The following is a 60,891-nucleotide window of genomic DNA, read 5'->3' on the forward strand; positions in this document are numbered from 1 at the left end:
TATTTTTTCAACAGCCCACGTATCTGATAACAATGTTTTGAAATTTACTCCCTCAGAACATAAAAGATGCAACGAATTATTTCTGGTTAGAGTAAGTACTTTGGATTTAACCAGGGAGTTTCTGCCTTGCGTTGATCGTTCTATTTTATTATTCAGTACCAAACATGCAGGCATGTGTACAAGCCCTTAACTGAATTTTGAATTCCGTCTGTGAAATATAGAATTTCTCTATTGGCAACAACGACAAAAAATTATAAAAAACTGACACATTCCAAAGAAAGCCTTCGTGATTAACATCGAAAGTCCGAAACGATACAAGCGAACTATTTGTATTTCGTTGGTTTTTGCTCAGCATCGCATCTTCTTTGCATAAAGGACATTTTGTTTGAAAAACTGGTAGATTGTGGAAGCTTGTAATACCATGTTGAGGGTGAGTTTTTAACAGAAAGGTATTTGGGTAAAGGCTTTTTTCGAATAATTTTTTTCTCTCATTCTTAAATATCCTTTTATAGTTTGAATGCTGGAAACCATATTTTCAAATGCGTATAAATTATCTATATTTTAAATGAAGGTTCCAATCATATATACAGTGCGATGCGTAGATACTAAATGAATAATTTCGTGAATAGAAAAGTATATTTTGATGTCCCTCTTTATTTAGTTGTGAAAATGTTTTTTATAAACAATAATGATGCGTTGATTGTAGGAAATTGGTACCTAATAGTATTCGATAATGAACTTTATTTGAAAGGGAATATTTTTTCGCAGAAAAAAGACAAAATTTGGTTAAGAAAGTTTTTTGGTTTTCTATTACTCTATCATTTTACAAGAAATATGTGGAACTTCCAAAGAAAGAAAAAAGTAATTAATTTAATGACAACTGTTAACAAATACGTGTAGTATATGAAATAAATATTATCGAAACATTTCAATTCAAATTTTAAAATTATTCTAATGTGAAGGATGAATTTGACGATTTTCAACAAGTTTGTCAGCATGAAGTTTACTCAAAAACGGCCGTAAGTCATTGCTATAAAAAATCGTTGAACGATGGACCACAATCCAGGGTACAAGTACGGGATTGGCTTTTGTAGCACCCAGTCCGGTTGTTTCTAATTTTAAAATGTCCTGGGATCGTTCTGCGAAATCACTGTGGAGTTTCTCCAAATGTTGGCAGTAAACAAGCAAGTCGTCGTTGTTGAAGGATACTGCTGACAAATTACGAAAATTGCGAAACTCACGTCTGCCGATATTATTCTTGTATGAGAGCAATTTGGCTACCAAAGCAGTAATGACATTTTTTGTTTTAATCAAATTCAAGTCGTCACCTTGAAGTTGGAGGTCGACATCATTAAATAATTTTATTTCTACATGAAAAAAAAAGATTTGGAATTTTTTATATAATCAGAGAGTTTATCAAATATATAAGGAATTATATACATCTAATTTTTTTTGATATTGTTTCTTCACTCTATTTTTTAAAGAATATGTTAATTTACTTCTTGTTTTATACTCATTATTATTATATTGAATGTTTGATTTATTTTTATACATATATATCAAAAGATTATAAAATTATAATTGAAATTAATCTATTTTTTCTACTAATTTTGAAAAGGTGGTCACTTGAAAAATCATATTTTTTATTATAGATTATTTTTAGAAAGTATTTTGAATAACTTCAAGTTTATTCAAGTAGGTTCTACTCACTCCGACCCAGCATAATATTTCATATTATAGTTGTGATCGAACCAGAGCAAAATAAAGTAAATTCAAATGTGTATACTGAAAAATTTTTTTAATATTCAAATTTTGGCAGGAGGATCCTTAATTTTTTCAGTAAATAACTGATTTGATGATCCCATCTCAAATGTTTGTTAATCATTATGCCTAAGTGCTTGATACAGTCAGCCCCGAAGAATCCGATACTCTCACCAACTTTTAGTGGACCTAATTTTGTTGAAAAATTTTGGCAAGAACTGAAAGTTTAATATTTGCTTTTTCAAAATTTATCGTTGATAAATAACTATCAAACCATCTCTTGATATTTTTGAAATCTGCTTCCACACTTACTTTTAAATTACATCAGCTATTAGCAGTATATGAAATCAGCGTATCATCTGCAAAAGATTGAATTTTTCCTTCAGTTTGCACATAAAATAAATCATTGATGTAAATATTGAAAAATATCGGACACAAAACAGAACCTTGAGGAATACCATAAATACATTTTTTTTGTCACTGTATATATCATTAATTTTAACTTGTTGATTTCTATTTTGCAAATAAGTTACCATTAGATTGAATGTAGCTCCACGAAATCCAATTGCTTGCAATTTTTCCAAAAGCATTGAATGGCTGACCATATCAAAAGCTTTAGCTAAATCAAGAAACACAAATAAAGTTGGTATTTTATCATCAAATGATTGATATACATTATTTACTATGTGGAAAATTGCATTTTGTGTGGACCTTTTTTTTCTGAATCCAAATTGAGTATTTGCGTTCCTTTGTGGAATGAACCATATTCTCGTAATCGTTGATAAAGTGGAGCAAATATGTATTCTATGTGAAGGATGCTGCCGTTGAGGATACATTTCAGCATATCTTCTAGAAGCTTCTAACCCATTCCCCTGCGACAGACCCTAAACGTAATGCATATCAGCCATTTCCTCATTTGTGTATGCTATTTTAATAACAAGTGAATTATTAATGTAACAAATTAAGAAGAAAACAACAACACACAATTAGAATTAATTAAATTTCGAAAATTCACAAACTGACAGCGTCATACCAATTCAATTGTCACTAATAGCGACTTACTAGATAGATTAGTTTCATATTTTCGCATTTATGACGATGTATCTCTGTAGTTGTTCGTAAACTAATTTTTTGCTCTGAACTGGTTTATTTTGGGTAAAAAAGCCAAGAGACATTTTTTGTTTAGAATGAAACAGGCTATCGGAAAGAAATTTTTAAATGGTAAACAAATAATAAGACAAAAAGGTACATTGGAAATAAATTTTAGGGGTTTGAAATTCGTGGAGGTTTTATATAACTTTTCATAATCAATAAAAAAATTGTATTTCATTTCATTGGTATTTTTAGTAAGTATTATATCGTTAATTTGAAGATTTGTAGCATAATGATCAGTGATATCACATTTATAAATAATTGGTTTGAACATATTTGGTGATTCTTTACTTCTATTGAATGTGGTTACTACAAGATTTTTGATTATCCACTTCTCTAGTGAAATTATTGAAAGAAAGAAAACCATTTGCATTCATTATATTAGAGTATTCGTGGGCATTCTTTGAATCTGAAAGGATATTAATCTTTAAATCACTGATAAAAATAATGGTTTTCTTATTGAATTTCTCATTATCATCTGAAAATTTCTTCAGCTGTAAATTGAAAGTACTTTGATATGTTGAAGGAGGTCTATATAGGGCAATAATATTGATTTTTTTTCATTCATTTAAAAATATTTCAATAGTAATTACATTTAGTACACCAACTATATTATATGAACAGTTGACATTTTGTTTCTGTGAATATAATCAAATCAAATTCCTTTTTAAATCGATTCAGGTATAATATGGCTTCATGGAAATGTTTAGCTAAACTCCTAATATTTAAATGAAAAATTAAAAAATTATGACTAAAACCAGTACTCTGATATTTCATTTCATCAACTACCTTTGTCTCAATAGTAACTGTTTCTAAATCTGCAATGCCAGTAGATCTAGCTATGATTTGTCCGGGTTTTCCTGCAGCTGAAAAAGCAAATGCGCCACTGGAATCGATGAAGTCGCCTCGGAGCGCCAATTAATTTTTGTTATTGTTTTATAATTTCACGATCTGTATTTTGGAAGTGTTAAAAATTATGGATGTATTCTTCATTATTTATCAAAATTGGTATATCATTTTCTGTTTTTCGGGCAAGGATTCTTCCGTTTTCATACCAAACAAATTTGAAGCCATATTTCTCCAGTTTTTTGACTTTCCAAATAAATATTTATTCCTTGGTGTCAGTTCTTCATTGATGTAAATTACATTTGTAGATCCTCTTATCCCTAAAGTTTCAGTGGTGAAATTTCCTTTTGTTCTATAAAACATTTCAGCAGCATACAAAATATTTCTTTTCGTTTCTTCTGTATCTAAGACAATTTTTCAGACCGTGTGCCGGATATTTTTGGGTTTTGTTTCAACTATTCTATTTATATGTTGAATTTTCACTTTGTCTTTATTCAATTGGAGCTTTTAAAAAATGTCATGTACGAGTACTATGTCCAAATCAGTTTTGTTTTCATGTTTAGGTAAACCAATGATTTCTAAATTTTTTTGTTTGATTTGTTTGATTAGACTTGTATCTGATTTCATTTTTTTATTTCTTTCTTGAGCATGTCGTTATCACGATTCATTTGTAATCTTTCTACTCTCATTTCTTTCAATAAACTTAATATCTCCATATTTTCATTTTTAACTTCGTCGTACTTGCTGAAAATGAATTCATTAGTTTCTTGTAGTTCTCTCACCGTTTTCATTAGATTTTATAAAACTTCATTGCATTCATCATTTTTGTTTGTTTCTAGTTGTTCAGAATTATTTTTACAAATCCACCTATTTCCATTTGGTTTCTGCATTTCTTTAGAAAACTTCAAATTTTTTAGAGTCTAATTTGGAACATTTCAAATGAAATCATTTTTTACATCCGCTTTTGTATTCTATGGAAGAATCACAATAGAATCACAATTACCACACAAAAATATGTTGTGTGGTAATTGTGATTCTATGTACCAGAACTTTTGCGGTCTTGAGAACGAACAGAGAACTTCCTTAATTTTTCTTCAGTGAGTTTTCCACTTGTAGGATATTTTAAAGGCAAATATCCACTCTCTTCCTCCGATGTTTCTTCAGCTTCCACTTTTTCCTCCCATTTGGACAAATATGTTGACTTTTGTTGTGAAAAATGTCAATCACAATATGATGACAATTTTTGATAAATTTTCTGTTTTTATGGCCAACAACAGTTTTATCATCAACAAAATGATTCAGGAATCAGTTTTAATATATTCAAGCTATTTTAGGCTATTTTTTTTACATAAAAATTTCAATTTATATCAAGAGATAGTAATTGAGTCTCTCATCAAGTTGATTAAATCATTTCTTTTTTTACTGAAATAATATTTGTGATCACAGAAAATGTATTAAAACAGATTTCACGATTTGAAAAGATTTTTTAATGATTTCTTTTTTATTGCAGCTCTGTTTAGGTAAAGTGGAAAAAATAGAATTTTTTTTATTCTGCCCAACATGCAGTATGGAAATAGCGGAAGATCTTTTCATAAACCACATGAGAACACATCCAATAACAAATTTAATATATTGCCGTTTGTGTTTACATTTGGTCTTCAGAACTCCTGAAGACTATATGCGCCATATGAATGTACATTCTACAAAAATGCAATGCCAGTACTGTAATAAAACGTTTCCAACCCGTGAACTGTTGGAGGAACATGAAAGGTCTCATATTAAATACACATGTTTTATTTGCTACATAGTATTTCGATCACTCCCAGCCTTTGAAGAACACAGAAAAACGCATTCCAGGAAACAACATGTATCAAGTTTTTCAGCATTATTACAAAATGCAATTGAAATACAAAATGCCTCTACATCACAGCTTGAATCTCCTGCATCAGTGTCAGTGGTTGAAACTCATGGGACAAGAAATATAAGTAGTGAATTCCAAAATGCCTCTACATCACAGCCTGAAGCTCCTGCAATAGTATCATTTGATGAAATTTCTAGGACAATGAATGAATTCCAAAATGCCCCTACATCACAGCCTGAAGCTTCTGCTGTAGTATCATTTGATGATGTTTATACGATAAATATAAGTGATGAATTCCAAAATGCCCCTACATCACATCCTGAAGCTCCTGCAGCAGAATCATTGGAGGAAATTTATAGGACAATAATAGAAGCTCCTGAAGCAGAATCATTTGATGACATTTATACGATAAATATAAGTAATGAACTCCAAAATGCCCCTACATCACAACCTGAAGCTCCTGCTGTAGAATTATTGGATGAAATTCATGGGACAATAAATGTAAGTGATGGATTCCAAAATGCCCCTACATCAAAGCCTGAAGCTCAAGAATCATTGGAGGAAATTTATAGGACAATAATGGAAGCTCCTGAAGCAGTATCATTTGATGACACTTTTAAGATGAATATAAGTAATGAATTCCAAAATGCCCCTACATCACAGCCTGAAGCTCCTGCTGTAGAATTATTTAATGAAATTCATGGGACAATAAATATGAGTGATGAATTCCAAAATGTCCCTACATCACAGCCTGAAGCTCCTGCAGCAGAATCATTGGAGGAAATTAATAGGACAATAATAGAAACTCCTGGACCAATATCATTTGATGACATTTATACGATGAATTCAAGTATTGACGTCCAATATCCCCTTGAATCACATCCTGAAGCTCTTGCAGAAGTATTATTTCCTGAAATTTATGGGGTAAGTAATCTAAGTGATGAATTCCGAAATGCCTCTACATCACAGTCCGAAACTCCTGCAGCAGTATCATTGCCTGAAACTTATAGGGTAAGAAATCCAAGTGATGGATTCCAAAATGCCTCTACATCACAGTCCGAAACTCCTGCAGGAGTTTCATTGCCTGAAACTTATAGGGTAAGAAATCCAAGTGATGAATTCCAAAATGCCTCTACATCACAGTCCGAAACTCCTGCAGAAGTATCATTGCCTGAAACTTATAGGGTAAGAAATCCAAGTGATGAATTCCAAAATGCCTCTACATCACAGTCCGAAACTCCTGCAGGAGTATCATTGCCTGAAACTTATAGGGTAAGAAATCTAAGTGATGAATTCCAAAATGCCTCTACATCACAGCCCGAAATTTCTGCAGCATTATCATTGCGTGAAATTCGTAGGGCACGTAGGACTCCTACAGCAGTCTCATTCGATAAAACTTGGGTGGCACGAAATAGAATAGTATTAGATCCTCGAGGAAGATCGGCTAGCACTTCTAGAATATCACAAAATAGAAATGAAACAAACACTACTTATAGTACATATAATACTCTCTCATTAGAAGCACTACTTGATGCACCTATTGGAGAAAATCGATATGAAACGGCATATACTGCTGCAGGTCGAAATAGTAATGAAAGAGAAGATATTACTCTAGCAAACCTGCTTGGAAGTCCTCCGAAGCGAAACAGATATGAAACGGAGAATATTTCAACACATGGAACAGTTTCAAGTGAAACTGGAAATTCCTCATTGCCTGGAACTGATACCAATGAAAATAGAGATCAGGACAAAATTATTTTCAAATCTCCACGTAAAAGAAAATTATGAAAATATTCCATCTACATAATTTGGAGAAACTCCTTTAGGCCAGGAAGCAATCAGAACTGAATAATTCATCACAAAAATAAAAATGAAACCGAAAATAAAATATTTCTTTACTTATCGATGGAATAAGATGAAATTTCAATCAAATCGAAAACTGAATAGATATAACTAGAAAAAAATAGTATTTTAATAAAATTACTGTTTAAATATTGTACTGGATTCACTGAATTCGGAACTTAAACGTAGGAAGTGAGCAGCGACGGATTTACCTTCCATTTTAGAGCCTTTCTGATGTTCCAGAATATCCAATACGTATTTCAGTTATATTTTTTGGGCTGCGTTCGATACTCTTGCAGTATTGTTTGCATTTTGAAATCTATGATCGATTTTCCTTCTTTACCATTCGATACAGAATGTTTTGTTCCATTAATATTCAGCCAGTAAAAATATAGAGGTATTTTTGTTTTCATCTTTATGTTATCGATTACTTGTGTTTATGTTTTGTCTTGAATTTCTATCAATGTTTTTTTAATTAGTATAATATGATGTTTTTAGGATTCATGTTTTTGAGAAACGACTACGAAATCATTTCTAATAATATTTTTTCTATTGTGTATTTTATTGTTATTATGTTCATATTGTGAATTACTACGAAAATAAAATAATTACTGTTTGTCAAGCCGATTTTTGGTTAACGTAATATATACTATACACTGAAACTACTGTTGACGAATTAATAAAAATGCTATTGAGATATTTGCTTTTTTTTTCAAATAAAATTTTTTTGAAGTATTTGAGATAACACCAGTTATTTCTGGTATTTCCAGGTGTTGACTTTCCAAAAATGATAACAAAAAATGAAATGAATCAATTATGTCGGACAAATCACTGAATTTGCCCAGAAATATTATTGCTTTGAATAACATTCCGATAAGTATTCATTCTATTTGTGAGTAAGATTTATTACGGATTTTGCTTATCTACCCAAATCAATGAACATTTTCCACATTATCAACTCAACCAAGTACCCGTTTCGCTATATTGTAGCTTCCTCAGTTGAACATTACACTGGTACATCATTACATTGAACTATTCTACAATACGTTTTATAGGCAAGTAGTTACATGACTCAATTATTTCAATCAATTTGAATTACAAATGAAAATATATTTCCATTGAATTTTCCGGCAACTATTGCTGTGCCTTTATCAACTCTTTAAAAAAAAAACTCAAACATTACGGTAACAATGTGAAATATCTATGGATACCAGTATACTACTGGATTATCTGGAGTGGAAAGTTAAGGTAATGGTTTACATATAAAGGAAGTGATTGAGCCTGATTGATATTCTTTAGAAATACCCACAATATTGAGACTCCGGGAACTGGTCACAAAAGACTAAGACACTAAAAAGGCGAATAATTACCATTCAATTCACTCAATCTGTTCTGTTTTAAAATCTGTTTCAAAATCTGTTTTTCAGTTAAACAGCTGTCGCACCCCTACGAACGGCAACTCTCAGAAGTCGACACTTGTGCGAGCTGAGGACTAACGAGGTTTTACCTTTTAATGTGTGATTCCTAACACTCAATGACATGATTGATTGAATCAACACTAATAATTTTATTTCATTGGGTCTGACTTTCATTGTGTATTATGATATGATTTGAAATATCTGAAATGACAAATGAAAAAAAAGATTAAATTAACAATTATACTGTGCAAAAAAACCCTGAAAAAAATTACAATAAAATAAAAATCGAGCAAAAAATTTATTTTAATTTCATTTTAACTGATCAACTTCAAATTTTTGCTTGATTCAAATTTCTTATCAGGGTGTTTTTGCTTAATAAATTTGTTTTTTCCAGCTATTTTTTTAAATTTTCATTTGTTATTTCAGAGATTTCAAATCATATCAACCACCCTCAAACTAATAATTTTATCGTAATCTCTAAATGTATTGAGTCGTACAATATTCGAATACTATTGATTGTTGTACAATTTTTCTTTGATCGAAACAATCAAGTCTTGAAAAAATTAAGAAAACACTAGTTCACATTGAAAATAGTCAGAATATAGCACGGAAAACTGTGGAAAGAATAGAAAATAATGATATCAGTTTACAGTTTTTTTCATACCCGACTATAAAAACAACATAAGCAACAGACGAATACGTGAAAACTGGAATCAAAACTTTGTCAAAAATATAAACATTATGAGCACTGTGAGTAATAATAAGCAGTTCTCAGTTTTCATAAAAACATGCAGTCACAATTATGAATCTGAATGACAATTTTTAGAATACAACCAAATCTCGTATTCTTGTCTCTAATTGGCCTAGAGTTCAGTTCACGTATTTCAAGAAAATATGTCGGACATTAGAAATAACGGTTATAGGATAATAATGATAATAATAACAATAGCTTTATTGTCCAACAGTTACCTATTTATAGGACAATACAAAATTATATTTATAATGCTGAAATTCAAACAAAGAGAAATGAATGAAGAAAAAACAATTTCGGGTTTACCCCATGATCAAGTATAAAACTTGATAATATATACTTGATAATGGGGCCAAACCCGAAACCGGTCGTATAAATAAAATCAACTAGTGGTAATTAGACAAAAGTGTTTTTATTCATTTCATTAAAGTGATCATCAATTACCACAAAATAAACAAGTCATCAATCACACATATGTAATATAACTGCTTCATAGCTTTAATATTATGAAGGTTTCTGCAATTTCGATGTATCTATCTATTTTTCCTTTAATCAGCTGTATCCTCCATACGAACAACAGTTCTCAGAAGTTGGCAAACTTGTGCGAGCTAAGGACTAACGAGGTACTACCTTTTAACGTGTGATTCCTAACACGATTACATTTATAACAATGAAACCATGAGCCGTCAAAAACTCAGAAACTTTCCATGGAGTATGTCTTCCAAATCTTAATTTTTGGTCAAATATTACCTCTAGGTCTTTGATATCATTGCATCTCAGTAGGTCTGAGTCTTGAATTACACACAGAAAGGTTTGAACCTACTTTTTTCGACTATAACCTATACTAGAGTTGTACCCCAACTCCGAATCGTTATTTTTCAACACCTCGACACGTGTTTTAATCACCAAGTGATGATCTTTAAGAAGAATATTGAACTAAATCTACACACTGAGTTGTCCTTATATATAAATAGGGACAAAATTGTATATAGATTCAGTTTAATATTCCTCTTGAAGATGATCACTTGGTGACTGAAACACGTGTCGGGGTGTTTGAAATAACGGTTTGGTGTCGAGAAAAAACTCCAGTAATATTCATTACTACACCAAAGGTTCCGAACAGAGCATCACAAAAATAACCTATTAGCAAAACATAACCGCTAACAATCATTAATGAATACTAAAAACAAAAGAGGACCTACGTTGGAGCCCTGAGGCACACCGGAAGAAGCTAGATATGCTGTAGATTTATAACAGTCATAGGACACGAATTGTATACTACATGCCAGATAGGACTGCATCAGCTGACAGGCAGTATTCGAAAAACCAAAACCTATTAGTTTATTGAGCAAAATACAATGATCAATTTTATCAAATGCTTTTGAGAAATCTGTATACTTTACATCAACTTGTCCATCGTAATCTAATGTTTTGGAAGTAAATTGAGTAACACTGACTAAATTCGTAAATGTATAACGTTTAGTAACAAATCCACGTTGATGTTGAGATTGTTGCTGTTGAACTAAAACATACAGTGTCACACATAAAGTCCGCATCAAATGGGATTTTTTTTTGTTCATCTCTTCAAGCAACTTTTGATATCTCCATTAGGTTGTGCTTTTAAAATGATGCCAAATGACATGCATATGACCGATCAAGTGATTTTTCTTCCCTGTCCAATTTGACATTTTTTCCAAAAAATGTACAGAAAAGCAGTTATTGCTCGAAATTTCGAAAATCGGTAAAGAGAAAAGATGATTGTTTTTCCATTTTCTACCCATATACCAATTTTTAGCTCTCTAGTACAAATTTAGTTTTTTTACAGTTTTTCGAAAATTTGACATTTGCCGATTTCTCAAATTTAGCCAAACCTCAACAAAGTTAGTGCTTTATGCCTTACTTATCTTTCCAACGCATTTTTATTACCAATTGCAATTCTAAATACAACTTATTTCGTAAACATTTAAAACACCAGAAAAAATTATGCCAAAAATGATGCAAAGTTGATACAGTTTTTGAAAACAGATAAATATTTCACTTTATTTCTACTTTTTGCGAAATAGCTTGATACATAAGCATAATTAAAAAATAATATCAATGAAAAGTCAATAATTTATTCTTTACTGCACTTTTCAAACAGTTAAACTTTGATTTACTAATTACGAAAAATTACAACGAAATTAAACTAAGGGTACTGTGGAAACAATTGAACTGAACTGAATAAGTAAAATATTTTATTGTCATATGACATTTGTTGAATAACTCAAAATAGTCTTTATCAGTTTTAGATTTGAAATAGTTTATTCGTTGTCTAGTGTGTTGTTGAAAATGCTGAATCTTCAAGAGAAAATTGAAATCGTTCTAACATGCGGCGAGAATACCGGTCACCGACAAGTAGCTGATGCCAGACATCCTGCAAGAAATATTCATCAGTCAACAGTTAGTACGATAATAGCTAAGTTTAAATCTACTGGCTCGGTTGAGAGTAATTTTAGAAAAGTATATCAGCCTTCTAGACATACTGAAGAAGTGGAATTTGAAATATGTTTGAATGTCGTAGAACATAAAAAAACAAGTATTCAAGATATTACAGATAGACCAGATGTTAACCGAGAGAGTGTACGACGTATTTTACACAAAAATTTATCAATACATTAAAAGAAAGGGACTTCGATATGCGCTTGTATTTTTTTTTGGTTTCAAGGGGAAAAAGAAGAAAATTATCATTTTCCTTATCAAATTTTATGGACAGATGAAGCGACCTTCTCTTCAAATGGCGTTGTGAGCTCGCAAAACTGCAGGTGGTGGGCAAAAGAAAACCCACATTTCGTAATCGAATGTCGAGATCAATATTCGTTTAAGACGAATGTATGGTGTGGCATATTAAACGACCAAATTATAGGACCATACTTTTTTAGACATAATTTAAATTCTGCGGACTACCTACACTTTGTGAATACCGAACCATCTGAAGTTTTGGATAATATGCCCCTTCAAGTAAGAAATGTTGTGTGGTATCAGTGTAATGGTGCACCTATTCATACTACAAGGGTGGTTAAAGAGCGTCTTTTGGAATATTTAGGGGCAAAGTAATCAGTCGCAATATTGAACACTTTTGGCCGCCTAGATCTCCTGATATAACCCCACTAGATTTCTTCTTGTGGGGTTACTTAAAACAAAAGGTGTATAAGCAAAGACCTTTTCGAGATGTAAACCATTTAGAGGCAGTTATTCGAGAATGTGTTGTAAGCACGAAACCCCGTAGTATAAAGAATGCAGTTAAAGATGTTTTAAAAAAGACAATTGATTGCATTGAACGTGGTGGAAGGCACACCGAAATGTGACTTTTTATTTTGTATTTCTATTGGTATTTACATGGTTTAGGCATATGTTTCGATTTGATTTAGTGTTCTTAATTTAAATTATAACTTTATTTTAACAGTTGTTTGTTAGAAATTTTTACGGTTTAGTTTTCTGGGCAACAAAATCTAAATTGATTTCTGAAGTAATTTTGTTCATTCATACCTCATAAAAGATTTTAGTAAATGTGAAATTACTTTCGTATAATTTCTTCCCTTAGTTTAATTGCGTTGTAATTTTTCGTAATTAGTAAATCAAAGTTAAACTGTTTGAAAAGTGGAGTAAAGAATAAATTATTGACTTTTCATTGATATTGTTTTTTAATTATGCTTATGTATCAAGCTATTTCGCAAAAAGTAGAAATAAAGTGAAATATTTATCTGTTTTTAAAAACTGTATCAACTTTGCATCATTTTTGGCATAATTTTTTCTGATGTTTTAAATTTTTGCGAAATAAGTTGTATTTAGAATTGCAATTGGTAATAAAAATGCGTTGGAAAGATAAGTTAGGCATAAAGCACTAACTTTGTTGAGGTTTGGCTAAATTTGAGAAATCGACAAATGTCAAATTTTCGAAAATCTGTAAAAAAACTAAATTTGTACTAGAGAGCTAAAAATTGGTATATGGGTAAAAAATGAAAAAACAATCATCTTTTCTCTTTACCGATTTTCGAAATTTCGAGCAATAACTGCTTTTCTGAACATTTTATGGAAAAAATGTCAAATTTGACAGGGAAGAAAATCACTTGATCGGTCATATGCATGTCATTTGGCATCATTTTTGAAGCACAACCTGATGGAGATATCAAAAGTTGCTTAAAGAGATAAACAAAAAAAATCCCATTTGATGCGGACTTCATGTGTGACACTGTATATTCCAATATATGAAATGAAACAGATATGGGTCTGCCCCTTTATTGCTTCTCCACCACTTTTGTATACAGGACATACTTTAAGTAATTTCCAAATATCTAGAAATATTCCAGATATCAGACATGATTCAAAAATTCTTGTTAAGGGCAGAAGGGAAAAAGCATCCCAAGTGACCTATAAGAAGTCTAGAAGTGTTCGAAATATATCAGTTATTACCAGTGTTGCCGTTTTAGTACTGTAGTAGTAGATTTAGGACATCTGAAACCGCAGTGCTTCTTCTAGTATTTTAGAAATTTTCGACCATGTTGATCATCAGACCAGTCAGACTTGCACTTGAAATGATATGTTCTATAAAACAATATGATATAATATGGGGATGTATTATTATCTAACAACCAGCAGTACTTATTACAACTCACAAATGTTTGAGCTAAATGAGTGAGACGTTGTGAAAATAATCCTTATAGGGAAAAAATACACAGAACACGGAGCGGAACCCGAGAAAACAGCTTTCACGGATAGGACTATACTGAACTGGTTTTTCCGGGTATTTGATCCGTGTATGTGATATTATCTCTAATTTCACCGACGTTTCGACAAAATCTCTTTTGTCATTATCTAGGTGTGCTGTTACGTGTTCAGAAGTTTTTTGACCCTGCTCAACTCACTTCTTACTATACTGGTAAAATGGTATTCGTTACGTGTTCAGAAATAGAGTGTCCATAAACTCTCTACTACCTACTACTTAAATGTTGTTGAGTTTTACCTGAGTTCTTCTTCATCTTAGTTGACCTCATCTCCCCGTTAATATTCGATACCTTAACGGAGAGATGAGGTCAACTAAGAAGAAGAACTCAGGTAAAACTCAACAACATTTAAGTAGTAGGTAGTAGAGAGTTTATGGACACTCTATCTCTGAACACGTAACGAATACCATTTTACCAGTATAGTAAGAAGTGAGTCGAGCAGGGTCAACTAACTTCTGAACACGTAACAGCACACCTAGATAATGACAAACGAGGTTTGAGAAACTGAAAAGATAAATTCTTCAGGTGTATTTAACACACCATCTAAATACGCCTGAAGATGTTATTGTGTAATAAAACACGCGTTGCGGTTTTGCAAAATCTCACAATGAATAGTTGAAAATTATTCACTCACAGAACGAACAGTGATATTTTGCCAATTTAATATTCAGTACCAAATTTCCAGACATGTGTACGAGCCTTCAACGAAATATGAAACTTCCCTGCTGGCAACAACGAAAAGTAATTAGAAAAAGTTGCAAATACCAGAAGAAGCATTCGTGATAACATCGAACTGCGGAAACATTATAATTGTGTTATTATTTCAGCGATTTTTGAACAGCATCACATTGTTTTGGTTGATACAATTCTTGTTGAAATAGTGGTAACTTGCCAGTGACACTATGTCGAAGGTGAGTTTTATGATGATTTTTTGCTTTCACTCTGAAATAATACTCGCTATCATATATAGAGTGGTACGATGAAATTGGGTATTTCAGTTAATGTAATTGATTTGTTGGAATAAATGTCAATTTGATGGGATAGAAAGTTTTTGGCTTTCTACAACTCTATCTTGATACAAGAAAATGTGGAAATCTTCCAAAGAAAGGAAGGAAGTAATTAATTTTAAAAGGAATAACTTTATACATAGATCATGCAAAGAAGTAACTTTCAGACACAAATTGGAAGGAAAAGCCTTCCTGAAACAGCTACTTTCATATAAACATTGAATTACGCGAAAGAAAAATTCTTTCGAAACAAATACTTTTATCATCAGTTCGGACTTCCATTGTCTAATTTAATATAAATTGATTCGAAATCCCTGAAAGAATCTGTAAAAAATCAAAAAGGTTAACCGAAAAATAACAATTTTATTGAATAAAAAACTAAAATTACAAAGAAATAACATACAACCAACAACTAAAAAATAAAAAAAAATTGAAATAATAATACGAGCTGAAAATAAAAAAATAATATCAACAAGAAATGAAAATTGAAAGATTCCAAACCAAGTTATGTAACGTGTAACGCCTAACTGTCGCTTGCGCATGGCGACGCATGCCGTGGCAACAGGTCGCCATGCGGTCGGTTTTACGTGCGGCTATAGATGTTGCATATATAAAAATACAGCATATTTGAACCAACAATAGGTAGGAGTCCCCCAAATGTCGTGAAAAACAAATTATTTTTGTATTAGAACAAATGAAAATAAAAAAAAAATTTCTTGAGAAATTTCAGATTGCAGATTGAGTTGAGATCCCAAGATCATCAGTTGCTGTTTCGATCTGATGTAGGCATTTCAAAACTCCATATCTTCGATGTATAGGAAACCTTTTTAATGAATTTGATTCCAATTCGTTGGGTCACTACCGTTGAAATGGCTTCCATATCAGAACTTCCATTTACAGACTTGACGTCTTTTTGGATTCTTGCGAAGAAACTTTCTCTGATAATTAATTAAGCTTTGCGATACGCTTTCGATGAATCACACTGTATATAATAACTAAAAACATTACCGACATGGAACTACTTTTTCATCATTGCTCAGAAGTCTTTTTTCCTATGTTGGTAGATAGGTAGAAACCCAAAATATATTTTATTTCTTTCAAACCGATTGAATGATTGAAAAATCAAAGGCTAAGCCACCAAACGATAAAACTTCACACTTTACATAATCTCATAAAATGAGACATCACTCCTTCAACTCAAGCTCCTTCTTAAACACCAAAAATTCATTTATGATATCCATAAATATCAAAATCGTAATCGAAATTTATTCGGAGAATAATACCTACGAATCTACGAATACCTACGCGACGTATCGGAGATGCATCTAACCCAGGGATCGGCAACCTTTTGAGTCAAAAATTACAATCTAAAAAATTTCAAAGTTATTAAAGAGCCACAATGAAATATTTATTTATACATATTCATATACTAGTGTTTTCCCACAACAACATTCACTTACAGCACTGAGGTTAGGGTAGGTCCAAAGTGAGTGGGTCTATTCGACCCTACACCGCAACCCGCAAGGGTTTATTATGGCTCACACATATTCACACTCGACCAAATAAACTCAGCTTCCCAACGAAATAAATCAGTTTGTATGGTGAGTGAGTGGTGTTTCAGGCCAGACGGTAAGATTACGGCTCTGCAGAACTCTAAAAACCTGATTCGGTCCCCAGCGGGGAAGACACAAAGTATGCGCTCTGCTGTTTCATTATTTTTCAAACAGAGGTGACACATACTGTCTTTCGATAGTCTGAGTCTCTGCATATGATGATTCAAATGACAGTGACCTGTGAGTTGGTCTATTGGACATCGTAGATCATCCCTACTACTGTAGTCCAACAACTGCTTGGTATCAAGCTTCGAATGGTGAATAAACGCCTTGGAGTGAGCCAATCCTGGAAGATTCCGCCAGAAGTCCATAAGTCTACTTGCCATCCAGGTGTTCAACCTTTCTTTGGCAAAGCCTAAAGCGATGCTGATGACAGGTTCTGGTCCGATGAAGTTGCTTGCAGCACCCTCTTTTACTCATTGACTTCCAAGCCAGTATGGTCAGGAATTCAGACAAGAGACCATCTGTTAAGTCTTCCTATCGAGGAGAGTCGTTTTTGGCAATTTGCTACTAATTTAGACGTTGCTTGGTAGGAGCCAAGAGCTTCCAACGCCGCTTGACTGTCTGAGAATATTTTCAGTGACTTGTGTTTGAGGTTGGACTCTTCCAATCTCTCCGCATTCATTTCAATAGCGTAAATTTCCGCTTGAAATACAGTCGTATAGGTTCCCGTCCTGGATCGGCGACTGAAAACACCTACACTTACTTACAGCACTTACTTGTACTTGAATAATAAACAATTTAGCAAACAAATTCAATGGAAGCATTGGCTTTGCATGGTTTTAGAAAGTTTATATAAATTTGGCTCATGACTTGTTGTTTTAAGTTTCAAACACGACTGTAAATTTTCATTTGTTAGTCGGGTTATTACTTTACTACTGATTATATTCATGCAAGAGAACGCTTGCTCGCACAAATATGTCTATCCGAAGAGTCAGTACTCCAAATGCCAACTTCTTCACCTCACTGTAGCAATCTTGGAGACTATTCCATGCGTCGAATATAAGTGGCGGCATTTTTTTAAAGCTGTCCACTTTTGTTGCGTTACGTAGATATATTTTTGGACATCCAACTCTCTCAACTTGCTTTTCAACTCTGTAAATTTCCCACTCCACAAGACTTCACTTTTTGAATCGATCAATCTGGAGATCCTGTGTCAACTCTGAATGGTTCAATGTAGATTCGATTACTATTTGGTTTGAGAGGATTTACTATGTTCGTTTGTTGCTTATGAATTGCTGAAATCTGTCAGCAAATTCATCTATTTTTATGGCGTGCTGAAGTAATTCCTGTCAACAGTTGCACTGCAATTAGTAATTGAAAATGAAATTATGTATCGCTCTGAATAACTTCTGCAAAATTAATTAATTATTCCTCGGAGAATATGCAAATTCAATACAAACTGTCTTATTCACATTAACGATTAGTCTGTTTTTGAAACAGCACTTATTGAATTTTTGCAATACAGTGTTGACTTGGGTATTCATTTCATCCGGTGTTTTGCTCGATAAAATGATGGACGTATCATCTGCATAAAGGTACACTTCATCAGAAAAATCATTGACAAAGAGTAAAAATATCAACAGACCAAGAATACTACCCTGTGGTGTTCCTGTTGTAACAGAATACACAACAGATAATATAATAATAATAATAATATTAAATGAATTTATTGACAGCTGAAATAACATGACACAATATGGAGAAAAACAAAATACAAATTTGTCCATAGGATACAATATTGAAGAGAGCTCATTCTTCCTCTTGCACCTTAATTCTTCCTCTTGTACCTTATACAGAGTGGTCCAACGAAAAGTATGCACCTTGCTTTTCTCCTTTTTTTGTAACTTAACACAAAAATGCTCGGACAGGTCAGTTTTGCTTTTGAGGGGGACACATTTTAGATGGATTTTTCTACCTGTGCCTTCAACCCCCTAGCGAGGGTGAGTAACAACCCTAAAATTTTAAATGGAAAGTGGGGTCGAGTGATATATCATTTAAAAGGGCACAAAATTATCTTTCCAATGATACCTAATTTATTGTATTTCACTCAAACATGTAGGTATTATGAAGAAAAACAACTACAACCCAGTACTTTGAAATGTGTAATTGACTTAGTAGAATCCTACTTCAGCAAGTGCTGAAAATGTGACCCATTTGCTTCCATACAATAATACAGATTTTGTTCAAATCTATTCCTAACATTCTGTAGCATATCAGGTGTTATACTTCTGCATTCTGCTGTAATTCGTTGGCGAAGATCTTCTATGGACTCGGGCTGCGTGGCAAAACATTTATTTTTCAAGCGTCCCCAAAGGAAAAAGTCTAAAGGCGATATATCAGGTGACCAGGCAGGCCATTCGATGGGGCCTCTCCTTCCAATCCACTGTCCAGTAAACCGGTCATCTAAAAACTCTCTTACCGGAGGTATATAGTGAGGAGGTGTTCCATCTTGCTGGAAATGAAGCCGATCATCATTATGATTTTGGTCATTTTCAATTATTTCTGTTATGAGAGGATCAATTGTATCTTCAAGCATGTTCAGGTAGACCTCACCAGTTGAATTCCCAGGAATAGAAAGTGGCCCTACGATATGACTACCTAATATGCCACACCAGACATTGATTTTTCGAGGGTACTGGGTATGGACCTCTCGGAATAAGTGTGGGTTACTGTCATCCCAGTAACGGCAATTATGCCTATTCACAGCTCCATTAAAAAAAATGTACTCTCATCGGAAAAGCACGTGTTGAATGTTAGGTTCGGATCATCAATTAGTAGCTGGCTCAGTTGTTCACAAAATTGCAGCCTTCTATCAGGATCATCTTCATTGAGTTTAACAATTTCAACTCGTTCAGGAATGGAATAAACCATTTTTACAGTAAAGTTGAAATAATTTCAAAAGCAACCGAACTGAATCAATGAACGTTTGCCTAAATTCTTTTTGTACACTTATCTGCTGTTGCTATTTGAACCAAAAAACGCACGAGAGAAATTGAGGAATGTAGTAGTGATAAAAATGCTGTTTTTTTTTCACATTTTCATTAACACCAAAAATATCGAGGGAATGTTCTTGCTTTTTTCATAACTATTCAAGTAAATACAACAAATTAGGTATCATTGAAAAGATAATTTTGTGCCCTTTCAAATGATATATCACTCGACCCTACTTTCCATTTAAAATTTTAGGGTTGTTACTCACCCTCGCTAGGGGGTTGAAGGCACAGGTAGAAAAATACATCTGAAATGTGTCCCTCTCAAAAGCAAAATTGACCTAACCGAGCATTTTTGCGTTAAGTTACAAAAAAAAAGGAGAAAAGCAAGGTGCATACTTTTCGTTGGACCACTCGATATATTGTTTTCTTTCACTTCGAATAAAAATAAAAATGAATTATGTAAGGCGTGTTTATGTTGAATCAGGTAGTACATAAATCCTGTACCTGGATTAAGTGAACCTCAATCGAATGTGGAATCCCATTCCAAGAAGTTCAAGAACAGCAAACATCATGACTGGGGTTTCACATTCGATCGAGGTGAACCTCAATAGAATTCTAAGGAGTTATATGAATGCATTCAGCTGAGAATATTTCAGTACATGATCTTCACTAATACCACTGGACCTGAAAATTTTCTCAGAAGTCCAATTTTTCAAACTCAAACTATGTTATTTTTGAGCAAATCCAATCGAGAAACCAGAAATTGGTAAAACCACCACGGCTTGTGCTTTTATCGTGCCGTTTTTTATCATGATATTGCTGAACAACAAAGTTTTCGTCAAAAATGAAATTTATCGGTCTTGCGATATAACTGTTGAAAATATTTTCCTCCGCACTCATTATCACTTCTATTGTCTTGGTGATGATAGGAAACCATTTCTTATCCCACTGTAATATTCAAGTTTTTCACACAGTTCAAGTAAAATTCAACTTGAACACCGTATGAATCGCATTATTTCAAATAATATTTTCATTTCCATTTGCAGCGCTCATCGGGTGAACAGAAAACAACTGTTCCCAAGTTGTTCTGCATAGACTGCTGTATAGAGTTTCCGAATAAATCAGTTTTAGCAGACCACATGAGGAGTCATATAGCAACGGTACCATTTTTTTGTCATTTGTGCCCCAACGTAGTCTTCTCAACTTCTGCTAATTATTTGGAACATAGGAAAGTGCATACTGCAAAAATCCAATGCCGATTTTGTCGAAAAACTTTTCCTACCTGGGAACTAGTAGAAAAACATGAACGTGAACATGAAACATTTAGATGTCAAACTTGTTTGGGGGTATTTGATATTTTGCTTTGGGAGCCACACAATAAAATCCATTTTGGAGAAACTTGGACGGATGCAGCAAGTACCTCTGCAGTATCACAAAATCGTAACAATGAATTCGAAACATCATCACTTCCTGGTCCTTCTTCAGTACGAGATACAAATGAAACCGAAAATGCTACCATCGCTTCGAATGAAAATAAAACTAGTCCTCTAGCGGCTAACGATAGAGGTTGTACATGCCAAACTATTTCAGCTGGTACTTCAAGAATATCACCCAGTGACAATGCCAAGAATTATGCCTCTAATATAGGTCAGAGAGAATCTCCTTCTAGAAGAAATAGAATTATCGACAGAAAAATGTCCTTTGAATCACTACAAGCTGTTTCAGCTGGTACTTCAAAAATATCACCCAGTGAAATTGCAAAGAGTTGTGCCTCTAATATAGGTCGAAGGGAATCTCCTTATAGAGAGAATAGAATTATCGACAGAAAAATGTCCTTAGAATCACTACAAGGTTTTTCAGCTAGTACTTCAAGAATATCACCCAGTGACATTGCAAAGAGTTGTGCCTTTAATATAGGTAAGAGAGAATCTCCTTCTAGAGGGAATAGAATTATCGACAGAATGGCCTTAGAATCACTACAAGCTGTTTCAGCTAGTACTTCAAGAATATCACCCAGTGACATTGCTGCAAAAAGGTGTGCCTCTAATATAGATCAGAGAGAATCTCCTTTAAGAGGAAATAGAATTATCGACAGAATGGCCTTAGAATCACTACAAGCTGTTTCAGCTAGTACTTCAAGAATATCACCCAGTGACATTGCTGCAAAGAGGTGTGCCTCTAATATAGATCAGAGGGAATCTTCTTCTGAAGGAAATAAAATTATCCACAGAAAAATGTCCTTGGAATCACTAAAAGCTGTTTCACCTAGTACTTCAAGAATATCACCCGGCAGAAAAATGTCTTTAGAGTCACTACTAGATGGTCCTTGTGAAGAGAATAGAAATGAAACTGCTGCAGCACGAAGCTCGAGTATAAGTGATATCGCAAATATTTCTCTGGAGAATTTGCTCGGATCTCCTACGAAGCGAAACAGATATGAAACTGATAATATTTCTGGACGATCAGCACATGCAACTGGATCAGGGACAAATATAAATGTAACCAAAAATACGGTATTGCCAGGAACTTCCAAAAATCAAAATAGAAATGAGGTCATTAATTTAGATCAGGAAGCCACCATAACGTATCCTACCCCTGTTTATGTGTCACCAATGATGGAGGCTGAGATACTACATCATTTAAATCGAACTGAGAGCTCTGATAATACCCCGATGCAATCTCAGGCACAACAAAACACAAATGAAAGGGACAATTTGCCTGGAACCCAAAAGAAACGAAATGAAAAAAAACGATAAATAGTCATAAAGGCATTGCTCGAAATTCCTATCGAACGAAATAAAAATGGTTATGATGATGAAATTCGGAAAACAAATGAGTGTTAGTTGAAACCTGAAACTGTGTTGGTAAATGAAGAGGACAACTCCAAAACCAGGTCGATAGTGTTTCTATTATAGTGGAAAACTCTACTGGACAAAATCAAACCAAAGATACTTCTGAAACTTCTACAAATTATTTTTCATCTGACTCAATTCCTTCATCATCATATGTGACTTCATCACAAAAATACTGCTCTGCAGAAAATTAACTTTCATTTCATTACTTCTTGTTGTCACCTGCTGAGCTACAACTTTTCCGACCCAGTATTAATTTCTTATTTCTCATTTCCGATTGGGTTCTCGTATGACTTTTAAATTATGATTCCCTTTCAGTTCTTCATCGATGTTTTTTCATTCGAATGAACTACAAAGGAATTTAGTTCACTTTATTTAAACTTGTTTGACCATTGTCATCTGACATTTCCGAAAAATGCATCTGACAATTATTTGTAGTTTTTTAGTCTGTATACTCAGAAAACTGATTTTTGATTTCCTGATGATTCAGAGATATTCTTCATTGGAATTTTGTTTTTTAAATCCCTTGCTAGAAGAAGACTGTTCAGCAGAAACAGTTGATCGATTGCTGAGTGCCTTCAACTTACTCAAACCTCAGACCTTGATGAGGTTACATATGGTATATAATACATTTTCATCAATGATATTGAAAACGAGGCTAGTTGGATTTGTGTCTAGGCACGGGAATCTGACAAATAGTGACAAATATAGAGTCGCTGACAAATTTGACTATTTTTCGATGTATTTTCTGTGTATGCGTATATATTGATAATCTTTCACAGTACGTTCATGAAATTTTTGTACAGGATGCCTTCAACTTGGGCCACCCTGAACGCATTTGTATTTTCAATAGCCATTTTTGATAGACACTATTCATACGATATTGACAAATTGAATTGCCTTCGATATTCTTTAGATATAGAGTAATTTGATGATCGTCAGGAACATTATAATTTAATTTTATTACGGTCCTGATACTCACTCTAGTGATAACAATACGCACTCTTTATATCACAGCTGATTTTCGAAATTTTCTCTGGCGATCCTTTTTCGTTCCTTGTATAAATCTTTGAGGTTAACAAAACAGTTCTGGTATATTCTCTTGCAGGAGTCAATCAAAATTCTAAGTAGGAGTTTGGAGAGAAATGAATTGGTATTGATCTTGACCAGCAAATGAATGAATTAATTCTAATTTGAAACTCCTATGAAGTTTTATATTTCAGAAACTAATAACATAAATCCAGACATGTTTCTCATTTTGAGAATACTGAAGGAATGATGTATCATTTCAGGCACTTTTATTTTGGTGATCTTGGTGATCTTGGTGATTTTTTACACAGAATTCGAAAGAAACTTCAAATTAGAAATACCACCACTTACAGACCAGAGTCAACGTTAGTTGACTGATCTTTATATTGCAAAGTGTTTTATTTTAATAGGAAAAATGTACATTGTCTATCAAAAAATTGCTCTAAAATTCCAAACTTGAGGGTGATCCAAGTCGGATGACACTTTATAACAATTCATTGTACATATTTATTCTGATAGCTGATTTGAGGTTCACGTGACAAATTTTCCATATTTCTCTAAATGAAGGAGGTATTATAATAAAACGTACAACTTGTCATTTTTTCCGTATATCTTTAGAATCAAAAGAGCAAGAAGGAGTTTATTCCCTATAGTTCATTTGATATACATATGGAAACTCTGTATTCTAAATGTTACTTGAATTTGGTATGCCTATGTCGGAGAAAGATTGAAGAAATCAACCTTTTTTTATTTTACTTTTGATTTTCTTTTGAAATAATTTTTAAATCTTTTTCAATTTGAAAAGATACATACAGTTGTTTCAGATTCAGTTGATTTCAGTGTTTTGCCTTTTGGCATAATTTACCCACCCATTCGGAGATTTCCCAAATTCACTTTATAAAATTCAATTAATGAAGTTGTAAATGCTAGCTTTTGACGAACTATTTGAGTTTTATTTCTATACAGTTTATACATGTTTTGTCTTGAAGTTCAATCGATATTTTTTTTGAAAGAATATATTTTGAATATTTTCTATTATATTTGAAGGTCTACATTTCTTGATTGTATTTTTTATTGTGCAATATTTGTATAATTGAGATTCTTTGTCGATTACTGTGGAAGAAATTGAATTTCTGTCTGTGGAGTTCATTTTTGTTCAACTCAGTATTTGTAACTACAGTGAAATTGTTGCAGATGAATTAATAAAAATTGTAATTGAATATTTTTTTTCTTTCAAGTACCTATGCCTTAGCTGTATGAATTGAATTCAGGAGTCATACAACAAAATTAATGGAAAAATAGCAAATTGAAACGAAAAAGATAAATAATAATAATAATAATGAACATTAATCATTATTCCGACTCCCTCCCCGAAGTATTTGTGGAGTTATTTCCTCGCTTTGTCTACAGGTGGCGCAGAAAGAGTTCATGACTAGCTGGAATTATATTTGTTTGGTCCGTGATACACAGATGGTTCACTCCGTTCTGAAATGACCATGCCCGGTACTGATGATTTGATGAGTACCTCTAAACCAGTCTACCGATTATTTGTACCGATTAAATTAAATTAATTTCTACTTTTCATAGTGGGAAGTAACTTACGACTGACCTTTCAACTCGAAAACTTTCCATAGGTGCCTGATGGTTTTACTTCAGCTTTCTGCGCGGCATTAGCTGGGTTAGTTGTTTGAAGGTGATTGACAATGTTTCATGATGAATTTCACTAGTTCGGACTTCCATTGTCTACTATATAAAATGATTTGAAATCCCTGAAACAACTAAAAAAGAAATATCAAAAAGGAATAGCTGAAAATAACAATTATATTAAGCAAAATAAACCTGAAATGAAATAATAGTGAAATAAATACAAGTAAAATAGAACAATTGAACAAAAATAAATAAAAATGAAGAAATGAAAAAAGAAAACAAAAATAAAATGTTGAGAGATTCCAAGTCACGTCAGTTCACGACGTTTCGATTATTGGTATCTACAATCGTCTTCGGGTGATGACTGGACTGATTCCTCTGAGAGATGACTATTTATAGGTCGTTCGAGTACTTCCACTTATCCCCGCTTTCCATTTTCTGCTTCACTGGTTCCGTGGGAGATGACCGTTTGGCGGGAGTTGGCCATTTTTCGCATGATGATAGGTTTCCATATGTTGCGTATTTCTACGCTGGCTTGGCTGAATACGTTGTTGGACAATATATAAGCGGCTTCCTTAAATTTTCTCCTAAACCAATGTTCCTCTCTGTGCAAGATCTCAGCTTGGCACCACTTGATGTTGTGTTCATGGGTCCAAACATGGTCTGCTATTCCTGCTATCCGGTGCATTTATCGGATTGCATTTACCGGATACCCTGTGAGTGCGGAAAATCCTATATTGGTGAAATTAAAAGGTCATTGAATGTTAGCATTGCCGAGCACAAGAAACACACACAGCGAGGGAAAACCAGCAAATCAGGAATAGCAGACCATGTTTGGACCCATCAACACAACATCGAGTGGTCCCAAGCTGAGATTTTGTACAGAGAGGAACATTGGTTTAGGAGAAAATTCAAGGAAGCCGTTTACATGTTGTCCAACAACGTATTCAGCCAAGCTAGCGTCGAAACACGCAACATATAGAAACCCATCATCAAGCGAAAAATGGGCAACTCCCGCCAGTCATCTCCCACAGAACCAATGAAGCGGAAAATGGAAAGCGGGGATAAGTGAAAGTACTCGAACGACCTATAAATAGTCATCTCTCGGAGGAATCACTCCAGTCATCACCCGAAGACGATTGTAGATACTAATAATCGAACTAACGTGACTTGAAATCTCTCAACTTTTTATTTTCTTTTTTCATTTCTTTATTTTTATTTATTTTTGTTCAATTGTTCTATTTCACTTGTATTTCATTTCAATATTATTTCATTTCACGTTTATTTTGCTTAATATAATTGTTATTTTCAGCTATTCATTTTCAATACTTCTTTTTTAGTTGTTTCAGGGATTTCAAATCATTTTATATAGTAGACAATGGAAATCCGAACTAGTGAAATGGGTTAGTTGTTGTTTTTCCGTCGGGTGCATATGATATGCTCAAGTTCAGGTGAAAATACCTGACCCTTGCCATACATGGGAACCTACAGAACTGTTCTGTAACTGTTGTATTCTGTGCATTGATTCTGCGTCACTTTGGAACGGTTCTCCAACAGTTCGAAATACAGAACCAAAACAAACCTAGTATTCTCTTCGACTTATTTTTCCTCTCTATGAGTTGGCTTGCGCGAAAGTGTTCTTCATCTGTTCTATTCAGGTAGGTACGTCATTATTATTATTATTATCAATTATTTAGTTCAGGTGCCTGTTTGAACAATTTATAATAAACTAGATCGAAACCATTTGGCTTGTTGTTGGGAGTTTGGGCCAAAAAGTTCGTATAGTCATATAGAAAACATTCTTTTTTTGATAAAATTTGATTTGACTATTCAATATAGCAAGCTCTTTATCAGCGCTCATTTCTTTCTAGTGAGCGTTTTCTTGAGGTCTGAGAATAGAAATAAATCGCTGGGGGCTAGATCTGGAGGATACGGTGGACGCGAAAGCAATTCGAAATCTAATTCAAGCAATTTTGCCATCGTTTTCATTGATTTGCGTTATCTTAATGAAACAGCACTTTCTTTTTTTAAATGGGTCCGTTTTTCCAAAATTTCGTCCTTCAAACGCACCAATAACGTTATGTTATAGCGTGATATTGGATACATATAAATTTATAATGGACAACAATATCTGGAATTCCAATAAATAAAATTCAACCTTTTCATATCACTTTATTCCTTTTTTGTTTTTTTATGTTTTTTTTTTAACAACATTGATATTATTGAGGATACCACTTTAAAAGACGTATATAGTAATAAAACGAACAACAGTAATAGGAATAAATGAATATCCGTTGAGGATGATACAAAATTCGAAAGACTTCTTGATTTTGGGTCCAAGATGTGGGTACCGTTATGTCTCATGACATATTCAATCCAAAATATTGCTCTTTCCATTGCGGTTTCTGGCATATCTCTCATGACTCTTGATATTTTCTTTGCTTCTTCGGAATACCTGGGAAACACAATATGCAATTCGTTTTGAGGAGCGAAGTAAATGCAAAACTGAGAGCTTCAATATTTTCATCATATCATGAAGGTGAACTTAGTCAGTCAGGTTATTTCAATAAACTTACATTGGGTTGTTCAGAATTGCCTGGATGCTGCTGAGGAGAGTGTCACTGGTCAAAGTGCTATATTCCAATTTCGACCCCATTTTTCTGTTCAGAACTAAATCTATATTGTGGTATTGATCTACGAAAAAAGGTATTCCAAGCATTGGTACTCCGAAAAAGGCTCCTTCGATGGTACTCAATCCACCACCATGAGTGATAAATAATTTCAAATTCGGATGGGCTGCAAAATAATTTTTATATTCATAAAAAAATATTTAAATGATGATAGTGAGATTAAAAACAACATACAGTTGGGACGAGTCAAAAAAGTAGTGTAAATTAAACGTTATGGCTATTTTTCCGAACAACTTAATTTTTTGATAAAGATTTGCTGTCATTCGTGATATTCATTCAGAATTGACGTATTCGAAAAACACTACGGCTTTGCCGAACTCTAAAAGCCTGATTCGGTCCCCAGCGGGGCAGGCACAAAGTATGTGCTCTGCTCTTACATCATTTTCCAAACAGAGGCGATACACACTGTCTTCCGACAGTCCGAGTCTCTGCATTTGATGCCTCAAATGATAGTGACCTCTAAGAAGGCCTGTTAGTTATCGTAGTTCATCGCTACTGTAGTCCAAGAAATGTTTGGTATCAAGCTTCGAAGGGTGAATAAACGCCAATCCTGGAAGATTCTGTCAGAAGTCCATAAATCTTCTTGCTATCCAGGTGTTCAATCTTTGTTTGGAAACGCAGAAAGCGGTGCCAATGACAGGTTCTGGTCCAATAAAGCTGCTTGCAGCACCCTCCTTTGCAAGGGTGCGATTAAGAGCGATTTTCAGTTCTGTTTTCCCCAGCTGAAATTCAATTCTTTTAGAGCTTTTCATAATTTTTTTCGGCTTATCATTGGAGACGTACTTTGGTCTTTTTTCACGACCCCCATCATTTTGTCGAGGGTCACAACTTCATTTTTTTTCTCATGCTTGAGTTCATATATCGACGATTTTGGTATATATTTGGCATACGAAGGATTTTGATGTATGAGAGAGTCATATACATTGAGAATATCTTTTCGTTAACCGAAAAAGCAAAATTGCTCATTTGTTTTACTGGAGAGAAAACTGAAGTATCCATTTTAACTCACAATCTAAGTATCATTAAATACAGATGGCTCAAAAACCAAAGAAGGCTCAGGATGTGGAGTGTACTCCAGATCACTTTGCCTAAGGATTAAGTGGGGAATGGGAAGAAATACCAGCGTGGTCCAAACAGAACTGGCTGGTATCTCAATCGCCACAAAAGAAATAACCAAGAAAAGAATTTCTGGCAAAAACATAACAATCTGCACTGATAGCAGACAAGCACTATTAGCTTTGAACAGACACCGTGTTACTTCAGGCTAGCACTAGAGTGCCACCAAGATTTAGCCAAAGCCTCGGTAGATAATGACATTATCCTGAGGTGGGTTAAAGGGCACGACAGGAGTAAAGGTAATCGCATTGCCGACTCTTTAGCCAAGGAAGCGGCTGGACTAAGAATTTTAGGACCCAGTAGCACCCACGGCCTGATGACTTCGACAATTGCGGAACTAGTCAAATGTTACACCCATGCTCAATCTTTAAAGAGATGGGATGAAATCAAAGGATGTAATCTTGCCAGGATCACCTTGGGCGACTCCGGGAAGCTGGCGCCGAAGAAATATCTGGCGATGACCAGGAAAAATCTACGCCTTACAGTAGGATTTCTGACTGGCCACTGTCAGCTAAGGAAACACCTACATAATATGGGGCTAGTGGACACACCTCTATGCAGGATGTGTGAACAGGAAGTCGAGACTGTCAGGCATGTCCTGTGCGAGTGCCAGGAGTTATCGTCAATAAGAGAGTGTGTGTTCGGCGAGTCTTGGCTTACACCTGCCGATATAAAGGAGATGTCTCCCAGCGACCTGTCCACCTTCCTGGAAAGGACAGGATGGACGACGACCTAGGAGGACAACTCCAACTCCTCGGGAGGATGTACAATTGGTCACATGTGGCCTAAGTGCGTGGGCTTACACTCACCCTCCCTACTTTACAGATACAGAAGTATCATTAACTGATAACAATACTGATTATTATCAATTCAATTCAATATCAAATCTGCGTTGCAGATTTGTGAACTATTTTACGTAATTTTCTCAATAAAGTGTTATTAATCTTTGGCACTTCGGTTAGGACTATTATCTTTGGTATCCATATACAGTTTTTTGTTGATTAGTATATATTTTATGTGAAGTGACTAATTGGCAAGACTCACCCAAAATTTCAGATTGAGGTAACCATCTACGAATAATTACATTTTTAGGAACGTCACTTAGTTGACTCTCAAATTTCCATAATATTATCTGATTCAGTTTACTGAAAGCATCTATAATGGCTTTCCTTTTTTCCACTTTGAGAGCATCGGACCTCACATTGCTCCCGAGAGAAAATAAAATAACACCATGTTTAGCATTATCCATGATTTCCTGTAAGTCCTGAAAACAAATGAATAAAACTATGGGATTGACTGAAAAACCATCAAAAACATCTGTTTGTTTGAAATGAGTTTACTGAAAAATAAGTTTTCAATTAAAGTTTGAATATCTGAGAGAGCATGTACAGGGTTACCCATCAAAAACGTACCGCCCACCCATCACAAGGTGGAAAAAATATTTCGGCAAAATTAAAAAAAAAAATTATCTTCTCCTCTTGAGGCGAAAAAAAACAATATATCCAATCTTTCGAATGGGAGTTTCGTTTCCCCAACTCTGTCAAATCAGAATTGAAGTGAAGTGATTGAAGTGATACCTGTATATTCTATACATTTATGTGCAATTTTCAAATATCGATTAACTATTTTGGAAAGTGTAGCTTTTCAATAGACAAACAAAAAATGCCAAAATCGATTTAATTTAATTTCAAAACCAACTTTATGAATAACCGTGGAGAGTTGTGAACTTTGGTTTCCATGTGCTACCCGAGAAAATCTAAACGACTCAAATCGGGTGACCGAAGGGGCCATCTTATTGCGCCTCTTGGTCCAATCCGGAGTCATGGAAACATGTTATTCAATCAATCTCGCACATTTTGCGAGTAATTTGAAGGGGTACCTTCTTCATCATAGCGTGTAAGGTTTCTCGGCCGGTGTTCAACAAATCTTTTGCTATTTAGTCATGATCTGTAATATTTGAAGCCGGTATCCATGTCTGGTTGATGTTCAAGCTCTCTTCTCATCAGTTGGAAAGTTTTTCATGTTTATGGATTTGTAGTTTCTTCCTGTAGAGCCACGGATAATACTCTTCGGCTACAGAACTTGCGTTAGATCGAAAGCAATGCATAACTGCTTTCTTAGAGAGCGTGTTCAGCAACTGGTGAACAGTTGTCTCTATGGACTGTTTGACTATAGAAACAACTGTATTAATGCACCATTAAGCGCGTGTGTATGCTTTTTATTGTGGTTCAGAAGCCACTCACAACTTTGCCTTTCATGGAAGTTCCAGATGAAACCAGATGGTATCTCATGGAGAAGTAGTAAATTGGTATCAGTCCAGTAAAGAAAATTGTGGCGATTCACCAAACGACTCAAGAAGAAAACATACTCATCCGAAAAACACACATTGAATAGAAGCTACCATTTGATGATATTCACCTGAAATGGGCATTAACAACAAGGAAATTTATAAAAAAAAGCTCCACTATCGAATATTCCAAAAATGTCGAGAGGAAGTGTCATGTAAAAATTCCTCAAGACAGTAATAACACTTCTGAGGAAGTCATTTCTTCATCTCAACATTGACAAGTTTTTCTGACCTGGTCATTCTGATACTCGACGGCAAGTTAATATAAAAATGTATTGCATTGAATAATGTGGAGCACCTAAAATCACCCTCTTTATGAGGAAGAAGGTTCAAAAAGTTCGGGTTTATTGAGGGTGTTTCTACCATGAATATCCACTTTTCTGGAAGATATATTGATATTTGTATGGGCAACACTGACCATTTCCAGATAAATATGAAAGGTGAAGTCAAGAGACCTCTCTCTGAAAAATCAGTCTGCGACTATCATGAAAACTCAGAATAAATTCCGATCTCAATATTTTTTTCTGAGCAATAAAAACTCTTAGGAACTTGATGGCACATTCCGAAGCCGTATATAAGCTGATGTGAGCGTAAGACACAAAAAGTAGACATTTAACAATCCAAATTTGACTATAGTGTATTTTATATGTATGCAAAATTGAGTCAGTTGCAAACTTTTCGAATATGATCATTACACGTATGTTTGAAGGTGATTGACAATGTTTCATGATGAATTTCACTAGTTCGAACTTCCATTGTCTAATATATAAAATGATTTGAAATCCGTGAAACAATTAAAAAAAGAGAATTAAAAATGAATAGCTGAAAATAACAATTATATTAAGCAAAAATAACTTGAAATCAAAGAATAGTGAAATTAAATACAAGTAACAATAGAACGATTGAACAAAAAATAAAGTATAAAAAAATTATAAAGAAATAAAATGAAAATAAAAATAAAAAATTAAGAGATTCCAAGTTAGTATCTACAATCGAAACGTTGTGAACTAATGTGGCTTGGAATCTCTTAACTTGTTATTTTTATTTTCACTTCATTTCTTTATAATTTTTATACTTCATTTTTTATTTTTTGTTCAATTGTTCTATTGTTACTTGTATTTTATTTCACTATTCTTTCATTTCAGGTTATTTTTGCTTGAAATAATTGTTACTTTCAGCTATTCATTTTCAATTCTCTTTTTTCAATTGTTTTAGGGATTTCAAATCATTTTATATATTAGACAATGGAAGTCCGAACTAGTGAAATTCATGATAATTAAAGTTTAATTTTCGTTCTTGAAACCACAACTTCGCTAATCTAATATATAAAAATGCATTTGTTGGTTGGTTGGTTGGTAAGTGATAAACTCTCAACGATTAACCGATCGTGATAAAGCTTGCGCACGCATAAGTTTGTTGATTCTGATTCTGGAACAGCATCGATACAGCAACATAGTACTAATTAGTACTACAACTACCAAATTCTACGCGGGCGGAGCCGCGGGCAACAACTAGTTTATTATGAAATAGTTGAAATAGATCTCGATTGAATCCAAATGAATTTGTTGCATTGACACCAAGTACTAAATTAATCTACTATTGTATTCAGTTGAGTGACCTCAGTCAGAACCTTGAGATACCTTGAGCTTGGAACTTGATAATATTCCATTGCATGTACCTAACTGTTGGACTGCGGTCTTTCATGATTCCACTAAGTCCAATGAATCATTTGGGAAACCTAGGCCCATCAATTTGATTACAAGAAATAGTGTCGAATGATTCCGAAAAATCTGAAAGAGATGTCCCAACCACTGAGTGAAAATGAAATTCAATCAAAGGTGTGGAGCTAATTCGGTAGCCTTATTATTCTTATAGGTATGTTCGTTATTACTACAAAGATTGTTCTGATCCGTGTAGTTCAAAATTCTACTACTGGTAACTTTGTAAGTGCGGCCGATGACATCTCTTCTTGTGAAGACGACATCTATGGGATCGACAGAGAACTCGAATGTCAAAGATAAACGAGGCTCCCCAACGTGATTTGTCTTCTGTCTTTCACTGAAAGGTAGTCTGAATTGGTAGCAAATTGCCAAAAACAACTCTCAATAGGAAGATTTAACAAACTGTCTCTGGTCTGGATTCCAGGCCATACCGGTCTGGATCGTACGTAGATCGTACTATTTGAAATTGAACGAGAAAGTAGTCTTCAAAACCATTTGTTAACCTAACCTAACCTAACCTAACCTAACCTAACCTAACCTAATAAATGTTAGGTAACTCTATTGACAAGATGATGGAAAATGGAAGAAAATGCTGCTCATATCCAGATCGGTACGTGACACCAGATTTTTGGATACTTTCGAAAGCATAGAAAGCAAAGAAAGCAAAGAGAAAGCAAAATGAAGTGAAAGTGTAACTTGTTAGATATGAATAGGGGTCATTTTTAGAGATAGAAATTATTTTTCTTCATCTCCTGAGGATGCCAATTTGCTTGCGCATCGAGAAGTAAGTATCCTGGATTTGTATAACCAACTAGTAGTGCATATGGATATGTTTTCTCGATTTGATAGACTTGTGATTGATAAAGTTTAAACGATACAAATACACTGTCATTATTTACGTAACGTAACACTACCCACCTGCGGCAACTTTTTCTTTGTATCGATATGAACGCCTCCGACAGGAATTATATTTGGGGTGAAAGGTTGCGAATGATGGAATCCAGGACTCAAATTGCAGAGGAGCAAAGACAGTTGTTTCAAGAGGGTATCAAACGGCTGCATACTCTCCCCAAAAACTCTCCTGGCTATCTCCTCCGATTTGGGGGTGTAATAATACTTTTTAACGATAGCCTCCAACTTGGTCCAAACATAATTCTGCAATCGTTCTAGAAAACTCATATCGTTCGAAAACTGGAATAAAATGTGCGGTAAATACGAAGACTGATAAGGGTTTCCAAATGCTTCCGATAGATGGGGTGGAAGTAGCAAAGCAGTGAGTCCTATGCTGGGAGGAGATTTGAATCTCTGGCTCAGAGGCAACAGACAGTTGCTCACCGTGATGTCGAATAATATCACATCGAATTTGAAGTCTTTCGGGTAGTTCATGAGTGTGCGGAAGCCGTTCGTGCCTAGCGAATGGTTGCACGTGAAGAGAGCGTATTCGTTTATCAATTGCAGATTGTTCAGTCGCCCATAGCTATACAATGTCTCCGAATCGAATGCGTGCGCAGAATAAAGGCCTGAGAAAATATAATGAGAAGTGTGAATAAATGAGTAAGAAAATTTGATTGAGTACATTACGTACTTGAATATGTTTGAAACAAGTCATTTACAATCAAGACTAAAGAAAAAAATATATTAAATTTTACTAGTTCGGACTTCCATTGTCTGATATGATTCTGATATGATTCGGTCCCTGTCAACCAGAGGTTCTCAAACTTATTTCGTCTACCGCCCACTTCGAGAATTAATTATTTTTTAGCGCCCCCCAATTTTTTTACTTTACTACACCTTAAGAATCACAATCGCAGTCATTTTCTTAATAATTGAATTATATTTGTCATGTGAAAATAAGACTTTCTGATGAAGGTAATGTAAAACACCATTTTGTAATATTAGGAAAACTTTTATTCATGTAAAACAAACATTTCAATTTAAATTTCAAAACTAATCTAATGTGAAGGATGAATTTGATGATTTTCAACGAGTTTGTTTAATATCAGGCTCGAATTTACTCAAAAACAGCCGTAAGTCACCGCGTTCGGTAACCTGCAACCGATTTCTCTCTTTAGTTAGCAACTAATTCCACGTTCACACAAATACGATGATGGGAATGCTATCAAAATTCGTTGAACGATGGACTATAATCCAGGGTACAATTGCGGGATTGGCTTTTGTAGCCAAAATTCTTGGTATCCATTTTTTTATTTTATGTTCTTGTTCGTTATCAGTTTTTTGAGTTCTTCTTTCAACTAAGGTGATCCTGCTGTGTTGACATTTGAAAAAAGATCAAACACCCACTCCGTTATTTCCAATTTTAAAATGTCCTGGAATCGTTTTGCGAAATCACTGTGGAGGTTCTCCAAATGTTGGCACTAAAAAAGCAAGTCGGCGTTGTTGAAGGCTACTGCTGACAAATTAGGGAAATTGCGAAACTCACGTCTTGTATAAGAGCAATTTGACTACAAAAGCAGCAATGACATTTTTTGTTTTAATCAAATTCAAGTCTTGAAGTTGGAGATTGACATCATTAAATAATTTATACAGGTCTGTCAAGTACGCAATATCATTCTTTGAAGTGATGAGGTTGTCGTGCAATTCTTTGTCTTTGTTTTCCAAAAACTCTATTACAGAGTCGAATAGATTGTAAAATCGAGTCAGACAGTTACCTCTTGAAAATCAACGCACTTCTGTGTGAAATAGCAACCGGTTGAAATCTTCATCATCAGCAACACAAAGCTGATTAAATAATCTGTCATTTAAAGAGATGTTTCGGATTTTATTGACTGATTTGATGATATATTGCAGTGATTGAGAGAAGCGCTCACTCAAATTTTTCGAAATGAAATGAATGACGCAATGTACAGCGAGCACATCTGGAATTTATTTTATTTTTTAAGTAGCCTTTGTGACGTCCTGTCATAGCCGGAACGCCATCCGTAGCAGCTGATATAATGTTTTTCAGTGGAATTTCTTTCTCATCACAAAATTTTTTCAGTGTATCATATATAGTTTCTCCTTTTGTATCGGTCTCTAAATTTCTGGCAAATAGCAGTTCTTGATATATCTTCTCATTTTTAATAAACCTCACGTATGACAACAACAATGCTTCATTGGCTGGTAAAGTGGACTCATCTAACTGAAATGAGAATTTAAATGTGTTCAGATGATTGCATAATGACTCTTCAATGTTTTCAGCCATCTCATCAATTCGTCTTTGCACGGAACTATTGCTCAAAGGAAGTTTTCGGATAATATCTGCCGCTGGTTTATGGAGCACACTAGTTATTACTTCTTTCATTGCCGGTAAAATTAAATCTTCTCCAATAGTGTGAGGTTTACCTGTTTGAGCAATTGGCAAGGAGATATTGTAGGAATCTTGGAGTCCGGCGTCGTTTTGCTTAAAAGTCGCTGAAAAAGTTTTGACACAGTTGGCTGAGGTGAGCGTTTCTTTTCCAGTTCTTGAACATAAGTCACACTTTTGTTTTTTTTACCTGAATGCATTTTATTCAAATGATCTTGTAGCCTTGAGGGTTTCATCGCTTCATTCGATAATGTTTTTTGACTAAGAAGGCACATAGGCGGAGATGGATTTGTGGGATTTTCAATAAATCCATATTTTATATATTCCGCGCTATACTGCCGTTTCTTCTTTTCTGCTTCCGACATAACTTTGTCTTCAAAAATGCCGAAGTAAAGTATCAAGTATTAAAACTTTACTAATGACACCACTCACGATATTCGTAATATCGTCGAATGACATTACTGGCTGGATGGCGCGCGCGCTTTTATATGAGGCAGCGGGCGGGCCTAGTACTCTCGAGAATGGAGACTAGAAACTTCTCGCTTCGCATTGAAGCTTACCACCATCTATTGTACAGTTTGACAACAATTGGACAGGAAATAGTTACTGTCTATTTCCCTAGATGGCTTTACCCGAGGAAACGCGCGTCAAGCGTGAAGGAGCGGTAAAGTTTGTGTTAAAAGCAAAAAAATTCAAATTAGCCTTCACCCCCCTAAACCGCTTCAACGCCCCCCAATCTTCTCTGTGCCCTTTACTGCCCCCTATAGACCTCCAGCGACCACAAGGGGGCGTTATCGCCTACTTTGAGAAAGACTACTGTAAACCAAGCCATTAATTTATTCGGGAATTTCAATTCCATTGGGCCATTATTGGCCCAATGGAATTGAAATTATCAATTTCTCTTTGACAAAATCTTTAAAAAAAAATAACTTATCCATAGTTTTCCAATACTTCTCATTTACTGATTTACTGTGCCTAGGCTGTGTCAGGTCCAGAGAAAATAAAAATAACTGATTTCATTTTCATAAAAACATGATTTGGAGTCTATCTTATAATTACATAACATACTTCATTCACTAGGGTTGGTTGAAGAGTATTTTAGTGTATGCATAGCCGTGGATGTTTTTATCCAATAAATATTAGAGACGGATGTGCACAGCCTTTATGTTTTGTATCGATTTCAGTGAAATTTCAAATTATCATTTTTTAACATTACTGGAGTTTAATCCCAACACCAAACAGTTATTTTTAACACATCGACACGTGTTTCGATCACCAAGCGATCATCTTTCATCTTCCAATCACTTGGTGATTGAAACACGTGTCGAGGTGTTGAAAATAATGGTTTGGTGGTGGGATCAAACACCAGTAATATTTATTACTACACCAAAGGTTCCAAAAAGTGCATCACAAGTATCATTTTTGAGTCAGAAATTATCATTTTGGAGTCTTCCTCTTGAAGAGGATCACTTGTTGATTGAAACACGTGTCGAGGTGTTAAAAATAATAGTTTGGTGTTGGGATTGAACTCCAGTAATATTTATTACTATACCAAAGATTTCAAACAGTGCATCACAAGTATCATTTTTGAGTCAGAAATTATCATTTTGGAGTCTTCCTCTTGAAAATGATCACTTGGTGATTGAAACACGTGTCGAGGTGTTAAAAATAACAGTTTGGTGTTGGGATTGAACTCCAGTAATATTTATTACTATACCAGAGTTCCAAACAGTGCATCACAATTATCATTTTTGAGTAAGAAATTATCATTTTGGAGTATTCATCTTGAAAATGATCTTAGATCAGGTACATTTTACAGTGGCTCCCCACAAACGAATTAATTTGGCTAGAACTTTACAAGAAACTTCTGTACAGAGTTTCCACCAATCCTGGCTTACCTTCTAGCTCGATCCTATGAAACTTCTCATGCCCTTCCAAAGGAATTGACTTAGGTCCTAAAATAGTAACATTGTGCCCTCTTAGTACCAATTCGTCGGCAAGGGCATAATTCCAGATTTGATGACTGGGCGATCCCAAATCCTCCGTTAGTAAAATATTCGCACAAAACGTTTTTCTTACATAACATAATGAATAGATAATGAATGTCAAGATTGGATAACGAATCATTTTCGAAAACTGAGTGTGATTGAAATCCTTGACATTATATCCTTGGTTGATTATCTCAATAATTATCTCGTTATCTTTGATCTTGTATAGTGCAGTGGCGTCTCAAGTGATAGTAATTATACTGATACACCGTCTTCTTTATATTCTTCTTCATCCCAACGCTACAGAAGTGATTTAAGTTTACATACGCCGGACAAATTGCATCGAATATGTTTCCAAAGTTTTCAACGAAAGTATCTTTTTTTGTGGAGGAAAAAATCAGTTTTTTTATCGACCTTTTTTGGGTAATTGTTACCTTCCACAATCTGAAAAAATATAAAAATTATAATGGAGAACTTTATACAAGTGTAGAAGGGCGAACTTTTTAGTTTACCCCGATAAGTTACTGCGTAAAAATCAAAGTATTTTTCACAAAGAAAAATCTTCTATTTATCAGTGACTTATCGTTTTTAACAATTTTGCCTATCAAAAAAGTTATTAAGAAATAATACTTATCTTTTACGTTTCGGAGGCCAAAATCTGCCTCCGTCTTCAGAAATGGATAGAATATTCGAATATATACGCAGTTATTCCTTTCTTGATGACTTATTTTATTTGATCCATTTCTGAAGACGGAGGCAGATTTTGGCCTCCGAAACGTAAAAGATAAGTATTATTTCTTAATAATTTTTTTGATAGGCAAAATTGTTAAAAACGACAAGTTACTGATAAATAGAAGATTTTTCTTTGTGAAAAATACTTTGATTTTTATGCAGTAACTTATCGGGGTAAACTAAAAAGTTTGCCCTTCTACACTTGTATAAAGTTCTCCATTATAATTTTTATATTTTTTCAGATTGTGGAAGGTAACAATTACCCAAAAAAGGTCGATAAAAAAACTGATTTCCAAAGTTGTACTGTAATTTTGATGTTTCGAAGAAATATGACGAATAATTATGATCCCTTAGTATTTTTTTAAATTCATTTTGTCGAATATAACTTATCCATCAATATTGCTGGAGGGGTCAAATTTGATGAATTATCTGGTGAAGAAGTAAAGTGAAGTATTTGGTTTCATTGTACTTTATCTGTACCTAACATATTTTCCAGGCTCAACCATTTTTTGACACTATTGTAGTGTTTTCTGTAAATGAGTGAATTTTGTTTGAATCTCAAAAAAATTTTTGGAAATATATATCACATACTTCTGAAGGGCTCAAATGGAAGGTATTTGATTTCATTGTACTTTATCTATTACATATTTTCCAGGCTCACCCATTTTTTTGACACTATTGTGGTGTTTTCTGTGGATGAGTGATTATTTTTAATGTCAATGAATTGTTTGAAAATATACAGTGTGTCCGCAAAGTATGGAATAAATTCAAAGGTCGTTTTACAAAAACCTGAAACAGGTCGATTTTTAATTTTAATATTCCACATTTTACAACAAAACCTGAAGTTTTTGTTAAACGACCATTGGTTATTTCATACTTGTATATCAGATACTCCTGAAGGGCTCAAATTTGATACATTATCTATTTAAGAAGTAAATGGAAGGTATTTGGTTTCATTGTACTTTATTTTCCAGGATGATCCTCTTTTTGACACTATTGTTGTGCTTTCTGTGGATGGGTGATTTTTTCTTAAAGTCAATAAAGCGTTTGGAAATATATTGAAATAACGCGACAGCTGGTTAATGAAATAACAGATTTTTTTAAACAAATCTGTTTAGGATAACACAAAGTTGGAAAGTTCCCTTATTTTGGATCGAAAATATAGTTGCTATGAGGAATAATATCCAAAAAACATTTTTACGGATGGCCCGTTCAGGCTGAATTTTTATACCTCTGGTATTTTGTGGGGAATGAGTATTTTGTGAAGCTAACAAAAAAATTTGAAAATGACCATGTTGTTTTAACTGAACATTCTTCAGTACTTCCAATCATGTAATCACGTGACTTCTGAATTAAGGGCGAAGAAAACGGGTTTTATAAAAAAAAAAATAATTAAAATCTGAAGGTAACGTTGATAGTAATAATGGTTATTCATCGTAGGTTGGTCATATTGCATGCACTGAATATTAGAAAATATTACAGGTTCGTAATGGAATAAATATTTGAAATTCAAAAGTAAACTAGAAAAATGAAAATATCGAAGAGACTTATAAATGAATGTGAACGGAACAATTTATTAAATTTATTGGAGCCTCTGGAGACACCCTACATTTTGTTTTATAAGAGGGAGGACATTGTTAGATCAAGATCTTCAGATGATGTGGTGCTGCAGGTTTTTCCGGGTTTTCCCGCAGCTGAAAAAGCAAATGCGCCACTGGAATCAATGAAGTCGCCCCGGAGCGCCAATTAATTTTTATTGTTGTTTTTATTTTATTTTTATCGTTGTTTTAAGACAACATATTAATAGACATGTATTAAGGAAAATAGAACATTTATTAAAAACTTTCATTAGAAATACAGAAATTAAACGAATTCGGATTCTCTTTTGAATTTTGGTCTTATATGATCCCTTTTTTTATAGAATTCAAAAAAAATGTTATTTGAAAAATGTGTAACTTTTGCAGATTCATCACGAAAAACCAGATTTCATCACACTAGGACAACTGAGGATACACTACAAAAACACATTAATAATTATTTTCAATAATAGCCGAAACCGGTCAACAATAAAGAAATATAGTGGAAAATAGACAAAAGTGTGTTTTTGTAGTGTATCCTCAGTGAACATGAATTTCCACAAAATAAACAAGTCGTCAATCGAAGAACACTAGGACAACTTTGATATTTTTGCTATTTTCCACAGATCCGTTTTCATTTCACTAAAAATTTCATGAAAAATAAATACAGTTTAAAAAAACTAAAAAACCCGCTTTTGGAGAACATCGAACTGAAAAGTTAAAAATAATTTTTTTAAATAAGCATAAAACAATAAAGATCGAAAAATACTAGTATTATTGTGATGAAAGCGTGGGCGTTTTTCTGCCATATTTTGTGTATATCTAGCGTCCACGCTTTTTTCACAATAATACTAGTATTTTTCGATCTTTATTGTTTTATGCTTATTTAAAAAAAAATTAACTTTTTAGTTAGATGTTCTTTAAAAGCGTGTTTTTTAGTTTTTTCAACTATATTTATTTTCAACTTTTTAGTTCGATATTCTTTAAAAGCGTGTTTTTTTAGTTTTTTTATACTATATTTATTCAAACTACATTTATTTTTCACTCTTTAGTCCGATTTATTGTCGAAAATACTTTTTTTTAAGTTCTAGTCATTATATTGTAGTATTATAAATCTTCAAGAGACGGCGCACGGAGGAGGCGTAGAATTCCTCTCAAACAACATAATAAAGTTTGAGCATTGGTTTGAGGTCTTAAATTCTATAGTAATAATGAGATGCAGTAAGTCTCCAACAGAGGGCGGACAGTTGTAAAATTTGTTTCAAAGTTAAGAGAAAATTTGCAGTAATAATTTCAAAAAACAATTCAGTCTTTATGTTTTGATTTGAGATTTCATTCAAAATATTAATGGACTAAAAATATTTTTTCAGTGAATCGTGTATACTAACAATCGAAACGTCGTGACGTAACTTGGTTTGGAATCTTTTAATTTCTAGTTTCATTCATTGTTAATAATATTTTTTAATTTTTATTTTCAGCTTGTATTAACTTTTCCTTTTTTTAAATTTTTTGTTTGCGTTCGAAAGTTACTTCATTGCATGAACAGTTGCGTGAAGAGTTTATTTTGAAATAATTTGCTTTTTTCCTTTTTTTAGTAGATTTCCCCGTTTTTTTATATGAAGATGGAGAATTAGAACTTTTCGTTCCAAAAATTCTAATTGGAATTGTGATTTGAAATATTCGCTAAGGTTCAAGAGTAAAAGAAAATGGAAGCTCATTCTTTTTTTATTTTCCTACAGTCATAACATAAACGGCGCAAAACGAGAAATAAAACTTTGTAGCAAATATATGTCAACAAACACGCCAATACTGAAAGAAAAAGTAAAACATCTGTTGAAGATAATACAAAATTCGAAAGATGCCTTGATTTTGGATCAAAAATGTGAGTGCCATTGTGTCTCATGAGAAACTCTATCCAAAAAACAGCTCTATTGATGGCCGGCTCAGTCTGATCTCTCAATTGTTCAGATAATTTCTTGATTTCAACTGAATACCTGAAAATTGTAATGAATGAGTATATATAAATAAATCTAACCTACAATATTTTGATCGTATGATTCTAGAGTCATTAAAAATCATAATGAGTATAGTTGTTTGTTGGATCATTCAAAACATGGACCGTTACTTCTATCAACGTGATGTTACCGAATTTTTTTTGTATAATTCAATTTTGCATCTTTCATCACTACTTTTATAACATTTTTATGATTCAGCTTAATACTCAAAGTAAATCATGACTTTTTTCGATACAATCACGATGTATCATTATTTTGTTTATGTATTGTTAGTTACAATTAAAAGTGGTAAAAACATAGAAATTTTCATTCATTCATTCATTTTGAGGTTTTTTTATGTTTTATGATGTTACTGCCTCACTTGGACGTCCACTGCGTTTTGCATTATTGGTGTCTCTATGACATTTTTTTCCATCAAAAAGCACTGTAAAATTAAAACACGAAATTGTTTTTGATCCATTGTTTTGAAAATAACAAAAGTAGTGTTTCTCTTAGCACAACTTACAAACTTATGAGTAGAATATCATGGAATTTCTACAGTTTCCTTTTGAAGGATATTACTAACGGAAAACGGGGTTAATGTAATAAGACCAGCGCCATCTATATGTCAGACCCGAAACTTTTCAGCCAATGTAGTTACTTATGAATTAGAGTGAATAAAATAATTTTTTTTTCAGTTGGGAAGTTTATGCGGAACATACATTGAGGAAGTAGGTACAAAGTTTGTTGACTGTGATACCGATAATGTTCATCAATTGATTATACGAACCTTGAGTTCCCTAGAATTTCTTGAATACTGCTCAGAAATGATTCTTTCGTTAAAGCACTGTATTCAAGTTTGACTCCTAACTTTTTGCTCACTACCAGCTCGATATTGAAACGTTGATCTACAAAGAATGGCATTCCTATAATTGGTACCCCGAAGTACGCTGCCTCGGTAGTACTAAGTGCTCCTCCGTGGCTCACGAACAATTTCATATTTGGGTGAGCTGAAAAAAATACCTAACAATGAGTTCAACTCAATTTATTTGATTTCAGGAATGAAACTTTCAAATTTGTTTTCTGTACAGATTCATACTATTTAAAGGGAGGATAGAAATCAATGTAAAATGAGTCAGATGGATTTGACGGAACATATATACGAATATTGTTCAAAACATAACCATAAAACCCTCTAAGTCGATTATCATCAGTCAGTTTATTCATCTTTCGAGTGTATATGTATAATAATATGTAATACATACATATTAAAAATACCTAGAGTAAATAAAACAATAACATATAAAGCAATAACGGAAGTGAATATACACACATCGGAAAAGTCTAGGGATATTTTTATAACATACTAAATATCATAAAAATAAATGCATGAGGTCGTTTAATTTCGATTAAATTGGTACACTCGACTTCCCTGTAGATTTCTATGGGTTGAACAAAGCCTGCAAAAACGGTAACTAATCTTTTATCAAGTTTTTTACAAAGTGTAGGTTTTGGGCTAAAATGAATAATCTGAAAGTGTCGAGTTTGTACATTCTATGCAGTTCTTGCTCAGCAATTAAACTGGAAATATTGTGCTTTAACATGGAACGCCATCACTTACCATTGGCTGAGATGAATAGAGCTGTAGGGCTTCTTCAAGATGGCATGCGACAAAATGATGTAGCTCTTCGTTTGGGGGTCTCCCAAAGTGTTATCAGTCGATTGTGGCGGCGTTTCCGTGAAACTGGCAGTCCAGCCGAACAACATCCAGGGCGAGGACGCGCTACAACTGCAGTTCAAGACCGATTTTTGGTCTTAACCTCAAGAAGACAACCGACAATCACAGCACCTGAGTTGGTTAACGTGTTGCAGCAGACGCACCAGGTAACCATTGGTCGTGATACTGTCAGAAATCGACTGCATGAAGCAGATCTCCACAACAGAAGGCCACTTAGATGTCCACCTTTGTCGAGAGGCAATCGCAGTAGAAGATTAGAGTGGTGTCAAGAACATCAAAACGGGGTGCAAATGATTGGGCCACAGTTTTGTTTACAGACGAATCCAGATTTGGATTTCATCCAGATTCTCGTCGAGTAAGACTGTGGAGACGACCTGGAAATAATGAACGTTTGAGACACGTCCAGGAAGTCCACACATACAGAGGTGGTACAGTAATGCTATGGGGCGGAATCATGATAGGTGGCAGAACCGATCTCGTTTTTCCAAATCGCTCCCTTACAGCTCGACAGTACCTCGACACCATTCTTCTACCTATCGTCCGTCCGTCTGCTGGTGCTGTTGGTGAAAACTTCCACCTAATGCACGATAATGCTCGTCCACATGTCGCGCGTCTAGTGACTGACTGGCTCACCAACGAAGGAGTTGATGTATTGCCATGGCCAGCACAATCATCGGACCTGAATCCCATCGAGCATGTGTGGGACATGCTTGAACGAAGAATTACTTCGCATATGGGGAACATTCACACAAAGTTTCAATTGAGAGAGCTTTTAATCGCTGAATGGGGAAATGTACCTCAACAAGACATTGACAATCTCATTTTGTCGATGCACGATAGATGTAGGGCCGTAATAAACCAGCGTGGAGACCATACTTTGTACTGATTCCATTTTTTTTGTATTATTATTTTTTTTCGGGGTGCCAAAGAAGAGCCATATTTTTTTTTAGTTTTGCTTATATGCGCACTCAGTATTTTTGACCATTTGATAAATTTTGTTGTAAGTTACATTCGTTTAATAATCACCCGTCAACTTTTTTTCCCTAAAGCGATCTAAAAAAAATTATTGCCATTTTTAAAAATATCCCTAGATTTTTCCGATGTGTGTACATTTCACTGGAAGAGACACACTAAATAAAAAAAAAATCAAAGTGTTTTTCATGAAAAAATTACAGGGAGTTCATCTATTCATTCAACCACATAATAAAAAGTTTTTTCAAATGAAAGTTTATTTCTCAACTTGTGTCAAACGTGAGTTCTATGAAGTTGAACATCCAAAGAATTTTTCATCGATTAATTCGCAGTACCAACTCCACCGTTACTGCCACTTCCGGTCTGCCCCTCCACTCGTCCAGAGACATAAATACCAGACGAGAGCCGGTGGACTCAAAGTGCGTAAGGGCCGCCGTAAACGCTCCAAGATATGTACCGAATAGGTACATATTCCGGGATATATATCTGTATGCGTTCACTACGTGGACGCATACATGGGGAAACACGCAGAGACACGTTCGACAGAATTCGAGCGCACGACAACCCAGCGCTAAGCGACTTACATAACGCACTAAATAGGGATGACCCCAGATTCCAAGAGAGGGACAAACACAGGAAGCCAACGAAGCAGAACCAACGACCACCACCGAGAGTCGCTGTCAGGCGGCTCCGGTAAGTTTAAACATCTCTTTTTCAGATTAACTGAGAGCCAATACTCGCTAGCGATTAAAAAGACACTCGTCTCCGGTTAGTTTTTGGGGACCCCACGCATGATGAAATAATTCAACAGATCAAAAAGTAATACCACCTAGAGGCTGACTTTCGGCCAAAGAAGATCAGATGTCAATTTTGCTGAAGTGCCCATCAGTGAGTTGAGGATCGCTCCGGGGGAGCGGAGGTGGATGGACGAGATGGAATGTTCTGCGCACATTAACTGTGTGGGGAAGATTTCAACTCAGGGCACTCAACCCGGGAGGGGGCATACGGTGGACTCACAGTTGACGCTTAAAAGTAGGCAGATTGAGACCCAGGCGTCAAGTCATGAAACCCTTTAAGGTATCTGCCCACTATACCGTACCAACCATGGCTGTGCTAGGACCGTATACGACACGGAAAATAATACGACAAGGTCTACCTTGCCCACTGTAATGGATCAACCGTGTTCTAATCCCGTAAGCAACACGTATAATGACCGTATCATACGGGTATGATGATCGTTAGATACCCCTTTGACAACTGTAGGTAATGTGAAATATTGTATGTTATTTCGGCTTACTCATCAGTGTAGTGTGAACGTGTAGAAGAGTTTACCACGAAGATCGAATATGTCATGTGCCATACACCGGCAAAATATTCTCGACTCGAATACTGTCATGGCACGTGCATGCTACGCTACGGGCCGGACCGTTGACGAAACGGTCTAGTGGGAGTTGGTTCATATAAGTTGTATGAAAGGATATTTTTAGCATGTGCCGGTATGTTAACGGTCATGGTTTGGTACGGTATAGTGAACAGAGACTTTTAAGCGCGTCACTACCTTAGGAGTAAGCAGATTGAGAACTCAGTATAGTCACACTCAGCCTAAACGTTTTTTGCTTCGGCTTTTCCGAATAATTTTAAAAGAGGTCTGGATTTGAAAATTTTCATTATTATTACGTACCTAAAATTTCTGTTTGTGGTAACCATTTACGTATAATAACATTCTTTGGAACATTAGTCAGTTGACTTTCGAACTTCCACAAAACCGTTTGATTCAGTTGCCCGAACACTTCCAAAATTGCAATCTTCTTTTCTGGAGCAAGGCTGTCAGATCTCAAGTTACTTCCAAGTGCAAATAAAATAACACCATTTTTTGAGTCATCCATTATTTGCTGTAAATCCTGAAAAAATATTACAGTCGCAGTGAAATGGAATATTTCGTTCCATTTACAGATGGAATGAGGATTTTATTGACTCTAACAATCTGTTCATATCTGTGCAAGTTCAAACCATGAAGAAGAATAATTACTCCATTCATTAGAATAGATGAATTCATTGGATTAGAGAACGTTCAAAATGATCAATGGAATTGTGACCTGAATATTGTGGTAAACATTAGCAGGCTCAACCCTGAAATTAACCAACCGGAAATAATCATGCTAGAATACCAGGAAAAGAAAAAAATTCATTTGCCTATTTAAATTATCCATTATTTGTTGTGAATCCTAAAAAGGATTTCAGTTATTGAAAGATATGGAGAGTTGCAGTAAAACGGGTTTTTAAAATTTTATTCAGAGTTGAAATGAGAACTTTATTGACCATCAATCTGTTAATTTCTGTGCAAGTCGAAACCTGTTTGAGGAAATGTGGTCAATCACATTGAAATGAACGTTGAAGCGCTATCTTCAAACCATTAAGAAAAATTGTTACTCCATTTGATGAGATAATATTAGAAAATGACCAAAATTATCAACGAAGTTGTGACCTAATTATTCTGGTAACTTGTTGAAAGAACAGCTACAGAATACCGAAGGAATACAATCGATTGTAAAATTTGTCCTGAATTTCATCAAGTACACGATATATGACACGACCAAAAATTCTTGTGATTAAAATGCATAAATGGATAAATGATGAAGTATCACTGAATACCATTCTTACCAATATATTTTTTCTTAATGAAGAAAAGATAAATGAAACTTTTTATGTTTTTAACCTTTTTTATTTGTAACTAACTATACTGCAGTTCCGTCCTATATGGACATTTTTAAACTTATACAAACTTATATATTGTATAAGTTTGAAAATGTCCGTATAGGACGAAACTGCAGAAACGTTAGTTACAAATAAAAGTGGTAAACAGTTTCATTTCTCTTTTCTTCATTATAATTTCCTACCACGTAGTAACGGCTACATCCATCAATTTATATTTTTTCTTAATACTTACCTGTGGCAATTTCTTCTTGGGGTTGATGTGAAGCCCCCCCACAGGAATGATATTTGGCGTGATGGGACGTGGATAATGGAATCCGGGAGTTAAGTTACAGATCAGCAAAGAAAGCCTATTTGCAAAATCCTCTAAAGGCCGCATATCATTTCCAAAAGCACTTCTAGCTACCTCCTCAATTTTGTGTTCGAAGTAGATGTATTTCAAGAACGTATCCATTCTTGCCAACGCATAATTCTGTAGCCTTTCGAAGAAATTCATTTGGTCCGAGAAATTGAGTAAGTCATAAGGTAAATAAGAGAGGGGATAAGGATTTCCAAATGCCTCAGAGACATGTGGTGGGAGCATAAACGCAGTTAAAGCGGCTGTTGGTGGGAAGTTGAATCTCTGACTGATGGGCAAAAGGCAGTTTGATAAAGTAACGTCGGAGAGTATCAAGTCGAACTTGAAATCCTTCGGGTAGTTCATGAGGAACTTGAAGCCTTCCGTATTCACAGAGTAGTTGCAGGCGAACACAGCGAAATTGTTTATCAATAAAATATTGTCGATAACTCCAACTTTCGTTAACTCATCCGGAGTGAAGAGGGTCGCAACACTCTTGGTCAGACCTAGAAAGAATTTCAACATTGATTTTGTTATGAGAACCAGTCGAATGTGAGTTCTACTTATGAATCAAGACAAAAATTAAATATTGAATTTCATTACAATTAATGTTAATCATAATCTTATGGGAAATAAGTTATTATCTAACAACACTTCCAAAATACAAATGATGACATTATAAAACAATAAAAAAAATTAATTGGCGCTCCGGGGCGACTTCATTGATTCTTGTGGCGCAACTTGCTTTTTCAGCTGCAGGAAAACCCTGAAAAAACCTGCAGGACCAAATCATCTGAAGATCTTGGTATGTGAACACTTTGAATATATAAATAGTGAACATGGTTTTTATTTCTCTTGGTTTTATTCCACTTTTCTAATTATTCTCTCGTTATTGCCCTGGTAATAGAAAATAAATATAAATTCAAATTGAAATCAATAATGGAATGATCAGAATAGTAGGATTTGAAGCTTCAATAACTTTTAAAATTATTATATGCGAGCGCTTTCGGTGCCAGATCGTGGTATCATCTTCATAGCTATAGCTGTAGCCTTGAAGACGGCTATATATACTAGCATATTAGTTACTTTGTATATGACACAACAAAATATTAGAAAATATTCGGTTTGAATTGTTCATCATAACACCATTGGAAAATTTGACTCGTCAACCCAGAAATATCTACCAGCTCAAAAAAGCTGACCAAAGTAATTTCGAATTTTATTGAAAGGGAATATTTCCAGGAGAGAATAGTTCAGTTAAAAAAAGGTTTTTTTTACAGTTTGTATTTGAAAGAAACCTATGTGTATGATTTTCACATATTTGAAGTTTCAGTTGCAAGTATAGTTTCAACTGAAACTTCAGTTTGTATATGAGAGAAACCTATGTGTATGATCTTTACATCTTTGAAGTTTCAGTTGAACGTCTTTGAAGTTTCAGTTGCACGTATAGTTTCAACTAAAACTTCAGTTTGTATCTGAGAGAAACCTATGTATATGATCTTCACATCTTTGAACGTAAGTTTCAACTGAAACTTCAGTTTGTATATGAGAGAAACCTATGTGTATGATCTTTACATCTTTGAAGTTTCAGTTGAACGTCTTTGAAGTTTCAGTTGCACGTATAGTTTCAACTGAAACTTCAGTTTGTATCTGAGAGAAACCTATGTGTATGATCTTTACATCTTTGAAGTTTCAGTTGAACGTCTTTGAAGTTTCAGTTGCACGTATAGTTTCAACTGAAACTTCAGTTTGTATCTGAGAGAAACCTATGTATATGATCTTCACATCTTTGAACGTAAGTTTCAACTGATACTTCAGTTTGTATATGAGAGAAACCTATGTGTATGATCTTTACATCCTTGAAGTTTCAGTTGAACGTCTTTGAAGTTTCAGTTGCACGTATAGTTTCAACTGAAACTTCAGTTTGTATATGAGAGAAACCTATGTGTATGATCTTTACATCTTTGAAGTTTCAGTTGCACGTATAGTTTCAACTGAAACTTCAGTTTGTATCTGAGAGAAACCTATGTATATGATCTTCACATCTTTGAACGTAAGTTTCAACTGAAACTTCAGTTTGTATATGAGAGAAACCTATGTGTATGATCTTTACATCTTTGAAGTTTCAGTTGAACGTCTTTGAAGTTTCAGTTGCACGTATAGTTTCAACTGAAACTTCAGTTTGTATCTGAGAGAAATCTATGTGTATGATCTTCACATCTTTGAAGTTTCAGTTGCACGTATAGTTTCAACTCAAACTTCAGTTTGTATTTGAGAGAAACCAATGTGTATGATCTTCTCATCTTTGAAGTTTCAGTTGCAAGTATAGTTTCCACTGAAACTTCAGTTGCAACTATAGTTATAGTTGTGTTAAAGTACTAGAAACTATTTAACATGTATTTTTATTTTGCAAGCGTACAAAATGGCATCCCTAATTGATCTTAAATATCAATTTATTGAGAACAGTGCAGTGATAAACTGGTATTTTAATATTGCTCACCTTCCAGGACTATACTATGAAACCTCTCATGGCGCTCTGTAGAAATTGATTTTGGCCCCAATACAGTAACGTTGTGGCCTCTGGCTACTAGAGCATCTGCAACTACGTAATTCCATATTTGATGACTCTTCGAAGGTAAATCTTCTGTTATTAGAATGTTAGCACAAAAACTTTTAGGTACGTTTCCGGATAGTATGGTGAGAATTACCAACAACAATTTGTATCGTGACATGTTTACAAATTGAGACTAACTAGTGGAAGTGTTTTGATGATCAATTCACAAGCAATTATGTTATTATCTTGACTCTGCCCAGTATCACACATCAGAGGCGTTCGTTAGGCAATGAAGCTGATGGCAGGTTTTTTAATTATGAATTTCAATAAACATTTATTGATTTCCAAGAAATTGCAATGGTTTGTAATACCCGGTTGAGAAGTTCCGGGCCTAAGAAAAAAAAAAGCTTTTTTTCTTTCGAAATTTGCTTTATTCATCAACGTTATCCCCATCAAAAACCACACAATTCCAGCGCTGTTCTAACATTCCAATACCACTTTTGTAAAACGATTTATCTTTTGTTCCAGAATAGGTCTTAGCTTTAGCAATAACCTCTTCATTCGAGCAGAATTTCTTACCGGTGAGCATTGTTTTGAGGTCTGCGAACCAAAACCAAGTCGCCGGAGGCCAGACCTAGCAATTCGAAGCCCAATCCATGTAATTGTTTTGATTGACCTGCGACCTGCCATATGCGGTAGTTTCTTTGCAATTTCGACCTTCAAACGCTTCAAAAACGCTATATAATATTCACTGTTGATATTATCTCCCTTCTCGAGAAAGTCGATAAATATAACACCATTCACATCCCAAAATACTGAGGCCATAACTTTTCCAGCCGATTGTTGTGCTTTCGGACGCTTTGAACGAGATTCACCAGTTGCCACCAGTGATGGATTCATGTTTCATCCAATGTCACATATTGACGCTAAAATTTGTTAATTTTCATTTAAGGACAAAACCCAAGCACTACAGCGCTGGAGATTAAATCCATTTAGAAACACGTCTTCAGGAAGTTTATTCCACATGAACGAAGTTCTATGGAAGAAATAATTCTCAAACAGTGAAGTTAAAGGTGTACTGAGTTGAACCTCAAAACAGCCACAGTTCGTCGCGTATTTCTGGTATGTACCGCTCTTGGTGGAATCAAATGTGCCAAGTCACTTAAACACCTACCGTGAAAGTATCTATAGAAGAGAGACGAATCTCCAACATTTCTTCGATGTATCTGGTACCTGTAGAGTAGGGAGGGTGAGTGTAGACTCACAGCACTTAGGAGTCCCGTGGAGTTGTCCTCCTAGGTCATCGTCCATCCTGTCCTTCCCAGGAAGGTAAACAGGTCACTAGGAGACATATTTATATTGGCAGTTGTAGGCCACGACTCGCCAAACACACACTCTTTTTGGCTACCTTGAGGTGTCTCACGGTGGCCTTCGCGAAGGTTTTGGAAGGTGCAGCGACATTACTGTCGTTGTGCGGCTTCTTCAACCTTCTTGGGGTTCCCTCCATGGAGGTGCACAAGTGGGGGAGCTTCACTGCAGGGGCAGCCGGTTCCTTGCCTTCATTCAAGGCGAAGCTCTTGGCGTCCGCCGCAGGAAGTGCCCTTGCTGTTGTAGGTAATATTTATTCTGTTCATCCCCAGCCACTGCCTTATCTTGAGGTGAGCACATCTGTCCATCTGTCATGTGTGTTCCCAGAGGTAGGATGATTACAATGAGGTGTCGCCCAGTTTCCCAAGGGGATCGTTCGTGACCGTATATCACCCTGCGGCCATTCAGCTGTCGGCACGATTCCTTACACGTTAGCTTGGGTAGGCTGGATCACGGTGGCATATTTTGCAAAGGCTTTTGGGGGGTTTCAGTTCCCCTCACCCTACTGATTTCTGCCACTGACCAGGAGTCCGGCGACTCCGTCCGTAAGACCACATTGGCTTCCCGGACAGGGCCTTCAGTCCCCTGATCGTTCCTCTATCCGTCACCTGGGGACGCGCCCAATAGGTAGCCCAACCCACGAGATTTCTTCGATGTTCCAGGCTATCAAGGTTGCACGTGATGTTTGCGTCGTCAATCAGGTGGATGGCTCTTTTCTGGATGGAATCCAGCAACTTCGAACTATGTTTGGGAGCAGAGCTCCATACATGAGAACAATACTCCAAAGAAGGTCTGGCTTTATAAAGCATCAAAAGTTGTTGAGGTGTGTATAGTTTTCTGGTACGGAACAGTGTTTCAAGCTTTGAGAAGTAGCCTTTGCAATTCCAGCGACATGATTGTTCAAATATGGTCAAACACTGTTGCACCGGAATAACATCAGAAAGAAGTTAAAACGAAATAGTAGAATTTCGTTTTTTTGTATATTTCATGATTTAAAATACATTGTATGCCTTAGGTTTCTGACATTCTCATGGTGGGTGTGTCAATTCCATCATGTTTCTAAATGCAGAAAGGACAAAAAAATCAAAATTGACATTTTTCTGCTTTCTTCGAGCTAAAGTAGATGATATTGTCAGCTGGGCAGTTTAGACAAGGAAAGATTTCCAAAGTGTCTGAAGCATTTCATGAAACAATTGAAAGTGACTTCGTAGAGTGATTGGAAAATCCTAAAGCTGCTTGTGGGTGATGCCAAGTTGAAATTTTTACCGGGAGCCTAGATTTTTACGGCGAAGACCAAGATGACAATCGAACGTATATCTTTTTCACCTTTTAAACTCTTCTAGGTATTCTCTGGCACAAGTAAGATTATGAACTGCTCAAAAAGTCACACCAAATAATGATTACTGTTCAATAGGATACAACAAAAATTGTATTGGGGGGTTCGAAAGGTCTCCATTCGGGACTGAAAAGAATGGAAACTTAAAGATTTTTTCCAGTTTTAGACCCGTTTGTATAGCAGGTATATCTTTTCATTCTTCGCTCTGCAGCTTGAGTCTTCAACCGCGAAGTCTGTGTCAAATGTGTATTTCAGTGTCATGTGTCATATGTCATATGTCAAATGTATTTTCACTAGAGAGAATGAATGTTATGATAACTGATAATTGTGGATTACAAAAAAAAGAAACAATTGCAGTTCCGATTTGTTCTTCATTACTGAAAAATAACTATGAGAAATAATATTTGAGATATAGATGCGCTTCTTTCTTTTCCAGTCTTAGTTTGCCTTGTTTCTTGCTGAAGATGTTGAGTTGGATGCATATGGGTTCTGATGCACAATATTTTATTTTAGGTTATATTATCGCTTCATTGAGTTCAGCTCTGAAAGTTTGTTTTTTAAAAAAGAAAATGTTTACACTACAAAGACATGTACTGTCGGATATATTAATGTTACTTTGGAGATCATTGAACTCTGTTGTTGAAATAAATTATCCTCAATAACTTCAGATCATTGAAATGATATATGGAATCGGAAAGATATGCCTATTTTATTTTGGAGTAACACAGACGAACGGGAGATATGAACTAGCGATAACAAAGCAGGTTATGAATACATTGACCCGTTACTTGCTGAGAATCAATGACACTATCCATGATGGTGATTAAGCAATTTTCACGAATGAAATTTTTATTCTGGTCAACGGTCATTACTATCGATGAAGCCACGGTGTTGACGAAATCTAGAATGAAAATTAGATTTGTGGGAACTGCTCAATTATTCTAATGAAAACACTTTCCCAACACCAAAACGAAAATTACGGTCTCTCGACGCGCGTTGTGCTAACCAAGTTAGCATCCTCAGGAGATCATTATGACTAAATTTTACCTCTATGTTAGTGTTTTTATATGTTACTGGCCTAACTACAACCTGTTCGTAGGTATTGCCTAACAACACCGGTTAGTATATCTAACTAATACGTGTTATTGATCCTATGCTAAAATACTACCAAACTCTTTTATTTCGCACCGATCCAGCTCGGCGAAATATTTATATATACATTTTCGAGCAAGTGTCGTAGAAAAAAGGTCAAATAATTTACGTATGATGCACTGTTTGGAACCTTTGGGGTAGTAATGAATATTACTGGAGTTTTTTCCCCGACACCAAATCGTTATTTTTAACACCTCGACACGTGTTTCGATCACCAAGTGATCATCTTCAAAGAGGAAGATTAAAACTAAGGACTAGTGCGAGTTAATCCTATTTATACTATAATGGTAACTCATACAGGTAAACCATCCAGGCATACCAACCTAAATTAATTTTACAATTTTGCCTATCCAAATTTATTTTTTCAATGTGTCCTTTGTAGTAATCAGTAAACCCAACAACATTATTTTATTTCATTTTAACAAGCTATATAGTATGCTCTTTGGTATAGGACCGTCATCGTTATTCATAATATTATTGTGTTTACTCATTTCTAGACTCTCATAGGCATCTAGTTGCCAGTTGTTGTTAACTTGTCTGACTAATCTTAATGCACTGAAGTCTATGGAATGGTTTTGTTGCAAAATATGATGGGCGACTGCTGATTTTTCAGGTCTTCCATATTTTAAGTGTGCTATGTATTCCTTATATCTTACTTTAATAGATCTTTTTGTCTGTCCATAATATTTTGCATCGCAGTCCTTACATTCAATTTCGTAAATTCCAGACTTTTCCGAATTCTCGACTTTGTCTTTTGGACTTTCCAAAAGGATCTGTAGTGTATGACTTGTTTTAAAAACTACCTTCATACCTAATTCCTTGAAAATCTTTCCAAAGTTCCTCGTATATTGGTGGTATGGAACTGAGATGTATTTATCTTGGTTTTTGTCCTTACTGAAAGTCGAGAAGTTTAGGTTAAGAATGAACGAAATCTCGACTTTCAGAAAGGACAAAAACCAAGATAAATACATCTCAGTTCCATACCACCAATATACGAGGAACTTTGGAAAGTCAAAAAGTCAAACACTAACAGAGCCTTTTGGGAAGTCCAAAAGACAAAGTCGAGAATTCGGAAAAGTCTGGAATTTACGAAATTGAATGTAAGGACTGCGATGCAAAATATTATGGACAGACAAAAAGATCTATTAAAGTTAGAAATAAGGAACACATAGCACACTTAAAATATGGAAGTCCTGAAAAATCAGGAGTCGCCCATCATATTTTGCAACAAAACCATTCCATAGACTTCAGTTCATTAAGATTAGTTAGACAAGTTAACAACAATAGGCAACTAGATGCCTATGAGAGTGTAGAAATAAGTAAACACAATAATATTATGAATAACGATGATGGACCTATACCAAAGAGCATACTATATAGCTTTTTAAAATAAAATAAAATAATGTTGTTGGGTTTACTGATTACTACATAAGGACACATTGAAAAAATAAATTTGGATAGGCAATATTGTGAAATTGATTTTCATATAGCTGAAAATTGTTTTATATAAACATATATTGTGAAATAATAGATAAGGCAAAATTGTAAAATTAATTTAGGTTGGTATGCCTGGATGGTTCACCTGTATGAGTTACCTTTATAGCATAAATAGGATTAGCTCGCACTTGACCTTAGTTTTAATCTTCCTCTTTGAAGATGATCACTTGGTGATCGAAACACGTGTCGAGGTGTTAAAAATAACGATTTGGTGTTGGGAAAAAACTCCAGTAATATTCAAATAATTTAGGAAAAAATAAGTGTTTTACTTTGATTTTCATTTTCTATTCGGAACAATGAAATCAAAGAACCTGAACGATGTTTCTGGAGACACCCTACATTTTGTTTTATGAGAGAGAGGACATTGTTAGATCAAGATCTTCAGATGATGTGGTGCTGCAGGTTTTTCCGGGTTTTCCTGCAGCTGAAAAAGCGAATGCGCCACTGGAATCAATGAAGTCGCCCCGGAGCGCCAATTAATCTTTATTGTTGTATTTATTTTATTTTTATCGTTGTTTCAACACATTGTAATAATCAATGTTTTCTGATTTATCCGAGGCCGATAACAAAACTCATTTATTTGAATATTGAAATATATTTTTGTACCACATACCATGGAAGTCAAAGGTTAACATTAACTTGTTTACTGATGAGACTGAAGCAGGGCCGTAGCGAAAAGAAATACCAGGGGGGGAAGGAATTCAAATTTTCCCAACCCCACCAGCAAAATTTCCCAACTTCCGAAAAAATGAAAGCCGAGGGATTAGATACTACTATAATATATTGATTTTCTTACTTAGCTATCCAAAGATTGGTTGAATGCTTTTGCCCGTTAGGGTATGCACAAACAAAAATACATTTTGGTGATTATAAAAATAATAATGGGAATTATTCTAGTTTGGACCAAGGTCGTTGGACTTCCACCATATCCACCATGTATAGGAATATTCAATACAAATGAAAGGAAACAACACTTGAATAATATTGTGCTTATTGTTTTCTACTATTATTTTTTCTATTTTCACGTCCCGAAATTTCACAACTTTTCCAAGTCGAAAAAACAGCGAAAAGTTGGAAATTTTGTAAAATTGTCACTTCAAAATTCATGGACTGATCAGGACTGTTCTCTTACTTGGGAGAAATTTAACTTTTTTGAAGTTTTCAAGCAACTCAGAATTTCAAAGTACGGAATCTCCAAGTTATGCATGTTGGGAAATCCCAACCTTCTCCCGGTTCTTTCCCTTTTCTTATTACCTCTCCCCTTCTTTTCTCTCATTTTAATTTTTTCAATTTTTATTCATTTTTTTACTATTTTTTTTCTAACTTCACGGCTCAAAATTTCGCAACAATTTCCCAAGTCGAATAAGCAGGGGGGGTGGCTCTGGCTCCCCCCATCCCCCCATGGCTACGGCCCTGAGCTGAAGCAGTATAATTGGCTTTTAATTACGGATGGAAGGAGTTTCTGAGTTATTGTATTTATTGAATATTTGGAAAACGGAACGAAATTATTAATGTGTGTTATTCATACAGAGTGGGAACTGAAACTTTTTTTCGTTGTTGTGGGATTCGAGTGATATCTCATTGAATATAACTTTTATTTTTCTATCTATTGCAGCTTGGCTTTCGAAAATCAGTCCAGGCATTATGGATTTTGAAAATGCCAGCAATACGTTTTTCGGAAAATTCAAAAGTTGACTTGATTCAACTTTTGAATCATATCCATTTTTTCATAAATTACACAGCAGCTTATAATAGCTTATATAGCTGTGAATCAGCTTATAATAGCTGATTCACAGATTGGTCAATGTTCCTCTTTCAATAGATAATTTCAATGAAGAACTTGATATCATCAAGCAAATTGCGGTTAACAATTGGTTTAAAGCAGAATTAATAAACAAAATACTTTCCAAGAATGTCTACGCAAATCAAAATTGTAGAGCTTCAACAGAAAAAGTGGCTTCATTTTTGAGGAAACGAGATATTAAAATTGCATATAGAACCAGTAATATGCTGGAAAAGTTAGATAAAAATGATAAAGACAAAACATCCAGATTCGAGAAATCAGAAGTATATACATCAAAGTGTGGAACGTGTCCTAAGGTATATATGGGTCAAACGGGCAGGACATTCAGAAATCGAATCCAGGAACATCATACGAGCTATGTAAATAAGAAAACAAATTCAACATATTCAAATCATCTTCTAGAACAAAATCATATCTAACGAAGAGTTCGAAATTTTGCACATGGAAAGTTAAGATTTGAAATTGAATAATTTGGAAGCAATGGAAATTAATATAGTTAAAAATTCAAACATTATAATGAATAACCAACTGGATTCGAATAGATCACCATTATTGAACTTGTTGTCTTAAAAACCGAGAAAGAATATTATTATTGATGTAGATGTAAGGTAATATGCATCAGGTGATCATATAAATATTGGTGTAAAAAGCAACTTGAAGTATTCAAATCACTTGCTAATGCTACTGTGTAAGCGAAACATGTTGTGACATATATTTTTCAAATAAAGTTTGTGGAAATCAAATCGTGAGGATCTTCATCAAGTAACGGCGAATCAATAAGAAAAAAAAGATTTCATATCCGTATTATTCTGAATGTTGAAGGTACATTTTTTCAGAACAATTCGCAGTTTTGCCATTCGATTAGTATCGGGCTTTTACTCAACAGAAGATTCAACTCCCCATTGTAACCATCCTTCCAGCTATTGAACCTCAACTGAATAAATCCATATTCTTAACGAAAGTGATCACTTTATTTGGCGAGTAATCTTTTAAGCCAGCTGGCAAGAGTGAGTCTCTGCCAAACACTGAAAACCTGGTCATATCCGCGGCGGGGTAGGCACATATTGTGTGCTCTACTGCCAGGGGTTGGATTTCCTGGAAAGTAAAGGGCTTCAAAGTTGATATATAATGGTTAATTTCCATGAACTGACCGGCCTGATCAGCCAGCAACTATTTTCGTCTTTCAGATAGCCTATATTATCTTTTGGAATATACTCCACGGCAGCCATAATGGCATACTGGCGATATTTCAAATGACTGACCTATATCGTGGTTGTTGGATATTTAAGATGCAAGATGTTCATATCAATGACCGCAGCGACTCTCCCTTTACATATGTAATATAGTTAAAACTGATAATATATTAGGGCTCCTTGCCTTCGGAGTAATATATCGTTTGAGCGTAAGAGGCTGCTGGCCAAGGGAGTTTGTATCCTCTTCTGATACAGATTCTGCTTCTGCTGCTTGATAAATTAGTGCTAGGCAGATTTATAAAATATCCTCGAAGAGGCAATAAACTGCTTTCTGGCTGTACCAGTCAGCTCCTAGGTATGTTAATAGAACCAAGAGTTGAAGAACTGTGAAGCCCTTCCTTTCAACCCGTTGGACCTTCTCAGTGTCCACCGTGACGATGTCGAAGCAAGAGGTACATCTTTCAATTGTGCAATGTGTTGCAATCAAGTTTCTCGCCGCAGAAGTCGTAAAACTGGCCTAAATCTTGAAGAGATTGACTGCCCAGTTCGGGGAAGAGAAACTGTCGCGAGCCAGAGTGTTTGCATGGCATAAACAGTTCGTGGACGGTCGTGATCGCGTTGAAAATGAGAGCCATGACCGCAGACCTCGCACCAGCATTACAGCGAACAACATCAGCAGTGTTCGACACTTCTGAAATTGCAAGTATGGAAGAACTTATTCCCTACTCACAGAGGAGCTAGGGTACTGTAAGGTGTGCGCTAGGTGGGTTCCTCGCCTTCTCATAGCTGACCAGAAATTGTATCAATCAATTTCTCACTCACATTATCACCTGTGATGAAACATGGGTTCACCACTACACCCCAGAGTCTAAACAAGCGAGTATGGAGTGGAGAAAACAAGGAGAATCTGCACCAGTGAAAGCCAAGTCACGTTTGTCGGCTGTATCTCGATTATTGCACGAGCGCAAGACATTTAATACGGCCTAGTACTGCGACGTTCTGAGTGAGGTCCAACTTGCATATCGCCGCGAAAGAAGAGACCTATCGATCAGGGAGGTGGTTCTTCTCCATGACAATGCTCGCCCCCATACAGCAGTCTTGACTAGGAAAAAATTGGAGCAACTGGGGTGAGAAACATTGGAACACCCTCCTTACAGTCCAGACCTGTCACCCTGTGACTTTCATGTGTTTGGCCCTCTCAAGGAAGCATTGAGAGGCCAAAGATTCGATAGTGATGATGAGGTTGAAGCCTACGTGGAAATATGCAAACACGACCTGCATATT

General features: G+C 34.9%; 4 protein-coding genes across 4 annotated transcripts; 2 read left to right on the plus strand and 2 right to left on the minus strand.

Annotated features, from left to right (window-relative positions):
• The first annotated feature begins 228 nt into the window (after nucleotides 1–228).
• On the plus strand, nucleotides 229–8,159 carry LOC111506691 (uncharacterized). Its single transcript, XM_023161852.2, has 2 exons — nucleotides 229–430; nucleotides 5,270–8,159. The coding sequence occupies exons 1-2, from the start codon at nucleotides 422–424 to the stop codon at nucleotides 7,406–7,408; spliced, it is 2,148 nt and encodes a 715-aa protein (XP_023017620.2). The 5' UTR covers nucleotides 229–421; the 3' UTR covers nucleotides 7,409–8,159.
• Nucleotides 8,160–15,130: 6,971 nt separating this feature from the next.
• On the plus strand, nucleotides 15,131–25,048 carry LOC111506692 (uncharacterized). Its single transcript, XM_023161854.2, has 2 exons — nucleotides 15,131–15,302; nucleotides 20,994–25,048. Exons 1-2 carry the CDS (start codon nucleotides 15,294–15,296, stop codon nucleotides 22,701–22,703), a joined length of 1,719 nt encoding a protein of 572 aa, XP_023017622.2. The 5' UTR covers nucleotides 15,131–15,293; the 3' UTR covers nucleotides 22,704–25,048.
• Nucleotides 25,049–27,627: 2,579 nt separating this feature from the next.
• On the minus strand, nucleotides 27,628–38,800 carry LOC111506695 (UDP-glucosyltransferase 2). The gene is made up of 5 exons (XM_023161861.2): nucleotides 38,552–38,800; nucleotides 34,268–34,869; nucleotides 30,326–30,545; nucleotides 28,052–28,271; nucleotides 27,628–27,930 (listed from the first exon to the last, which is right to left on the minus strand). Exons 1-5 carry the CDS (start codon nucleotides 38,778–38,780, stop codon nucleotides 27,648–27,650), a joined length of 1,554 nt encoding a protein of 517 aa, XP_023017629.2. The 5' UTR covers nucleotides 38,781–38,800; the 3' UTR covers nucleotides 27,628–27,647.
• Nucleotides 38,801–42,659: 3,859 nt separating this feature from the next.
• On the minus strand, nucleotides 42,660–51,466 carry LOC111506694 (UDP-glucosyltransferase 2). The gene is made up of 5 exons (XM_023161859.2): nucleotides 51,204–51,466; nucleotides 48,602–49,209; nucleotides 47,336–47,555; nucleotides 43,735–43,954; nucleotides 42,660–42,944 (listed from the first exon to the last, which is right to left on the minus strand). Exons 1-5 carry the CDS (start codon nucleotides 51,433–51,435, stop codon nucleotides 42,665–42,667), a joined length of 1,560 nt encoding a protein of 519 aa, XP_023017627.2. The 5' UTR covers nucleotides 51,436–51,466; the 3' UTR covers nucleotides 42,660–42,664.
• Between the last annotated feature and the right edge of the window lie 9,425 nt (nucleotides 51,467–60,891).

This window comes from Leptinotarsa decemlineata, unplaced genomic scaffold (assembly GCF_025532065.1).
Source record: "Leptinotarsa decemlineata unplaced genomic scaffold, Ldec_3_MD MMD2_tig00026328_RagTag_RagTag, whole genome shotgun sequence".
In the NCBI taxonomy this organism is placed as follows: domain Eukaryota; kingdom Metazoa; phylum Arthropoda; class Insecta; order Coleoptera; family Chrysomelidae; genus Leptinotarsa; species Leptinotarsa decemlineata.

Bases quoted from the DNA above. Each gene is read 5' to 3' on its own strand.
- LOC111506695 (XM_023161861.2), bottom strand. From the start codon at position 38,780: ATGATTCGTTATCCAATCTTGACATTCATTATCTATTCATTATGTTAT. The intron at 34,870-38,551 runs GTAAGCCAGGAT...ATATTTTCTCAG, and splicing joins TCATAGGATCGAGCTAGAAG to GCCTTTATTCTGCGCACGCA. The intron at 30,546-34,267 runs GTGGGTAGTGTT...ATTTGTTTTCAG, and splicing joins CAAAGAAAAAGTTGCCGCAG to GACTTACAGGAAATCATGGA.
- LOC111506694 (XM_023161859.2), bottom strand. From the start codon at position 51,435: ATGTCACGATACAAATTGTTGTTGGTAATTCTCACCATACTATCCGGA. The intron at 47,556-48,601 runs GTAAGTATTAAG...ATATTTTTTCAG, and splicing joins CCAAGAAGAAATTGCCACAG to GATTTACAGCAAATAATGGA. The intron at 43,955-47,335 runs GTACGTAATAAT...TATTTTTTTCAG, and splicing joins ACCACAAACAGAAATTTTAG to CTCACCCAAATATGAAATTG.